This window comes from Sorghum bicolor, chromosome 7, assembly GCF_000003195.3.
Source record: "Sorghum bicolor cultivar BTx623 chromosome 7, Sorghum_bicolor_NCBIv3, whole genome shotgun sequence".
Classification (NCBI taxonomy): Eukaryota; Viridiplantae; Streptophyta; class Magnoliopsida; order Poales; family Poaceae; genus Sorghum; species Sorghum bicolor.
Genome location: NC_012876.2, coordinates 6,233,247 through 6,298,305, shown reverse-complemented (window position 1 = coordinate 6,298,305; position 65,059 = coordinate 6,233,247). Strand labels below are relative to the sequence as shown.

At 44.1% G+C, this 65,059-nt stretch overlaps 7 protein-coding genes and 3 long non-coding RNA genes across 15 annotated transcripts; 5 read left to right on the top strand and 5 right to left on the bottom strand.

The window, feature by feature from the left end:
* LOC110437352 lies at positions 2,556 to 4,291 on the top strand. Its single transcript, XM_021465780.1, has 3 exons — positions 2,556 to 2,690; positions 3,597 to 3,878; positions 3,959 to 4,291. The coding sequence occupies exons 2-3, from the start codon at positions 3,609 to 3,611 to the stop codon at positions 4,079 to 4,081; spliced, it is 393 nt and encodes a 130-aa protein (XP_021321455.1). The 5' UTR covers positions 2,556 to 2,690; positions 3,597 to 3,608; the 3' UTR covers positions 4,082 to 4,291.
* Positions 6,561 to 8,117, bottom strand: LOC110437132. The gene is made up of 3 exons (XM_021465425.1): positions 8,007 to 8,117; positions 7,331 to 7,602; positions 6,561 to 7,234 (listed from the first exon to the last, which is right to left on the bottom strand). The coding sequence occupies exons 2-3, from the start codon at positions 7,598 to 7,600 to the stop codon at positions 6,887 to 6,889; spliced, it is 618 nt and encodes a 205-aa protein (XP_021321100.1). The 5' UTR covers positions 7,601 to 7,602; positions 8,007 to 8,117; the 3' UTR covers positions 6,561 to 6,886.
* Positions 10,857 to 15,910, bottom strand: LOC110436884. Of its 2 annotated transcripts, XR_002454764.1 has the most exons (6): positions 15,611 to 15,910; positions 15,375 to 15,454; positions 15,181 to 15,280; positions 13,487 to 14,316; positions 11,500 to 11,590; positions 10,857 to 11,171 (listed from the first exon to the last, which is right to left on the bottom strand). It is a non-coding gene; the product is annotated as an uncharacterized LOC110436884 (long non-coding RNA). The 2 variants fall into 2 exon arrangements; XR_002454763.1 differs by lacking the exons at positions 15,181 to 15,280; positions 15,375 to 15,454; positions 15,611 to 15,910 and having other exon boundaries at positions 13,487 to 14,571.
* Positions 22,046 to 22,889, top strand: LOC110437098. Its single transcript, XR_002455209.1, has 3 exons — positions 22,046 to 22,438; positions 22,575 to 22,636; positions 22,764 to 22,889. It is a non-coding gene; the product is annotated as an uncharacterized LOC110437098 (long non-coding RNA).
* On the top strand, positions 28,049 to 30,797 carry LOC8069675. Of its 2 annotated transcripts, XM_021465380.1 has the most exons (4): positions 28,050 to 29,235; positions 30,034 to 30,094; positions 30,199 to 30,245; positions 30,466 to 30,797. In XM_021465380.1, the coding sequence occupies exons 1-4, from the start codon at positions 28,167 to 28,169 to the stop codon at positions 30,618 to 30,620; spliced, it is 1,332 nt and encodes a 443-aa protein (XP_021321055.1). In that variant the 5' UTR covers positions 28,050 to 28,166; the 3' UTR covers positions 30,621 to 30,797. The 2 variants fall into 2 exon arrangements, 1 of the variants encoding a protein (XP_021321055.1); XR_002455236.1 differs by lacking the exon at positions 30,466 to 30,797 and having other exon boundaries at positions 28,049 to 29,215; positions 30,199 to 30,237.
* On the bottom strand, positions 33,444 to 39,110 carry LOC8069674 (HSP-interacting protein). The gene is made up of 3 exons (XM_002443897.2): positions 36,611 to 39,110; positions 35,987 to 36,166; positions 33,444 to 33,965 (listed from the first exon to the last, which is right to left on the bottom strand). The coding sequence occupies exons 1-2, from the start codon at positions 38,682 to 38,684 to the stop codon at positions 36,009 to 36,011; spliced, it is 2,232 nt and encodes a 743-aa protein (XP_002443942.1). The 5' UTR covers positions 38,685 to 39,110; the 3' UTR covers positions 33,444 to 33,965; positions 35,987 to 36,008.
* On the top strand, positions 42,438 to 45,754 carry LOC110437053 (IST1-like protein). Its single transcript, XM_021465152.1, has 6 exons — positions 42,438 to 42,590; positions 42,735 to 42,867; positions 42,998 to 43,101; positions 44,092 to 44,263; positions 44,353 to 44,493; positions 44,573 to 45,754. The coding sequence occupies exons 1-6, from the start codon at positions 42,526 to 42,528 to the stop codon at positions 45,506 to 45,508; spliced, it is 1,551 nt and encodes a 516-aa protein (XP_021320827.1). The 5' UTR covers positions 42,438 to 42,525; the 3' UTR covers positions 45,509 to 45,754.
* LOC8069672 (CRS2-associated factor 1, mitochondrial) lies at positions 53,689 to 58,179 on the bottom strand. 4 transcript variants are annotated; one of them, XR_002454924.1, is made up of 8 exons: positions 57,217 to 58,179; positions 56,978 to 57,105; positions 56,601 to 56,826; positions 56,397 to 56,524; positions 55,957 to 56,306; positions 55,325 to 55,467; positions 54,999 to 55,189; positions 53,689 to 54,316 (listed from the first exon to the last, which is right to left on the bottom strand). XR_002454924.1 is itself a non-coding variant. In XM_002443895.2 (5 exons), the coding sequence occupies exons 1-5, from the start codon at positions 57,776 to 57,778 to the stop codon at positions 56,037 to 56,039; spliced, it is 1,314 nt and encodes a 437-aa protein (XP_002443940.2). In that variant the 5' UTR covers positions 57,779 to 58,179; the 3' UTR covers positions 55,675 to 56,036. The 4 variants fall into 4 exon arrangements, 1 of the variants encoding a protein (XP_002443940.2); XR_002454923.1 differs by lacking the exon at positions 54,999 to 55,189; XR_002454925.1 differs by lacking the exons at positions 54,999 to 55,189; positions 55,325 to 55,467.
* Positions 54,099 to 54,428, top strand: LOC110436947. Its single transcript, XR_002454926.1, has 2 exons — positions 54,099 to 54,182; positions 54,257 to 54,428. It is a non-coding gene; the product is annotated as an uncharacterized LOC110436947 (long non-coding RNA).
* On the bottom strand, positions 58,351 to 64,779 carry LOC8080895 (LRR receptor kinase BAK1). The gene is made up of 11 exons (XM_002443894.2): positions 64,287 to 64,779; positions 62,755 to 62,887; positions 62,597 to 62,668; positions 62,029 to 62,172; positions 61,392 to 61,463; positions 61,234 to 61,305; positions 61,041 to 61,153; positions 60,440 to 60,574; positions 60,022 to 60,363; positions 59,522 to 59,916; positions 58,351 to 59,187 (listed from the first exon to the last, which is right to left on the bottom strand). Exons 1-11 carry the CDS (start codon positions 64,387 to 64,389, stop codon positions 58,873 to 58,875), a joined length of 1,896 nt encoding a protein of 631 aa, XP_002443939.2. The 5' UTR covers positions 64,390 to 64,779; the 3' UTR covers positions 58,351 to 58,872.

The following is a 65,059-nucleotide window of genomic DNA, read 5'->3' as shown; positions in this document are numbered from 1 at the left end:
ACAACTGAAAAAGTAAATTTTCATGTTATCCAATTATTTGATTAGTTAACAGTTTAAAGGCTCATAATGTGTTGTATCCTGTTAGAACTCAACAGTGAGATCGGCATATCATCAATGGATGTACAAGTTTGGTGCTAATATTGTTAATGACTAGACTGGGAGTGCGGGTGAGGAACAAGTACGGGCTAAGCTCTGGAAATTAGAGGTGCCTTCAAAAGATTAAGATATTTGGCTGGAGGGTTTTACATGGATTAATTCCCTGCAAAGGGATCCTTGCAAACCGACATATTGATAATTCTAGCAGCTGCCCGGCGTGTCACTCAAGTTGTGAAGACATTAAGCATGTTCTATTCACCTGTAACCAAGCAAAGGAGATATGGCGCATACTTGGAGTGCCAGAGATAATTAACATGGCACTGTCTATTCACCAATCGGGCTCTATTATTGTGGCTGACATGATCACGATGCCCAGACAGAGGTTGAGGAGCTAAACCGGATTGGTCTTGCTGAATTAATCCTAACTGGAGGGCGGTATATCTAGTGGGAGCGCTGGAAGTTTGTGCACGGGGAGACTATTCAAAATCCGACAAGAGCGGCTTTATCAATTACGACACTGACAACAAACTATCAACGCTTAGCAAAACAGAGAAGGTTGACCAAAAAGAAGCAAGTACGATGGCAAAGACCTCCTGAAGGTGAGCTGCTATTAAATGTTGATACCAGTTATAAGCCTGAATCAAGCACAGGAAGCTCAGGTACAATTATAAGAGATCATACTGGGGCTTTTCTAGGTGCAAAGGTGAACTACTTTGAACATATGGCAGACGCTGCTACTCTGAGGCTACCGCTCTCTGAGAAGGTTTGCTGTTGGCACAAATGATGGGGTGCAACCAAATCAGGATCCAATCAGATTTGTTCTGAGGTAGTTGAAACAATGAGACAAGGAGGTTTTTTGGCAACAATTAGCGCTCCAATTTATGAAGAGTGCAACATGCTCTGGTTAGATTTTGTTTCTATTTCTTGTGAACATTGTAATCTCATGAATTAGCTAGAGAAGCTATGCAGAGTCAGTTATTGTATAATTGGGTCGATGAACCTCTTAGATTCATACTAGGAGCCTTGGTAAACAATGTATCAATGATTCAAGATGAATAAAGTGCGCCAAATGGCTTTAAAAAAAACTATTCTACTTTGTATTGATGTCCGACTCGGCATTCGGCAATAGCCGCGTGCAGCAGAGACGTGGCGGGGGTCGGGGGAGGATACGACACGAGGATGCTGTGTGGGCTGAGCGAATGGGCCGGACTAAAACTAAGAGAAATTTTATGTTTTTATTATTATTAGGTATATAAATTTATTTTAGAATTAAAAGCACGTTTCAACTAAGTTTGCAGGATTATTTTTATCACTAACCGGAGGATAAAGTCAAGTTGAAATGGCAGAGATATTTTTTGGTGCATGATGCTGAAGATCAAGTAAAAAAAATAGCAAAGGAGGCCCTCGTTGCTCTCCGTTTCATTACGCATATTGGGGAAATACTAATGTGAGAGCTAGTTGCTCTCCGTTTCATTACGCTTTGGAACCACTAATGTGAGAGCTAGAACAACTTGACATGCACATCCTCTATCCTAAATTATAAATTATTGTAAATTAAGTTTGATCAAACTTATATAAAATAATAACATTTATGATACCAAATAAGTATAATTGTATTCTTCATTTCTTATATTTTTATAGTATACATGTTAATGTTATAAATCTTTATAATTCTCTCTATAATGTTGGTTAAACTTAGATGCTTTGACTCTCTAAGAAAGTTGAAATGACTTATAGTTTGAAATGGAGGGAGTATGACATTGTGTTGCATTGGCATGCTTGTTTACGTGGTTAATGGCATGAGCATTCAGGTTATCTGATTTTTTTCGGGTTGGGTAGTTTGGATAATTAGAAATTTCGGTAATGAAAATTGGTATCCAATATTAGCTCCAAAAAATACTGCCCGAAATTTTTGGTACCCGCCCGATCTATGCGAATTCAAAGAAAATCAGCAGACTACACATAATTCCATAAGCAATTTACACATAATTTCATCAACAAGATTTTCAGCAACAATTTGCACAAAATAATATATTACATATAGTTGTTCAAACATAGAGAATCATATAATAATGATAAAATGATAAGTTCAATTTACAATAAAGTTAAAACAGACAATATGCAAATTTCGAGTAACTAGTCCGGGTAACAAGGATATTGCATGAACTACCCAAACTAATTTCGGGTAATCCAAATCATTATGTGAATTTGGGATCGGGTACCCAAGTTTGGGTATTTTGGGTTTGAATTCGGATAATTTTAGTACAAGTAATGGATAGCGGGTATTTTGTCCACGCCTAGCAGCCTTCCTCTTTTTTTACTTCGAGGGAGGAAAGGAAACGGTCCGGTAGCCTTTCCATTGCTGTGTTTACTTTTACTGTTATTACCGCCCTGCCCTCTCCCTCTCCCTCTCCCTCTCCTAGATATTTCGGACCCGTTCCCAGTCGTCGACGTCGACTGGTTGGCTGCCTGCAAAAAGCGTCAGAGCGAGCAAGGGGCAGAGCCTTGGTGAGGCGGCCACTTGAGGAGGGGACGGGAGCGAGCGGCGTGATTCTTCACCGCCGCGCCGCCACGTACGGAGGCCACAACTCAAGGTGAGTTGATCCATCGATTTCTGGCTGTGGTCTCGTCCTGATTTGGTCGCGTAGGCTGGGACGCTGGAACCCGTGATCGTCGACTGGGGTTTTGGGGTTTTCTTTTCGTTGGGCGAGATTTCGTCGTTGCATCGGCGTTCTTACGGGGTGGTTGCTTTTTTTGTTCCCGGGTTGGTTCTCCTTGGCGCCGGCCAGGGGTTCCTGCTGCTGTTTGGTTTTTTCGAGTTCTGGAGTGGTCGAGTTCGTCGGGGTTCTCGCGAATGTGGTGGGGGTTCATGTGGAAACAGCCGTGAATATGCTCCTATTTTTTCCTGTTCGAGTTGCTGTCGGATCCAAGCTCCCAATGCACATGGAGCTTGATTTTGTTTTCATGGATGGACGAGATGATGGTGCCTACTAAGATTTCCTGCAGGGAGGCTTCAAGAGATTGGGGTTTTCTCCGGGATGTTTTGTTCGGCTTCTTTTGGTTCGGCTCCCCTGATGTTTCGAGCCTCGCCGTACGGTTTGGGTAGATTTGCTTGCTCGGGTTCTTGCAATTGTGGCGCGCGACCGTGTTTACGGTGATGGAATTTCTGCGCGATTAATTGGGAAATCGTTTCATGTGCCCGCCCGGCATCCTGCATTCTGTTCTGATATTCTCAGTGCATGTGGATGCAAAAAAAGGTTCTGCACAGCATGCTTCACCTATACATGAAATTTGAGCAAGGCGGTCGATGCATTCATTTGCCACATTCATTCCCTTTGAGTGGCACCCCGAGGTGGCAAACTGAATCTTGTTTGGTTCTTTTGAGGTGCTTTTGGTTGCTTGCTTGCCGCTCTGTTTGGAGAGCAGTAAATTAAAACTGCAGTGAGCAAATGTCTCCGCTGTTTGATCGTTTACAAATGTTCTGTTCATCTGATCTGCAGGTGCGATAAGATATGGTACTAGTCCAAGCTCAGAATGGAGATACTTGGGAGCTCGACGAGGAGGAATGGCTACCAATGCTGTTCGAGCGATACCCACTTCGGATCCCAGTGAAGAACAAGGAGGCGTTTGATCAGCTGGTCATCTATGCTAGGGAGCGGCAGTCGATGATGAACCAAACTGCATCTGTTGAGGAGGAGGAGGAGGAGGAGGCGAGATTCGATGAGGAGTTCATCAAACGGTACAATGACTACAGCTTGCAGCACATCGGGCATATCGCATCTGTAAGTATTGACAGCATATTCCGGCTACAAGTTACCTTAGTAGGCACGAAGATATCTAAAATGAAACTTTCTTTCCGCAGGGTGCTCGGATGTTGGCCATGAAAGGGCTCCACAAGGCGATCTACGAAAACCGGCTGCGCCGCATGATGGAAGCGGGCACATCCCAGGATCAAGCGAGGGCCGATCTTGATACGGTGATGTGATAGAATGGTTGGATACGATAGGCGCCAGTTAGCTGTTAAAATGGAAATGTAGCATAGCAGTTGTGAGTTTTTCGTCCCTAAGAAAGCAGCTTTTGTGTGGTGACAACTTATTTCTCCATTCTGTTATTGTGATAAGTTAAGATAGAACCAGATGAACTTATGAGACTAGCAGTTAAGTTTGAATGTCAGCTGAACTTAGTGCAAGTGTGCAACGCTGTCCTCCTGTGAATCGGACCAACTCATTGGTCACTGAATCTCCTGACATTCCCACTTCCAAGCTGTGCTTCCAGCTGAAAAAAAAAAATCTATTAACTTATCATGTTTTTGGATTGCCTTTGTGAACACGCAAAATCTTTGTGCGTTAATTTTATAGAACAAGAGGCTCAAAAGAAGCTGATGAGTACAATGCCGTACAGGGGTTGTTGTACTACAGCAAGAACTACAACAAACAACCGCTATTATTAGGCTGTCAGACCGAACAAGGCCCTAACTCCTTGAACTTCTTCGTGCTAGCCTCTTGCCAAAGCCGTGCTTCCTCCCGGATGGCAAATTGGCAACATAGAGTCATAGACCTCATCGACCACCCCAAACTTAGCGTCGAAGAGTTGTGCATTCCTTTCCTTCCAGTTCATCCATGTCCCTTCCTAGCTAAGATCGGTGCCGGAACAGCCGATCATAGTGCCGCCCTCAAGGGTGTCCCCTGTTGGCATGGTTCCTAGCTGCAGCTCTGTGGAGACCTTCCTCCAGATTGATCTGCTGAACGCGTAGCGGGCCAACAGGTGATCAGCCATTCAGCCGTCTCTCTTCCAGTGACGCATATTGATTGCGTGCATGGGCGGCGCCAGGGGTATGCCCCTGTATTCCATGGAATACCCATGATTTTTATATAACACACACACACACATATATATATATATATATATATATATATATATATATATATATATATATATATATATATATATATATATATATATATATATATATATATATATATGTTAGTTTGTTGAATGTTGCAAATATGTAGCCTATAAGAGCAACTCCAATAGTCTGACTAAAATTAATTGTCAAATCCTATTGTTTAGCTATTTTGTCAAATAGAACATTTCTAAAAAAAAGAAGAGATCTACAACAATATTATTATTTTACAAAGGCGTATGTAATAAGCTATATATAGGCACCGAAAATCAAAGGAAAGCCAACTTCCTATTTTACAAAATTGGATAGCATATTAGTTGGAGTCTACTTTTTGCTATACAAATTCTAAAATAGCATAAACAACAAGAATAGTTAAACTCTTGAAGTTGCTCTAAGCCTAGTAGAACAACTAGTATCGGCATCTATTTTTTATTCTTCAAAGTAAGAATTGAAGGTTTTGTTTTCTTTTTTTTTGTTGCGTTCTGATTTTTTTTAAAGAAATGTTGTATTATGTTCTTCTAACATAGATAAAAAATTTATATATACTTTGACTATTACCAGGGCGACACTAGGCTCACTTTGCCTGATGCCTTATTACCAGGATAAACAAATATTTTACCTAGCATATATTTTAAGAAAATTATATGTACTACTTGAGTTGTGCATCAGGATCAATTTTGTATTGATTTTGTCCCCTATTACTATTGCACATATATATTGAAAAAATTTTATACGTGGAATACCCACCTGTGAAATCCTGGCTCCGCCATTGATTGCGTGGTGCCAAAAAAAATAAAAGTAAACAAAGACATTAGGATAGCGTGTTGATTGTGCGTTGCAGAAAAAAAGGGTAAAGTAAATAAATTCACTTGAAAACACACTACTGATCTTGTACGTGGAATGTCAATCTTCATACCACCCTGAAGCCATGCAAAAGATAGGAAGACATGCCATACGATCTGACAACACAATATGTTGCAAAGTGACATTCCACGTACATGCCATACGAGAATGTGAGACACAAGACAAAAGAACATGTAATTGTTAGATTTTTCTGAATCAGATTACTGATTAATTAAGCTATAAGAGAACTGAGCCTTTGATAAATACTGGAAAAAAAATCCTTATCTGAAAATTGTGCCTTCATATATTTCATTTGCAGTCTACTCTTCTATAGTATAGTATTACTAACAAATAATGCATATCCTCCATGAATTTACATGTGGTGTCAAGCATTGATTCTCCATCGCTAGCGGAGAATTGGACTTGAAGACATTAAGGAATCCAATCAAAGCACCCAAGCAAATTTTCTGCCAAGACAAAAGACAATGAAAAACATATATAGCTTCTCCCAGTTTTGACAACCATCTGGTTCTTTTCATGACAATCAAGCACATCTTATCCAGTCCAAGGCTCTGAAATTCTAACCATATTGCTTCCAAAAAGAAAAGGTTCTATGCCTCTGAAAATGATAATACATCTACTACCGTCCAACAGAAAGCAGGAAGGCATCGAAACAATTGTTCCACATAAATAAAGGAGAAGAACTGACGACATCAGATTTGCATGTTTCCAAAACAGATCACATATTTATTGACAAATTGAACCTTAAAGATTCTTGACACAACGAAGATTACAACTCATCAACCCAGCAATTTGGTTCGATAACACGAGCAGTCACAGAATTTTCTAACAAGGACTATGGTGATGGACTCACATAAATAAAGGAGAAGAACTGACGACATCAGATTTGCATGTTTCCAAAACAGATCACATATTTATTGAAAAATTGAACCTTAAAGATTCTTGACACAACGAAGATTACAACTCATCAACCCAGCAATTTGGTTCGATAACACGAGCAGTCGCAGAATTTTCTAACAAGGACTATGGTGATGGACTCTCCCTGTCCTCTCCATACAAGTCATCATCTTCACGACACTTGTTCTCCCAATACTCGTCCTCATCATTTGGGAGGGTATCTGGCGATGGGCTCTTCCAGTCCTCTCCATACAATTCATCATCCTCACGACAATAGTTCTCCCAAAACTCGTCCTCATCCTTTGGGAGGGTATCTGGCGATGGGCTCTTCCTCGTGATAACTGTGTTGTAGTCGTAGTCGTCATCGTCATCACCTCCATGATCATCCTCCTCGCCCTCACTGCTAACCATGAACTCTGATAACTTAATTTCGCAAAGCTTTTCAAGTGTGTACTGTTCTGTCAATGCCGCGACCTGCAAAAGGATATATAAAATGTAATGTAATTCAATGTAATGTGATTAATTAATACATGTAAAGTATATCACATAAGGCAACAAAACAAATATTACCGCTGCCAAGTCATTCAACTGGTTCTTGTCTTTGAACTGCTCAATGAACTTGTCCTCCCAATCCATGATGTAGTCGTCCCAGCCAGGATCTCGTGCCGGAGGTTTATGCTTGTTGACGAAAGTCTGGAAGTGGTCAAATGTCACCTTTGAAGCAACTGGCAGACGAATGGCATAATGGGACCCAACTCCACACACAGCCACCAAGTCTGCAAGCGGTATCTCCGACTCATGCTTGTCCGAGAAACTGACTCGAATCATCTTTGTCGACATCTCTAAAATAAAATAAAATAAAACAACGGATCAGTCAATCGCAGGATTAAGCGTCTGAAGTCTAAGCAAGCGTAAGGCGAGTGCGGCAACGTGGTTGCCGGCCGTCGGCGTCTTAGAGATTCAGGGAAAAAGGCTTGCCAGCGTTGATTTCTAAGTGGCGCGAAGACTAACGGGGCGGGCTTGTACCAATACCCTCGAATCTCGACCGCGAGCATGAGGTTCATGTCGCCGTCGGGGCGGGCTCGTGTCCGGACACTGCCGCGACTCCGCGATGACCTTAATTTGAGCAGTACAGGACTAGGCGTGGCGGCGGAGTGAACTCGCCACGCGCGGCTCGACTAGACACGACGCGGGGTTGGAAGAGAAGCGGAGGGACTGGGGCAGTGAGGGCGCAAGCGGAACTCACCGGACACGACGACGCTTGCGGCGGCCGGTGTCGGTCTGCGTGCCCCTCCTTGAGATGGATGAAGTGCGGAGAAATGCGGGCAATCGGGGAGGAGATGGAGACCACGCTTCTGGCATTCGGCCCGAAAGGCCCAAAATTCGGTGGGATTCGTCCATTTCGGCCCAGCCGAAGAAACGATTGCCAAACGGCCGGCTCTCACGTGCAGCTCACATGAACTGTCGACCACGGTAGCTGCTGACATGTACTGCCACGTAAGATCTATTCTCCAAATGAAGAGTTATGGATCCAAATAGCATTACTTAAAAAATTTATAGACCCAAACTACAGTTTCAGAGTTGATGGACTTGAATGACACAACACAAGAACCTACGGTGCATTTATCTTCTTTTTTTTTTCATCCGTGCAATGGTATTAAAAAGCCACGGAAGTATACACATTATGCATATCACCAATTCTATTCAGCTTAATACAAAGGCCTTTTCTTTCTAGTCGAAAGATTGACACTAATGATAAGCAAATACTCCCCCTAATTTTTTTAAAATAAACTAATTAGTTTGTTTTAAGCACTACTCTCTCCGTCCCAAAATATAGCTGCATTTAGATTTTTTTAAGTCAAATTTGTTTAACTTTGACCAACAATATCTCTAAAGATAATTAGTTTTAAATAGAAAATACTACATATTATAATAGTTGGTTTCATGGTAAATCTACTAACATGTTTCTTTATGTTATTAGTCTCTATGATTATTCTGCTATTAATACTCAAAGTTAAAAAGGTTTTACCTGAGTATTTTCAGTCATGTCTTTTCAGATCAGCGAACAGGCTCTAGATGCTTGTACCATTGATTATGCTTTTAGACTCCATTTCTTTATTCTGCTTAGTTCATTGGTTGAATAGTTCTACAACACTCCACTACAAATATATAAGCTTCCACCAAATCAAAGGATACTGATGAAACAAATTGGACCAATTCCTTTTAAAACTCTACGATATTGGAGAGACAAATTAAAATTTTCATTGAAGTCGTATTTTAATATTTTAAAGGTAAAAGCTATAGAAATATATCACCATGTGTCCATGGTTTTGTTCTTATGGTGAATCTATATATGAAAATTATGGACATTTTCCTTTTTCTTTGCTCATGGCCGGGACTAATATCTCCTTTGGTACCATCTTTTGCCTCAGGTTCAATATGGAGCTCAATGGTTGTAAAAGATGATTCAGCAAACTAGAAAACATGTTCAAGTGTTGATTTCAAGACCAATTATATTAATTTTAGTTTATTATTATGAGAGGAACAGTTTGCAAGCTAGACAGGAAAACACAGTTAGCTTTATGTAACATGTTGGATTGTTCATTTTCCGGAGTTGGTTTCTGAAATCTTGATTATCGTTAGTTGTTTCTGATGTCTCTAGTTTTAGGGTTATCTTATTTTTTTTCCCACTCTAAGTTTAGATTTTTTTTCCTTGATCTCATAGACTTTGTTTAGGAAATTTTCCTGTTCATCTTTTTTTGGTTGTATGCAGCCACTCCAATTGTTTCTGATGTCTCTGTAGTTTTAGGGTTGTCTTATTTTTTTCCTCTATAAATTTAGATTGGCTTTCTTGATTTCATAGACTTTGTTTAGGATTTTTTCCGTTCATTTTGAATTTCTTTTTGGGTTGTATACAACCACTCCATATGGCCCTTTTTTAGATAACTTGTAGGCCCTTTAAATTAGTCCCAGAGAGCCGACCTGTCCTTTTTTTTTTTTGTTGTTGTTAAAAAATAAAACCACGTCCTTCCAAATGGCCAAATGGAAAAAGGGAACCAGACCCCCACGCAGAAGCGGGATCGGGTGTACCACGTGGATCAACGCATTCCACGCGTGGAGGTTATCACCCCTGGGTAATTTCTGCAAACAGCCAAACGAGGCCTAAATCCAAATGAAGCCTAGATCCAAATGAGGCCGTACTAGGAAGAACTACAAGAGTCTAATATGGCGATTGACATTGACAAGAACTTTTAAAAGATAGATAGACCACGGAATCGATCGATCGGCCGCAGAAAACAGTCTATATGATGTTATGAATTTGTATATGTTATAAAACATAATACTTGTCTTCCATAATAAATGAAAAATAATGTTTGGATTATTTTGAACAAAAGAAAACCAAAGTATTCTTGAAGGATTACGATCCGATGAAAAAAAATCCCTATGTGTTCCTATGGAACAAAACATTGCATCTTATTGTGGAATGAAACTTCTCATGGGATGTCGTTGAGAATTTTAAAGAAAAATTAATATGAGAATGGACCTCATGATTTTTTTATCTATCTCTTCCAATTTCTATGTTTTCTTATGTTGCATCTGAGTATTATATTGGAAGCTTTTCTACATTTTGAATTCACTAAGCAGCTCCAATTATGCGTTTTTAAGAATCTTCCAAACATTACCTTTCAGAAAAAGAAAAAAGGACTCTGTAAAAAGTTATGACAGAAAGTACTGTTTGATGATTTATTGTGAGATAAAAATATCATTGAATGACTGACAAATTAAACTGATAAGCTTAAGTGAACAAGACTTAGCTCCGAATTCATGTTGGGTCAAAAGTAGAAATGAAAATAAATCAGATAAGAATAGATATCATTGATATTATACTTATATTTATATTATATTCAGATTCGGATTCGAATATAGATAACATCAGCCATACCGGATATAATTAAATATTAACACTATAAATATGTAATTAAAATAATCAGATACAGATACGGTATTTAATATTAAATACTAGTGGAAAGCGCGCGGCCAAGGGCAATGGAGCATGTTTTGGTTCATACATGCAAAATCTATATGCTACATACGCTGGTCATTTACATAGTTAAAGTACCTTGATTGTTACATATTTACAATATGCAAAAATTATATAGGTGGAGTCACACGGTAGTGGTGCCGATTGTTTACTGCATCGCTTAGGAATTTCTAGTGATGTACACACAGTGAGGTCGTGAGGCGGATAGATATTTATAGGATGATTATACTACATAAGTGTAGGCATATGGTGCAGATGTTGATGTTTCACCGTGTAGCAAATGAGGTTGTGATTCTCCATTTGTCTTGGATGTGGTCTTTGATTGTTGCAAGCTGGTGGAAGAAGGCAGCGTGTAGGAGTTGGGTGAATCTGTCCACAACAATTAGGGCAATGAGAAAGAGCACTAAGAGAGCAAGAGAGTAGGCTAAACAGCATTGATGAAGACAATGTTGATATTGGATTGGATGTACATGGCAGAATTGAGGAAAAAAAAAGATCCTACCTTAGTGAATGAAAATAAGACATCATGTATTGTTTCACTAAAAGGAAAATATAGTGCTAACTGAAATATTAGATATGACACCCACTGTTTCTATTATTTAATCAACAATAATATTTTACTAAACAATTCCATCCTGTCGTTGTCTAAGACTAATTTTAAAAACTTATCTGGGAGTAGAAAGAACCATGGACATACCTTGAGAAGAGTCTTTCCTGTGCTCATCACAAAACCTGTATCAGTGTTTCCAATTCTAATAGAAAATTGACCAAAGGCATGTAGGAAGAATCTGTAATTAGGAAAGCGTAGACTGCATTTAGAGCAGGTTAATGGTTCCCTGTATGTTGTACAATCATATATGATATATGACCTGTACTCGAAACTCAAAAGACTAAACATGGTACCTCACCTGGTCAGTAGCAGCCATCCTGAGAAAGTGCAATGTGGCAAGCATGGCCACTATAGTCTGGATTACTAACAACCTTGAAATGCAAAATGTCGTGGACGTGGGAGAAACTAAATGATTTTTGTATTCCACGAGCAGGTTTTGAGAAATCTGCATGCAAGACTGTTGCCAAATTATTATCCGAAAATTAAAGTTTCTTTGCCATATGTTGTTATGTTTGTCAATGCAGGTTAGGCCACAATAGCAAATTTGATGTCCACAAAATATATGCATATGTCCTCTGTAGCCCCATATTATTCCACATTGATGAAAAAATAAACAGACATAGTGAAGGAGATAGAAAGAGAGGTTGATTACGTGATCCTTCACAGCGAACAGGTTGACGACGAGAAGGTGGGGGATCTTGTCCTCGCTATAGGCGGCCTGTTTCTCTCTCGTCGAGTGGATGTTATGGCCTTGAGCGCCGAGATCATGACCGGTACCACAACCGGGGCGGCCTTCTGGGTTGGGGAGGAGGCTGGAGAGGTCAGGGGAGGCATCGCAGGAGGAGACGCCGGGGCCAAACGAGGAGGTGTGGCACCTCCGGTGAGGCCAGGAGGATAGCAATGAAGTTGGACGCGACGAGGTCCACGGCCGCGTCCCCACTGACCGCCTTGGCGCCCCCTACTACGGCCTGCATCATCACACTTGGGGTAGCCTGTCATGCTCAACCACAATAGACATAGGCTGTAGAGACAAATAGGTAATCAATTAATTACCTATTTGTCACCATATATGCCACCATATATGTGCACGTGTGCAATTTTATCACTACTCAGATTAGAGATAAACATTGCAAGAACTACTGCAACTACAGCAGACATACTGAAAGTGAAAAACAATCGTTTAAGATTGTACCCAGAGGAGGGACCAGTGCCGAAGGCACCGGCGGCTCCATTCGCACTAGTCGACATAGTGCGTTGCTCGAAGTAGCGGACCACAGTCGGTGCAGGAAGATGTTCGCAGTGCAGTCCCGCGAACGTCCACCAGGAAGAAGACGAAGACGCAGTAGTCGATCTCGATCACGATCCACCGGGCGTTCACCAGGAAGAAGACAACGACGAACTCGCCGGTGAGCAGTCGCGGAAGACGCTCCCCAAAAACCTGATTGCCCGCAACACCCGAGCAGGTGTCTCGTTGCAGAGCGTCGGGTTCCGGAGGCCTGCTCTCCCGATTTCTGTGCGCGCAGAGGTTCGGGACGGGAATGGACAGAAAGCAACTCGACAGGAGAGGACTGAGTGTGTCTCGCAGGTATGGAAAGAGTGAGTGCGTATGGAATATATAGGCCTCAGGAGGAAACGTCTGATTGATGACAATTAATCTCATTTAATTGCCACAAACCGAGTCAATCAATTAGCAATTAATTGCACAACGGTCAGATCCCGTTTTCCTCTCTTTCCTTATTCACCACGCATGCGCCACGTGCCCACGTCACGTCTGGTCCTCGTGTGCCACGTCACGCTCGCTCGACAAGACTCGGCTCGGTGGCGGCGGCGGCGCGCGCGTGTGGCGCCCCTTCACCCTCCCTCAACTTCTCCATAGGGGCTAACAAAGGCCACCTATTTAAGTTGAGTTAACACATGGTCAATCATCAATATGGTACTAAACCATTTTCATTATAGCATTAATTATGGGCCCTTGAATTAATCATCAAATATAATTATGGGCTAATGGCCCATTATATTCAACAAAAAACATTAACAATTAGTACTTAAAAAAACTAGGACAAGAACAAACAACCTTTATAGATGAAGCATCAGTATCTAGTCAGGTGAAACTACAAACCCACCCTTCGAAAACCTTCCATGTCTTGTGAAGTCAGTCCGATGCAGCTCTAAACAGACAGCGAATAGCATGGTCCAACAAAAGAAAATTGAACACGAAAGAGAAAAGGGTACATAGGCCGATGTATTTTGAAATCAACCATTGAATGATAAACCTTCGTAATATAGCTGTGAAAGAGTTTCATCCTGTAGCCTAACATGTTGCATAATGGAAATAAACCAGCGATTGTTAAAACATGTATCACTCTGAAAATCATATGAGAAGCAGTGCATTTAGGAAAATGATCTGCACAATCTGAATGGGCTCATAAAAAAAAGTAGCCACCATACCAAACCATGTGAAGGGCACTGCTGAATGAAGCTGCCCAAAAAAGGAAACCAAAATTTATCATTACACGTGACAGCCAAAATAGTAGGTAGAAGCATAGAGCGGAAACTTACAACATTAGTTTTAACCAAACTTACAATAGTATTGTTAAAAATGCCACAAAGCAGTCCAACAACATCCTACTCTGGTAACATAAGGCAACTCCGATCAATATAAGGAATAAAAAGTAACCTTTTTAGCTAGGAAAATAGCAGGGGAAGACCGCACTATTTGATCACAGGAGACATAATTTTATTGAACTTAGTATTTACAACATGCATTGAAGAGAAGCAGAGAATGTTCATGTCATTACCTTATTGCAGGCAACCTTCAAATTGAAACGGGTGTGTTCTGTAAAGCCAACGCCAATCTATGAATTGTTCTGACACCAATTCATGATTGAATGCTGGATTTCTTGGCTACAAATGAAAAATATTATGAAGCATAAATGTTAATGAATTATAACATACTCCCTCCATACTCACAAAGGAAGTCATTTTGGACAACATTTGGGTCAAAGTTAGGCTTTGAAGACCGCGTCGCTATCCTAAACGACTTCCTTTGTGAGTACGGAGGGAGTACGTATGAAAAAACAAAAGTCTGCCTAAACACTGAACATCCACTTAGATGGCATTTTTCATAGCACAAACTTGCTATTGAGATCGTAAATGGCAATACCTACTTGCCATATTTAATCCTAGATAATTAAGTAAGCGAAGATAGTAGAAAAAATGGCAAATTGAAAATAATCACTTTATATGGTATGGCTCAGAAAATATATCCTGAAAAATAATCTCTTATGCTTGTCCATTACTAATACACATGGCCAAAAAAATTGTATTAGAAATTGGGAAAAGTTTTTTGGACCAAGTACTGGCTTGCATGTCACAACTGTTCCAACATAGTACAAGCCAAGACAATGGAAACAAAAACCAAATAGGAGACTGAATGAGGTCGGTATACAATGCATAAGGAGATGTCTTTATATCTTAGTCCATTTTCTCTATGTCAGAGCATAAATTAAGGCCTTGTTTAGAAGCAAAATTTTTTTAGATTTCGCTTTGTTTGTGACAAATATTATCTAATTATAGAATAACTAGGATCAAAAGATTTATCTCGTAATTTACAGGTAAACTGTGTAATTAGTTTTTATTTTCGTCTATATTTAATGTTTAATGCATGTACCGAAAGATTCGATGTGACGGGGAATCTTGAAAACTTTTTGGTTTTCGGGGTGAACTAAACAAGACCTAAAAGGTTCTGCAAGTATAGGCTGAACTGACCTCTGCAGATGCACAGATTGTCGGTGTATCTTCATATGTTTTATTGGAGTTGCTATAGAACCAAAGGCGGTAATGCACACAGGCTGTTGCTGCAACGAGCCTTCAAGGCAATAGCGAAATACATGAAAAAATTATCATGGAGGTTTTATAGTTCCAAAAAATAATGTAATCCTCTCACAAAAATTATCATGTACGTGGTATGGTGAGACGGCAGGGCTGCCATTGCATCTGGTGGAGTGAGGTCACTGGTGGGAGCCTGGCCACTCTGCATCTCCTACAGAAAGGTGATGGAGGCATTAGTTAGTAAATCGAAGCACGGATCCGCAGCTGGGTAAGCAAGATTAAATGAAAACCTCAGACATTACTATAAAAACTAAGCATTGATCTGCAGGTAAGGAAAATGAAAAGATGAGAAATCAAGGAAACCTACGAAGGGAACGCGGCCGACGTCGATGTTCCAAAATCGAAGGTGACAACCACGGGCGTCACCGGAACGGCCGCGGCAGAAGCCTGCTCGTGCTGGGGCTTTCGTGCTTACCGATGGGACTACCACGGCTGAGCCCGCCACCGGGCACCCGTGTCCGCAAGTACAGAAACCTAGGGTTTCGAGGAGTCCGCCTCAGGGAGCACCCACACCGCCAGGCAGCAGAGGGCCCTGCTCACGCCATGCCATGGCCGGGGATGGCCGCCGGCAGGGCGCACTGGACGCCGCCGCCCGAGGACACCGTCGCGTCGCAAGGACGCACCACGGTCAGGCGGTGTCACGGCGGCAATAGCGTGACGGGCTGCAGGAAGCCACCGCGCCAACAAGGAGTCATCTACCGAAAGGCGTATTGTAGGCTCGTTATTTACGTTTACGTGTGTGTAGCCGGAAGGCGTATTCTGGGCCATAGACCACTCTGTAATAACTAGACTCTCAATCAGAGAGGGACATATCGATTTAGACATCCAAATTCGGAGCCAAGGCTCAGGGGTTTGCCCGACCGGCGTCCTCGTCGCGAAATCTCTCTGTGTGTTCATTGTTCTGCATCTCACACCTCCGCCGGCGATGGGCGAGGGCCAACGGAGCGTTACAGTGGCATCAGAGCTCGATCTGTCCTCGGCAGCGGCGACGAGCTTCTGGCTCGGAGCTGACGCAAGCTACCGGAGGCAGCAGGGACAAAACCTGCAGCCACCACCACCACAGCTCGACGCGGATCCTCACGACCGCGCCCAGCATCCCTTCATCGACGCGCTACACCGAGCACCAAGCGACCGCGGCGGCGGCGCCCACGAAGTGTTCGACTGGGGTTCGGCATCGGCAACCGAGTTCGGCGGCGAGAACCGGAGTGAGTACACCAAATTCACTCCCTTTTCTTCAGCTAGCACCAATCGATCGTGGATTAGGGTTGCGCGGCACGTGTTCGCGTCTAAAATTCTGGGTATCCGACGATTGACCACGCATGTGGTGGCGAACAGCGGGGGAAAGTCCAGCGTTAAGGTTGTCAGGTTGCTCCTGCGCTTGCATGCGAGCAATCCGGGCGTAAAATCTCGAGACAACTGCCTCTTTCCCAGGCGGCGGTGATCTTGTGTGCAGAACCAACAGGGGAGGCCAAGGCTGAACCTTTCTGCAACACAACTGGCTCCGAGGCGCAGTAAGCAGCTTGAGCCCTCTCCACAGACCAGCCTACTCCTCGGCGTCATGACTCACAGTTGGGAAGAAGAGAATACTCGCTGGGAGAAATTGGAGAGAAGCTTGGATGCTTTATTTACTTGTATTGATGGCCTCAGTAACACACAGAGCCAAATGAAAGCGCAGATAGATCTCAGAGATCAGGCTATGGATTCCTATACTGAAGAACAGCATAAGATTGCCCGTACTGTGGAAGCCAATGCAATTGCTATTGCCAGAGCAACTTTAGGGAAACCAGAGAAACAACCTCTTGATGCAGGCCGTCCAACGTTTGGTACTGACCCTGTATTTGATGAGGATGATGTGGATTCTATACTATTTGGCAAAGATCAGGGTTTTGACAACCCATTTGCAGAGTAGCACAAGCCAGAAAAGCATAGACCTGTCAAGACACTCAAGATAGATCATCAGGCTTCTGGGTCCAACAAACAGGACTACCACAATCAGGGGACACATAATGAACAGAGACTACCTAAGAACATTATGCCTAAGATGGATTTTCCTGATTTCTATGGGGATGATCCTAAAGTTTGGTTAGATAACTGCAAGGACTACTTTGACATGTACAATATCCCTGAAGGGATGTGGATCACAGCAGCCAAGGTACACTTGAAAGGAAATGTAGGCAAATGGTACCAAGCATTCAAACAAAACAATTCCTTCAAGAGCTGGACTCATTTTTGCTATGAGGTGGAGAAGCAGTTTGGATCAGAGGACTACAATGCTTACATGGACCAACTGCTTGACCTCAGACAGACTGCTGAAAGGTCCTTGTTTGGTTTTGGTAATTGAGTGACAACTTAGGTGGACTAATAGTGTTTATGTGAGATACACAGGAGATTAGTCCACAGGTGATGATGTGATGATGGAGGAGCTCATTGCATATGAGACATGACATGGAGTCATGTGACCAAGGTGGAGAAGATCAAGATGAGGCTTGGCTTGATGGACCGGTTGCAAGAGTGAAGGGCAAGTCGGAGGCTTTGAAGCGAGGGACCGCGTGTGACGGTGAAGCTTGAGCAAGACTTGGCGCCGATGGACCGAGGCAACGGTGAAGAGCAAGTGAGGTCAAGATCGATGAACCAATATGGTCACGTGATGATATGAAGTGGATCATATCATTTGGTGATTGGTTGGTGCATGTGTTGCATCAACATTGGAGGAGATGGAATGGAATGCGCAAGGCAAAGGTATAACCTAGGGCATTTCCATTTCACCGGTCATAGGTGGGTAGAGAAGTTTATGACCGGATTTAGGATAGATGGCCGTACTATCAAGAGGGGCAAACTTGTTTGTATATCGGTCATCTAGTGCCACTTGAGCGATCTAACTTTGCATACGTGTTAGGATCGAGTGGCGTGGCAAGTTGAGAGGCTAACTCCTTTGGGAAATTGTTTGTGAAAATGCTAACACACTTGCACATGGTGGTGTACACTTGTTGGTGTTGGCACACTTTACAAAGGAGGTGGTGTTCCTAGGGTTGAGAGCGCTTTTGAGAAAATTAAGTGCATATTTTCTATTGCGCCGGTGGGAAATTTGGAGAAGTCGCGGGAGTGTTTCTCAGTAGGAAACACTCACCGGACGCTCTGCGCGGAGGCACCGGACGCTGGCCTTTAGCGTCCGGTGTGCTGTCGGGTGCAGCAGAGTGCACCGGACGCACCGGAGAGAGTCCGGTGCTCAGCGTCCGGTGTGCGGGCGGTTTGGCGACCCTCTCTGCGCATGAGTCCGGTGAGCACCGGACGCTCAGGGTGCGTCCGGTGGCTTGCGTCCGGTGACCGTGCGAGTTCGCGGAGCTCTCTGCGCACGGGTCCGGTGTGCACCGGACGCGTCCGGTGTGGACTAGTTGAGCGTCCGGTGGTGCTGTGTCAGGCGCGAGCGCGAGGTAGCCGTTGGCGGCAACGGTCATTTTCAAACGACTAGTGACACGTGGCCGACGCCTGAGCACCGGACGCTGGGAGTTGAGCGTCCGGTGGCTCCCTGTGAGCGTCCGGTGCCCACGTGTTTTGCCCAGTGAAGGGGCAACGGCTAGTTTATCCCTTGGGGCTATAAATAGAAGTAGTGGCCGGCCTTGGCCGGGGCTGAGCACCCTTGGGACTTAGTGTCCATGCTTGGGGAGTGCTAGGAAAGCCTCTAACTCACTAGGTGTTCGTGTGAATCAATAGCGAGTGAGTGATTCTAGTGCGTTGCATTGAGAGATTGCATCGAGTGGCACTAGGTGTTCGTGTTGCAAGCCGGTGGTGCTTGTTACTCTTGGAGGTTGCCACCTCCTAGACGGCTTGGTGGCTTGTGACTTCGTCGAAGCACGCAAGGAGATTGTGCGGTGCTCCGGAGAAGAGATTGTGAGGGGTACGGTGCTCACCCCGCGGGGATCGCGAAGAGCAACTCTATTGGATCGTGCGTGTCATTGAGCTACCTCACTTGTGGGTAGGTTCTTGCGGTGTCCTAGTGGGGACGAGGTTCGTGTAACACCTCTTAGCCGCCGAACCACCAAGTGTTGGTCGACACAACGGGGACGTAGCTTGGTGGCAACCAAGTGAACCTCGGGAGAAAATCATCGTGTCAACATTTGTTCTTCCCGTTGGTTTGCAAGTCCCTAACACAAGCTTGTTCTTACATTCATATAATTGTGCTTGTGTAGTTGCTCTTGTAATTAGTTAGCTTGTGTAGCTTTCTAGTTACCTTCTTGCTTGTGTAGCTAGAAGTAGTTCCCTTGCGTGACTAATTTGGTTTGTGTAACCTTGTTAGTCACATTACTTAGTTTGTGTAGCTAAGTAAGTTGCGCTCTCTAATTTGGCATTAGTTGCCTTGTTATTGAGCTTGCTAGTGAGCTTAGGCTTTGTGCGCTTTGCCTCACTAGTTTGTGTAGGAGCTCCCCCGGTTTGCAAAGTACTAGTTGCATAGGCTTGTGTGACCTTGCCTCTAGTTTTGGTTAGGTGAGCTCTTGCTAAGGTAGCACCTTGCTTGCTTTTTAGGATCTTTTCAAGGTGCTAGAGAACTTAGATAGAGGGGTGTAGTCTTGGCTAGACCGATAGTTTTAATTCCGCATTTGTTTCGGTTAGCCGACGCAATAAGTTTTAGAAAGGACTATTCACCCCCCCTCTAGTCCGCCATCTCGACCCTTCAACTGCAACAGTAGAAGAATAAACAACTCAATTCCAGAGCTTTCAGTATGGAGTAAGCATGCATCATGCTGGCTTTGATGAGATGATTTTCACCAAGCAATACATAAGAGGACTGAAAGATGACATCAGAGTGATGGTAGAATCTCAAATGCCACCAATTGTCATCAAAGCTGTTGCATTAGCTAGGATTCAGCAACAGCAAGCAGAAAGAACAAAGCTCAAACACAAACCTGCAGGCTCCTACAGACAATTCAACCAACCAAAGCAAGACCTGAAGACAGGCCAGCAAACTACCATCTCATGGAAGGATAGACAACTCAGAGACTAGAGAAAAGCTAATGTCTGTTTCAGTTGTGGGGAAAAGTTTGTTCCTGGACACATGGCTGTCTGCAGTCAGAAACAAGGCCCAAGCTAATGCTGTAGCTGTCAATGATGTGGATATGGACAAAGAATTGCCTGATGAGGTCCTAAATGCACTAGCCACAGAGGATGAGTTAAATGAACAATTTTGTCAGCTCTCTATCAATGCTATCGCCGCAAAAGACAACATCTCATGCCTCAAATTTAGGGCTAAAGTCAAAGACAAAGTGATGTTGGTACTACTGGACAGTGGCAGCTCACATAGCTTTGTCAGCAAGCAGTTTGTAGATATGACAAACATACCACTAATCCCTACTCATCCTAAAAGAGTCAAGTTAGCCAATGGAAACACTATCACTACTGACAGCATGGCAGCCAACATGAAATGGTATTGTCAAGGGCATACAATGACAAGTAACATGATAGTGTTGGACATGCAACCTTATGATGCCATCTTGGGGTATGACTGGCTCGAAGCTCACCCACAGATGACTTTTGACTAAGATCAGAAAACTATGACTTTCATAGAGGATGGAAGATCAATCACTCTGAAAGGACTCCATGCCCCAGTCAGGGAAGTTAACACAATCTCAGCTACTAAAGCCCATAAATTTGCTAAGGGCAACGAGGTGTGGGCTTTTGTCTTGGTAGAACAACACCAATAGGTTGCACAATCTGCACCAGTACCTGACCAAATTCAGCACATCATCTTGCAATACAAGGATATCTTTCAAACACCCACTGTGTTACCACCTCACAGAATCCATGATCATGCTATACCATTATATCCTGATGCTGTTCCTGTCAATAGCAAGTCATATCACTATTCACCTCATCATAAGACTGAAATTGAGCAGCAAGTGCAGGAGTTACTGCAAGCTGGATTCATTACACACAGGAAAAGCCCTTTTGCATCCCCAGTATTGCTAGTGAAAAAGAAGGATGGTACTTGGAGACTCTATGTTGATTACAGAAAGCTAAATGCTCTCACCATCAAGAACAGATTCCCAATGCCAATCATTGAAGAAATTCTAGATGAGCTGGCTGGTACTAAATTCTTCACCAAGTTGGACATGAAATCGGGGTATCATCAAGTGAGAATGGATCCTTCAGATGAATACAAGACAGCTTTCAAAACCCATCAGGGCCATTACCAGTACAAAGTCATGCCATTTGGGTTAACAAATGCCCCAGCTACCTTGCAGTGCCTAATGAACCATATTGTGCAACCTTATCTCAGAAAGTGTGTACTGGTATTTTTAGATGACATCCTCATCTACAGCCCTACACTTGAAGACCACATGGTGCATTTATAGAAGGTTTTTGAGCTTCTCATATAAGGTTTTTGAGCTTCTCAGACAGAACCAACTATTCCTGAAAGAATCTAAATGCTCATTTGCTCAACCCAGCCTCTCTTACTTGGGACATATCATATCCTCTACTGGTGTCTCCACTGATCCTAGCAAGATTCAAGATATGCAAAACTGACCAGTACCAACATCTGTCACAGAATTGAGAGGTTTCCTAGGGCTGACTGGATACTACAGGAGGTTTATCAAAGGGTATGGCTTACTCACTAAACCACTCAACTCCTTGCTCAGCAAAAAGACCTTCCAGTGGTCCCCTGAAGCCCAGCAAGCATTTGACAAAGTCAAGATGACAATGACACAAACACCAGTACTTGCCTTGCCCAACTTCCAAGAACCAGTGGCGGAGCTAAAGGGTGGTCCTTGTGGGCCGCGGACCACCCTGAGCTTTGGAGAAATGTCCAATAGCGATTCAGTTTTCTGGCCAGAAAATTTTATGGGCTGTGGCCTGTTAGCTAAAACGATATCCCTATAGTATACGCGCTGGAGATTTGATCGAGAATTGATCATGTACGTCAGTTCACGTCCTTCCGACTGCCGCGTCTATTCGTTTCTCAATTCCAATCTTGATTGTTTCCGTCTTTCCTGTGGTCTACGGGACTACGGCGGCGCTGGTGACGCAACTGCAGAACTGCTGCCGACGGCAAGCAGCCGAGCACCAGTCGACCACCACACATTGGACTCCATCGAAATCTCCACGACCACGATCTGAATCCTAGCGGCTCCAATCTAAACTGGTTAGCTATTAGCCTATTAGCTAATGTTAATTAGCCTGCGGCTGCTGCCTGCTGCCCTACCCGTGTATCCATACTCCTTTATTTACATGTTTATAATGTCATACTCTGATACTCACGATCCTTCTTTATTGATCAGTTCAGTGGTCTACGATCTGCACAGATAGACAGTCTATAGACAAAGTGCAGATGCCACATAGGGTATGCAGTGCTAAACTGAATTCTTTTTGTGCAAGTGTAACTCTGAATTATTTTATTTTAATATATGATTTTTGCAGTATTTGATTATTGGTTTGATATACTGAATCATTATATAATTCTTTTGTAGAATTATTGAAACATGAAGAGGAAATGCGATATTGCTTGTATGTTTGAGAAATATGAAGCAAAGAACAAGGCGGCTTCTCCATCTCCTTCTGTGGTTGCAGCTGATCCAGAAGAACAAATTGAAGAACAAGAAGATGTGGCTGCAGCTGGTTCAGAAGAGCAAATTGACGAACATGAAAGTGGATCTGATCAAGGAAGAGTAATTGAGCAGAATGTGACTTCAACTCCAATGCCTCCAAGACCAGCACCAGTTTCTGAAAATGAACCAGTTTATGATATCAGTCGACTTCCACTTGATCCAGGAGAAAGACAACCCATTTCAAATTATCCCGTCAATGATCAAGATGCAGTTCGACGATCATATATTATTAAAGGCCCATACCAACCTTTTGCACATGATTTTGAAAGTAGGAATATCGGAAATAAGCCTAGGCAGTTCAATCCTCTATGGTTTTATAAATATCCTTGGATTGAATACAGTGTCAAGAAAAAAACAGCATTTTGCTTTGTGTGCTACTTGTTTGGAAAGGGGAGAAGTAAGACATCTGCATTTGTTAAAGGTGGTTGGAACAATTGGAATAGAATTGATGCACTTGATTTACATGTGGGTGGTGTAGCAAGTGCTCACAACGCAGCTCAAGAAAGATATAATTTTTTTATGACTCCCCATGGAGCAATTGATGATAAAATTGTGAAGGTGGATAATGAGGAACGTCGTCTCTACAAGATCAGGTTGACTTATTCACTTAGATGTTTGAGGTTTCTTTTGAAGCAAGGATTAGCTTTCCGTGGGCATGACGAAAGTGAAGAGTATAGCAACAGAGGGAACTTCATTGAGCTTTTGAAGTGGCTTGCAGAAAATAATGAAGAGGTGGACAAGTTTGTTTTGAAGAATGCTCCAGGTAATTGCACATTGACTAGCCCAGACATACAAAAAGAAATTATTCAGTGTTGTGCAATGGAGACTAGAGATCAAATAATTGAGGAAATTGGTGATAATCACTATACAATTTTAGCTGATGAGTCTAGTGATGTCTCGCATAAAGAACAACTTGCCCTTTGCTTGCGGTATGTTGATAATTCAGGAAGGCCATGTGAGCGATTTCTTGGAATTGTTCTAGTAGATGATACTACCTCTTCATCACTTAAGGAAGCAATTGAATCTTTACTAATTAGGCATGGTTTGACTATGACTCAAATCCGAGGTCAAGGCTATGATGGGGCTAGTAACATGAAAGGAGAGATTAAAGGGCTGAAAACCTTGGTCATGAAAGAATCACCCTCTGCTTATTATGTTCACTATTTTGCACATCAACTCCAATTGGTTCTTGTTGCTGTTGCTAAAGAAAATGGTGATTGTGTGTGGTTTTATGATCGAGTATCCCTCTTGCTAAATATTGTTGGTAGTTCTTGTAAGCGCCATGGCATGCTTCGACATCAACAATATGAAAATGTCATGAAAGCACTTGAGTGCGGTATACTAGAATCTGGAAGTGGGTTAAATCAAGAAATGGGGTTGCCTAGACCCGGTGACACTAGATGGGGCTCTCATTATAAAACTGTGGTCAACCTGATTGCTATGTATCCCACAATTCGAGATGTACTCATAGCTCTTGGACAAGATACTTCAGCAAGGGGTGACTGGCCAAAAATACATACTATGGTTGGAGTGCTGGAGTCATTTGATTTCATTTTCAATCTCATTTGATGCTTGACATTCTTGGACACACAAAAGAATTGTCTGAGTGTTTGCAAAGAAAAGACCAAGATATTCTTAATGCAATGTCACAAGTCCGTTTGGCAAAGAGTAAAATGCAACAAATGAGGTCTGAAAGGTGGGATTCATTTCTTCAAAGGATTACAATATTTTGCAACAAATATGGCATTCAAGTTCCTGAAATGGAACAAAATTATGTGCCGTATGGAAGATCAGCACGTTTTGCACCGGACCAAACAAATGATGATCACTTCAGAAGAGAAGTATATATTGGAGTCATTGACAAAATTAGTCAAGAGCTTGATAATCGATTTGATGAAGTAAATATGGAGTTGCTTACCTGTATGGCTGCTTTGAATCCAGCAGATTCCTTTGCTTCTTTTGATGCAAACAAGGTACATAGACTTGCTGAATTTTACCCCAATGAATTTTCAAGCTCTGACTTGGTAAGACTCGATTTGCAACTTGAAAGATTTATTGATGACATGAGAAAAGATAAAATGTTCAAAGGCCTAAACAATCTTGTTGACCTCTCAGTAAAACTTGTTGAAACAAAGAGGGATAAAGTTTATCATTGGGTCTATTTACTTATCAAATTGGTATTGCTTCTTCCGGTTGCTACCGCTAGTGTTGAAAGAATATTTTCTGCAATGACCTTTATCAAAAATAAGTTGAGAAACAAGATGGGTGATAGCCTACTGGATGATTGTCTGATGACTTTTATTGAGCGGGACATCTTCTTAAAATTGAGTGAAGAAGAGATCATCAATACTTTCATGGCTATTAGAAGGCGTAGGCCTGACAGACAGAAGAAGAAGAACTAGTAAAATATTGTTCAACTTTTATAGGTATGTAATATATTTCAAGTCTGTGTTAACAAAGCTATACTCATCTATTTTATAAACTCTATATGTCTTTTTTTGTTTTTAATGGCGTTTTGATGTTCATATACTTGTGTAGCAACATGTTAAATTTGTAGCGGTTAAAAAAAAATTTAGGCAATGGACCACCCTAGTTTCAAATCCTAGCTCCGCCACTGCCAAGAACCCTTTGTCATAGAGACAGATGCTTGCCAAGATGGAGTGGGAGCTGTTCTAATGCAACATGGCAAACCAGTAGCATACCTGAGCAAGGCACTGTCTGGCAGAAACAAGCACATTTCTATATATGAGAAAGAGTTCCTAGCCCTGATTATGGCAGTGGAGAAATGGAGACACTACCTTCAAAGGAAAAGGATTGAGTTCACCATTCTCACTGGCCATAAGTCTCTAGCATATCTAAACGAGCAAAATCTTCACTCTGAAATGCAGAAGAAAGCAATGGCAAGGCTTATGGGCCTCAACTTCAAAATCATATACCGCAAAGGAAAGGAAAACATAGCTGCTGATGCTCTTTCCAGAGTTGCCCATCTGTTTACCCTACAAGCAGTCTCAGTGGTCCAACCTGCTTGGGTCCAGGAGGTTTTGAATTCATATGCAACTGACTCACAAGCTCAACAACTTCTGCAACAGTTAGCACCGGCTAGTCCCAATGAACAAGGCTTTTCTTTAGAGAAGGGACTCATATGGCTCAAAGGCAAAATCTGGATTGGCAACAACTCTGCATTACAGACAAGATTGATATCCTTCAGTCACTCTAGTGCCATTGGGGGCCACTCTGGCATTGTTGTTACCTATCAAAGACTCAAACAATTGTTTGCCTAGAAAGGTATGAAAATGGATGTGGAAAATTCATCAAGCAATGCAACATATGCCAGCAGGCAAAACATAGTCATACTCATCCTATGGGGCTGCTCAATCCCCTACCCATACCAAAGGATATCTGGAGAGACCTATCCATGGACTTTATTGAAGGACTTCCAAAATCCAAAGGCTTTAGTGCCATATTAGTTGTGGTGGACAGATTAACCAAATATGCTCACTTAATACCAGTGAAACACCCATACACTGCAGCCACCATAGCACAGTTATTCTTGGATAACATCATCAAGCTCCATGGACTGCCAAATTTTGTGGTCTTTGACAGAGACAATATTTTTGTCAGTAACTTCTGGAAGGCCTTGTTCACTGCATATAATATTGACCTGAATCTTACCACAGCATCCCACCCACAGTCAGATGGGCAAACCGAAAGGGTTAACCAATGTTTGGAAATGTACCTGAGGTGCTCTCTGCAAGATGCCCCAACTACTTGGAAGGACTGGCTTCCTTTGGCTGAACTATGGTACAACTCTTCACAGCACTATATGGATGTGAGGCCGATTTGGGTGTTGTATCACTGATGATACACCTGAAGATGTGAGACTCGTGATCACCAACAGAGAACTACATTTGGTAGCTCTCAAGCATCATATGACTCGAGCCCAAAACAGAATGAAGCAGTATGCTGACAGAAAGAGAACAGATCATACATTTGCTGTTGGTGACATGGTGCTGCTGAAGCTACAACCACATACACAGTCCTCAGTGGCAAATCGTCCTTACCCCAAATTGTCCTTCAAGTACTTTGGTCCCTACCAGGTTCTAGAGAAAGTGGGCTCGGTGGCATACAAATTGCAATTGCCACCTGGAGCTCAGATCCACAATGTCTTTCATATCTCCCAACTGAAACCATTCACAGCCAACTATGCTCTAGTTTTTGACAAACTACCAGTCACTACTGACTTGCAGGCAGCAACAGCACTCCCAAAGGAGATTGTGGAATGCCGACTTGTGAAGAAAGGCAATGCTGCCATACTCCAGGTGAGGGTCACATGGACAGGCTTACCAGACAACATCACTACATGGGAAGATTACACCGTCGTAAAGAGCCATTTCCTAGATGCACCAGCGTGGGGACACGCTGCTTCTTAAGGAGGGGGAGGTGTCACGAGGGCAACAGCGTGACGGGCTGCAGGAAGCCACCGCGCCAACAAGGAGTCATCTACCGAAAGGCGTATTGTAGGCTCGTTGTTTACATTTACGTGTGTAGCCGGAAGGCGTATTCTGGGCCATAGGCCACTCTGTAATAACCAGACTCTCGATCAGAGAGGGACATATCGATTTAGACATCCAAATTCGGAGCCAAGGCTCGGGGGTTTGCTCGGCCGGCGTCCTCGTCGCGAAATCTCTCTGTGTGTTCATTGTTCTGCATCTCACGCCTCCACCGGCGACGGGCGAGGGCCAAGGGGGCGTTACAGGCGGTACCACTGGGGCTTGGCCTCCAGGCTACCACGTCGGGGGAGATGGAAAGGGAGGAAGGGGCGGCGGGAGCACAGGGCCACCATGTCGAGGGAGGGGGAGAGGGAGGAAGCGGCGGCGGGAGAGCGGGTCGCGGGAGGAGGTGCGTCGCGAGAGACCGTGAGAGAGGAAGACGCCGACATCGGGAGAGACGGAGAGCGTGAGGGAAGGTTTTTTTTTTTTGCTGAGACAAAGGGTTCTGGTATATATTTGGTGCTGGGCACATAGACAGAACCAGATTTGGACGTCCAAGCCGTGATCGAACGGTCCAAGGAGGCGCCGGAGAATAACAAAGCAATTATGTGTAGAATTCAAACTTAAACCGGCACAAATCTAAACCCCTCTGTATCGAATACGGTCGCAGAAGGACTTTCATTTTCTTCTTCTCGGATCCCCTGAAAAGCCGCGCGCACCCGTCGGCCGTCGCCCAGGACCAAACCCTAGCCAATCGAATTCATCCAATCTAGCCATGGCGGCGGCGACGCAGGAGCGGTGGACCATACTCGCCGGAATCCCTAAGGTGGTGAAGGACGAGGAGGCGAAGCGCATCTTCCCGCCGGGCACCAGCATCTCCGTCGCCTACAACGAGCTCCCGAGCGCCTCCGTCCTCACCGCCCCCTTCCGCATCACCTCCCCGCCCTACCCGTACGGCAACTACCCCTACATCGCCGCCGCCGACCCCTCCGGTCTGCTCCTCCTCAGCGCCAAGCATCCTCTCGCCGAATTCTCAGCCATGATCACCTACCACATCTGCGACGCGCGCACCGGCGAGGTCATCTCCCTCTGCAACCACCGGGGTCCCATGGACTTACACGCCGACAATGTCGGCCTCATCATGAGCGGGCAACGCTGTTTGGTTGCGGAGCTCCTGCCCAAAAGCGACGGCACCGGCCGTGCCACGCTTCTCTGCTACACGGTTGGGGAGTATCAGTGGGTCGAGATGGAGCTCGACTACTCGCCCCCGCTCCAGCAGGGGCGGTTCTGGTACGGCGATGGCGTCATCTCCCACGCCGGCTTGCTCTGGTGGGTTGACCTCTCCTACGGCCTCCTCGCCTGCGATCCCTTTGCCGACGAGCCGGAGCTGATCCACACCCCCTTCCCGAGAGTCCTCGACGAGCTGCCGGTTGAGCGGATGAACCGCAGCGCCTACTGCTGCGTGAAAGTGAGCGGCGGAAGGCTGAGGTACGTGCAGATCCACGGCAGCCCCGACGCGCCGGTTGTCAGCATGTGGACGCTTGCCGACCCCCCGGCCTCAGCCGGGGAATGGATCCCTGAGTGCAGCGTGTGCTTGGCCGACATCTGGGCCGACGAGAGCTACCTGGAAACAATGCTGCCACGGAGCGTACCTGCCCTTGCACTCCTCCACCCGGCAGATCCTTGCAAGGTTTACTTCTTCCTGGGCTCGTGCATTTTCGCTGTCGACCTGCGGCGGAGGATGATTGTTGAATTCAGTGAGTTTGAAATGCCCAACCCGCCTGACCAGATGATGACCTCCTCCCTCTTCGTCCACGCATGGCAGTATGACCCTTCCCGAAGCCGTACGTATCTTCGTCGTCAGATTTCCCTCTCTTTGCTGTTTTATTGCCTTGATTTCAGTATATCGATGTGCAACATTACATGTAAAGTAAATCATACGTTCCTGCATCATTAGCCTCTGGATAAGATCCACTGCCTTCATGGGATCCTTTTACCTGGTTCATGCTTATTATCAGCAGCGATAAGCACATTGAGTACACTACTCAGTCCCCGTTGACAATTTTAGGAACCCCAAACTGGAATTAGACTTGAACTCTTCCCCTGGTTTGAGGTTATTTTAGCTAGAAAAGAAAAATATAAACGACTTCGAGAGTTATTGTAGTATATTTGTATCTGTACAATTCTGAAGTACTGCATGTTGCTCTATTGCCCATTCTTGTATAGCTGCATTCAAGGAAATTGCTAGATTATACTTTAGTGCTTGCAGTAATTATATAGGTTCATTAGAGTTTCTCTATTCTTCATTAGAAATGTTTGGTTTGCATGCCTATGTTAATTGATATGGAGAACCATCAAACTGATCAATTGGCTGTCATATGTCATTTGATAGAAAGGGGATCTTCACTTTGTGGCACTGTAAGAGCATAGATGTGTTTAACTGTTTTTTTGAAAGAACGATGTGTTTAACTGTTACAATGGAACATAGAAGACACACGGACCCCTTAGCTTCTGTGGGTAGATCTTATAGATACAGTGTTTCTGTATAGTACAATTAACCAGTTTCTAAAGCTTATAAATTCTTTGTTACAAGTATTGACCAATTTGCTTTCCTTAACCATGGTAATTTCTTGTCTTTGAAGGGCCTTCTGATTTTGTACCAACACATTTAAGGAAAGTGAAGGAGATTGCTGCTCAGAGGAGGTCACCCTATGTTCACCTTAATCTGCTTGTCCATATGCATAGAGATTCCAATAAATATGAGTTATTTTTTCAGGGCCTAATACAACTGTCATTTGTTGATTCAGGTTGTTTGCTGGCATGTACAACTCTTACTTGCGTCGACGTGGTACTGGTATGTACTTTATGATCTATGCATGAACTGCACTTTTTTCTATCAAATTCTTTCATTGCAATTATAAGCTGTGATGTTTCCTGGACCCTGGCAGTATAAACTGATTGAATCCATACTTGTCTGTATCACTGTTGTATTTGCGTATTCTTGTTCACTTTTTTCCTTAGTTGGGTCCAAAGTTTTTGTGCCAAAGAGCTTATTTCCTCTCGTGCATTTTCAGCTGCAAAGTTGAATGGATCCCGGAAATCTGTAAGCAGACGGATTCAGAAAGTTATGAGGATGATAACACCTGATCATGTATTTAAGAGGAGGGGAATCTCCAAAGTAGATTTGCATCGGTTTGCGTCATTAACTATGGACGAAATGGGTAGTTGAACAAAGTAGATAGTTGATGTTTCACTCTTGGATAAGAATTATTGTGAATTCTTGATTGAGGATGCCACCTCAATCTAGTATCCTGCCAGGCACTCTTCTTAATTATGTGGGAGTGGCATATATGGAATGGATCATATAATTTTTACATGAGATCTGAATGCTTAAATGATCGTGGAACTTTTGTTTTCACTCTCTTAGCGTCATGAATTACAAAAGCAGCGGTAACTGGCAGGCTATTGGTACTGTTGACACTGTGTTACAAGTCCACCAGTGGTAGAGGCCACAAGTACGGATCTGGTTGGCTTGATCCGATTTCTAGCTGTGAGCTGCTGCTGGGGATTTGGAATGTTGTAATTCCCTTTCCAGCTTGAATCAATTTGTGGGTGCTAGCACTCTGGATCCTCCCCAACCCCTAGCCCATGACCACTTCACCCGGAGCCAACACCGTCTTGGCGTCATGAATCTGGAGATGAAGATCATCCTCGACGAGCTCAACAAGCGCTTCACCGAGCACGACCACAAGTGGGACTCACTTCAACGAGCAAGAGACCCGCATCCAACGCTAGATCCAGGAGTTGCAGCAAAGGGTATGCCATGCCACCGATCCCCAATCCTGAGCCCCCTGGTCTGGTTCTGCATCCTCCTATCAATCATGGTGTTCGTACAGGGGTGGGTCACAATGGGTTTCAGGGTCCCAAACTGCCTAGAATAGAAAACAAAGTATACCATGAAATTGCAAGGGGAAAGGTCACGAAAAGATTGTGACCACAGAGGCAAATAAAGATTGAAGCAACATATCCAAGCCTTGTTGATGGCTGAAAATGTAGGACCCAAAAAAGTTCAACACAAATCCACAAGGTCCAACCAAATGTACTAATCTTAAAAAATGAGACACAGTTAGCTGGTACAGATCGCCCTTAACCCCACAAGTATCTATGTAAACTGTATGAGCAGGATTAGAATTTCAACAGCTGCTTCATCATCGAATTCTCAAGGACTGCATCATGAAAGCAAAGGAGGAACTCCAGTCATGCATACCTGTTCAGATACTTCAGAGTTTGCCAGTCTGACATGGACATCCTGCTAGCCGTTGACGAACCTTGTGTCCAGGGTCGCCGACACACCTACTCAGATACTTCAGATTTTCCTGGATGTCTGCTGCCGAGTATGCCGTGCAGCACCTACCAGAGTCCACAGCCCAGTTGTGACTTGTGTGCGTGTTTTGGCAGCTTCACGCCGCACAGGACGTCCCGCCGCCGCACTGGAGCAAAGTTGAAGCGGAGCAACGGATCTGGGAAGGGACGGCCCACCAAGGGTCCCAAGGGTTGGGGACAAATAAAGCCCATGTTGCTACCTTTCCTATTTGTTGTTATTAAGCCCATGCCCTCTGGTACCTACGCCCTGCTTTAATTCCTAGAATCTATGGCCTTGTTTAGTTCGCAAAATTTTTAGTTTTTTTGGCTACCGTAACATTTTTGTTTTTATTTGACAAATATTGTCCAATCACGGAGTAACTAGGCTCAAAAGATTCATCTCACAAATTACAGATAAACTGTGCAATTAGTTTTTATTTTCGTCTATATTTAATACTTCATTCATGTGACCAAAGATTCGATGTGACGGAGAATCTTGAAAATTTTTGCGAACTAAACAAGGCCTATGTCACTAAATTTAACTAACTTTATAAAAAAGAGCATCAATATCTATCATATAAAATAAGTATTTTATGAAAATATATTTTATGATAAATTTAATAGTACTAATTTGACATTATAAATTTTAATATTTTTTTCTAAAAATTTAGGGCCTGTTTAGATTTGAATTTTTTTAGCCCAAAGAGAAAAAATTTTGTGGAATTGAGGCCTGGGAACTAAACAGGCCAAAAAATTTTGGGGAAAAAGTTTTGGGCTGCAACTGTACACGCACTCTCATGGAAGCCCACCAATGACAACTGCAAATGCATGCAGCCCAAGTTGTGTCAGAAAAAATTTTGCCAAACTAAACACCTAAAATTTTTCGCGTGTTGTGACCACGAAAATTTTTATCACTTTGGCCAAAAAATTTCAAATCTAAACAGGACCTTAGTCAAAGTTTAAAATTTTTAACTTTAAAATAAGTCTAGAAATTGAAGCGTTTAGGGACAGAGGAAGTAGCTTTTAGCTTTTAGTATCGACGTCGGAGGTCGGATTGCATGTAGCACCATACTACATCTATGTTGGACCACTTTTTAGTAATAGAAACATCTAGCTTCATCATTTTGGCTTTAGGCCTTATTTGGATGTTGTTAGATTTACCTCAATCCATATGTGTTGGGGTAGATTAAGGTGGAAATTAGTTTAATATCACTCCGGTCCATCCAACACATGTGGATTGATGTGAATTCGATTACATTTAAACAATGTCTTAAGGAGGAGAATCAAACCAACTTATTACAAAACAGTTTCAAACGACTGGATCAAGTTTACATAGCAAAACCAACTCAAAACTCGACTCTTCTCCTAAAAAAAAGCTACTCAAACCTGAAACTGTGTTGAATGACTCCTTATGTCTGTGCACAAACATAAGGCTGTCTCTGTCTAAGTAGTCTTCGCACACCAGGTATCGTTTCAATTAGCCCATTACACAAGAGTTATCTTCTTTGGTTTTTACTAAAATATGACACAAACGTATCATATGATAATGTACACTAAACAATTAAATCAGACCAAGGTATTACCATCTTTAAATAATGCAAACTTCCCTTTAGCTACCTCACAAGCGTAGCTACCGTTTCCTCCACAAAGCCACAGTGAATTCTCACGAATGCACAACAAATTCAGTAACTAACATAAGGCCATTTATCTGACAGTAGCTTGGCAATAAAAACATACAGTATGTTAAGAACAATTTAAAAGGCACTATGCTCTAGCATCTGTGCTACAAGTTACAATGACTGTTTTGAACATCAATTATCCACATGCCGTTAAAGTGTAACATACTTTGGGTGATCTACTAACAAACTCTCTAAGTAAAATACATGAGTCTACCATTCCTATAGTGACCTAAGAGTACAAAGCCTCTCTTTTTAGCACTTCCACAAGTAAAACAGAAGGAAGTGTAGCACTATGCAAAATATCCCTCAAGGGAGGATATATAATGCCACCTACTACATAGATGATTAGAAACCCAGTAAACTTTACAGCAAAATGCAAGCTACATGGTCAGCCAACCACAAGAGTCAGCAAATCTTTTTTTTCTTAGAATGAGCAAATCTATGACTTGATAATGCATAGAATATGCTTTTTCTTTTCCTTTTATTCCTTTTTTCCATGAGTAAGTGCAACAAAGCTTCAAAGTTGAACAAACCTGCAAAAAGAAAAATAACATCAAGAATAGTTTTAGAAACTGAAACAAATTGTACTGTATTTAGTACATGCAAGTACAACCATCCAGATATACAAAATAAATAATATGCGGGGCATATAAAACTGTAATACAAAATTGGTAAGCATTTCTCTAAATGGGGTAATGATTTTTAAAAATCAACTTCATTCAAAACACTTTGTAATCAAGTACTTCTTTTGCTCATCAATGTAAGGCATTATTTTGTTCTGAGAAAGACAAACTTTACAAATGTTGGCCAGTAATTAGTCAAATTATATGCATGTTCAGTGTAGAAAAGTTGCGTCAACTACTTATATATTCATAATATTTTATGATTGTTTGTGTTGCAGCACTTGACAATATAATGCAAGATAACTCAATGATTCAAATCCATTTTTGAAGATTTTCTTGTTCTAAAATACCCTTCATTTGATGGTAACTGTAATTATGCTCACTAGAATACAATATTCCACACCCAAAAATGGCACAAATGAGCAGCTGTGTAGTAATAACTGGCACTGAGTGCAATATTTTTCAGGATAGAAAACTTGACAGAAAGCTTCAATTAAGATCCTGAAGCTGCCCTGGTTATGAAGGTTAGTTTTTCAAACAGCACTATAACACCAGATTGTGCTCCCCAAAATGGATTAAGACGCATAGAACGGTTGTAGTTGAGCTATCCTGAGCCAAACTAAACACTTTCCCAAAACTGTTGTAAAAATGCACTGTAGTGCGGCTTCGAATAAATTTTCTTCTTAGACACTACAGATAGCTTTTTTGAAGGAATAACTTAGTGATTTTGTTCAGATACTTTAGGATAAATTGACTACAGAAATTTGGGTGAAGGACTTCAGTTTGAAGAACTTATTCATTATCTTCGCTTTTTGGTAAAAATATAGCAGGAATGAATCCTATTGCGAGATATGTTGAGAACTATAATTTATATTCTATCACCTAAATTGATAAGTACAGATGTTTTTCCATGATCCCCACTTCCCAGTTAAAGGTACAGCTTGAAAGGTAACTAAGTTGTTGGGTATAGGTAAAATGAAAAATTAAGGTGGAAGGTTATACGAGTAAATTACCCAAATAACTTAGTAAAAATCTGGATACCTCTTTCGGTTCAGAAAGAGTAACCATCCAAAAAACGCAAAACAATCATAGCACCAAACATTGGATGATTTGTATTGAACCTCGCAGGTTATTTATATAGTGTGCATTGTGGTTTGGATCTCAAGCAATTCCAGAGACGAGATGGAAATTAATACTATCCTACCATAACAACTAGATCTATAAGAGTTTGGATTAAGGATTTTTCAATTCATATGCGCGGAAATTGTAGAAATTTGGGTATGTGTTGTGTTTTAGGGTTCCCACATAAATAGTTGTACTGCTTTATGCTTACACTACTACTAAATAAAAGTTGTAGGATCAAGAATTTCTGATCGCGCATGAACTGAAATTGTAGAAACATGTGTGTTTTGTTGTCATTTACAGCCCCCACACCATGTCTTTGTAGTGCTAGAATGCTAGATTACAGCCACCTCCAGAAGAACTTGTAGTGTTAGGACCCTAACATTAACACACCAAAAGTTTATCGAGATATAAAACGTGATTCAGATTAGTACGTTTATTACTACGAACTCAAATTACATATCACAAACTCTTGTGCTATGCAAATGACAAGAAGTTCCATGAATTACCACCAAATTAAGAAAATATATACGGATTCGATTTTTATGAAAGTGGAATAGTTACCAAGACAAGTTCGAACCATTCTATAGGATATTTGGACATAAGTTTTCTTTATATTCTGTTCTCAAAACCAAACTTTTAGTTATGTTCTTATATGTTTGACAGAGTTAATTCTCAGGTGTTTCTTGCATCTATTTTCTTCATGTAAGGACTAGCTAGAGAAAGATCAGAAGTTTTGAAAAATATGTTTGCGAATCATTTTTCTATGGAATTCATTCTTGAAACTAATTACCTATGTAGAAAATTACCTGATACAATAGTAGTTAGGAGTTATGCATAGTGCAGATGCTCCAGTATATGATGCAACTTTGGAGCTCTACGTCGAAATATTGGTTGAAGGCGGAAAGACAGGGGTCCACTTCTCCAACTTTTAGCATCATACATTTCATTCCACGCCTGAACTATCTCCTCAACCTTAAAACTGAGTCCTGCATAAGGGAATATATATTAGCACTTTATTCTCAGAACACAAGTATTCAGTAGTAGTCACTACACTCGTAAGGATATTGTCACAAATCATCTAAAATATACATACAACTGAAATAAGTGGTAAAATAACAGTTCTGTTTAGCTAGCAATCTCATATGTGCATGCCTACCTTCTCTGGACATGCAGATTTCAATCTTAGCTGATCTCAATGGAATTGTGTCAAATCAGATACATTCTATTCAGTCTAGCGGGTTTACAATTATATCCTAGTCGTGTTTACACTCAGGTATTGTTTCTCTTTTGGCATTATTTGTAGAGGTTCCTAAAAATAAATTAATGATCCTTTTTTAACAATGAAGTGTTAGATATTTGTTAGAATCCCTCAGAACAAAAGCAGAAAAATAAGTAATTGTACATTATGTGTCACAACGAAATATTCTTACCTTCTTGGGTGGTTTCATTAGCACAATGGTTCTTTACAATCACATTGATGTCAGCTTGAGAGGCACCTCCGATCTTAAATTTTTCCATGGCAACAGTCAGCGACTCCTCCCAGCTAGGAAGTCCCAAATTGAATTCAACTACTGAACGTTCATAAAGGATGGTTCCCCACAAGATGTATATATGTGATCGTATGCTTGAAGTCTCTTCAAACGTTTCGTCTGCTGATATATCCTTCACAAAACCTTCTGAGACCATCTTCTCAAGTACAACTTTGTCCTTACTTGGTTTAGAAAGTCCCCTCAAGCGCAAAGTTTCCATTCTTTCCCAGATATCCATTCCCTTTTCCATATTATCCTCTGCATGGTTGAACAACTCCAAAACTTCAGTTTCCATATTTATCTTAAATGCAAGAGCATAATACCAAGAGAGTTTGGCCTGCTCGAATTGCTGCTGACCAAGAGCAATAAGACCTTCAAAAAATTCAGATTTAGTTTTAACAGCTTCATCGAACATTGCACCAGCTTTGGCATATTCTGTACATGCCCAATCGTATGAAACTTTGACTTGCTCAAGTATAAATTCCTGTAAAGAATCTTCAGGCAAGCATGGTCTTTTTCTTGCACGAGACATGTGGACATTGCCACAGTTAAACAATGCCAGTGCTGCCATCTCCTGAAATTTGGACTCTGCAACTTCAAACATTTCCTGTGCTTCTTCACTCTCTATTGCGTCTTCCATAGCCTCATAGTACAGTCTCTGGCCAAGGTCATGGAGATCCAGATATGCATCAGAACTAAAACCCACATGATTCTTGATTATCTGGGCAAACTGTACCATCCAGTCATCAGCGTGATACTTATGTTCAACATCATGCCAAACTGTCCCGTTATCCAACATGATATCACGGTTTCTCTCTAACGTGGCAAAGGAAGGACGTCTCCTGACACAATCGACACCAAGCTCTTGCACAGGATTAACCTCTGCAACATATAATCGGATTGGCCCTTCCAAATCTGCCAGATTGCTTGCCCAGCTTAGCTCCTCGGACGAGGTTATTGTCACCAAGTCTTCTTCTTTGTCTTTATACTTGATCAGAAACGCCTTCAATGACGGGAACTTGTTCTGAACTATTTCTCTCAGTTGCGACAGAGAGCAGTTAACTGGCATCCGAGCACACCTGATGTCCTCTCCAAACACCAATTTGACATCCTTCATCGCTTCCTCCTTGACACCAATGTTGTCCTCACAATGATTCACTGGCTTGACTGCAGAATGCTTCTGCTGCTTGCTCTCGCCATGCCTCGGTTTCTTTCCAGCAGTGTGTCCACCTCGCTTGTTGCCCATGTTACTTTGTTCTAGCTTCTCGAGACCATTGGATTCACTATCTTCAGTATGATGCTGATGATTCCCTATCCCATTTGTCTGTCTCAGGTCAGCCTGCTTCTCCGTGGAAGCAGAGTCCAGTGGAGCCGCGATATGATTTCCATTTACCCCCTTCTTTTCCACTGCAACCGAATCCAAACGCTTGTCATGAGATTTCTTGCTCTTTTCCTCTCCTTTGGCGCTACCAAACTCATCCTCATCCTCCGGCTGCACCACATCCTCGTCATCCAAGGCAACCGAGACACCCTTCTCCTCCAACGCCTTCCTGACCCTCTCCGAGATCTGGCGCGCGGCGCGGTTGCCAGGCTCCCACCGCAGCACCGTCCGAACGTCGCCCCACGCGAGGTCGGCCCTGCCCAGCGCCTCGAAGCAGGCGGCGCGGCGGAGCAGCGCCCTGCTGTACCGGGGCGCGGCCTCCAGCGCGAGGTTGCACTCGTGGATGCCGCGGTGGAACTCCGCGGGGCGCATCCGCATGTAGCACTGCGCGACGCTGGCACGGAGGCGCGCCGCCTCCACGCGCGGCCCCGCGGGGAGCAGCCGCGCCGCCTTGTCGTACTTGAACGCCGCGCCCTCGAAGTCGCCCCGGTTGAACAGCCGCGTGGCCTCGTCCTTGAGCTCCCGCGACAGCTCCAGGAACACCGCCTCGTCGCCGTCCGACGGCGGATTCTTGGCCCCCGGCGGCTTCCCCATGCTTGGCTGGGGCTGCCCGGCGGCCGCCCTCCTTCGTCCTTCCCTTGGCTTCTTGTAACCAAAACGGAAAACCTCCAAGCTTGGCAGACGCAGATTTGAAGATTTGAAGCGGGAGGAAACGGAAACAGGAATCAGAAACTGCAGACGCTCTTCCTCTTCCTCTTCCTCTTCCAGTCCCAGACCACCAAGAAAGGAAATGCGCGAGAGCACGGAAAGGGCAGGATTTTGTCTGTGCTCACCCGGAGCCGAAGACGCAGAGGTGGTGGGAGGGGAAAGATGCTTCGACGGCACGGAAGGAGCAGCAGCAGAAGACACGAGGCGGCGAAGCAAGCGGCAGCAGGCAAAGGAAAGCAACCAAAGCAGAGAGAGGACGCAAAGGAAAAGGAGAGGAGGGACGCGGGTGGACAAATGGCGCGTGCCGTGGCCGTGGCCGTGGGCGCGAGAACCAAAGTCACGGAACGGGAAGCCGATACGCGACGCTTTTTGTTTCTTGTTCTTGTTGGTGGCTACGGGTGACAGCCGACTGCACGCACGGTGCGCCAGGGCCGTTGGCCGTTGCAGGCCCGCTAGCTGGGCCTTGTTTAGGCCTTGATTACTTCGGAAAGATTTTATATAAAAAATGAGGTCTTGTTTAGTTCATCTCAAAAATCAAAAAGTTTTCAAGATTCTAAAACTAAAAATTTTTTAAAATTTCTCGTCACATCGAATCTTGCGGCACATGCACGAAGCATTAAATATAGACAAAAATAAAAAAAACTAATTACACAGTTTGTCTATAAATCACGAGACGAATCTTTTGACCCTAGTTAGTCCATAATTAGATAATATTTGCCATAAACAAACGAAAAGTGCTACAGTGGCCGCAAACTTTTCATTTCGCGAACTAAACAAGGCCTGAATAGTACTATTTTCGTTTATATTTTACAAATATTGTCCAATCATATACTAACTAGGCTTAAAAGATTCGTTTCGCAAATTACACATAAACTGTGTAATTAATTATTTCTGTTATCTATATTTAGTGCTTCATGCATGTGTCACAAGATTCGATGTAACGGGGAATATGAAAAATTTACAAAATATTTTGGGAACTAAACAAGGCCTTACTTCCAGCCAAAACTCAAAATTTTTCAAGATTTTTCGTCACATCAAATCTTTTGACGCATATATGAAATATTAAATATAGACAAAAATAAAAACTAATTGCACAGTTTGGTCGGAATTTACGAGACGAATTTTTTAAGTCTATTTAATCCATAATTGAACAATAATTACCATAAACAAATAAAAATGCTATAGTGTCGTAAAAATTTTCATCGACAAACTAAACACAGCCCTGGTTCTGTGGCCGTGCAGGGCTGCGGACGGAGGAGAGGGCCGTGGCCCGTGGGCGAGAGCACGTCCGACGTCAATAAAGACGCCGTCTACCGCTGATGCGGTATTTGATGCGGTGGAGACCAGAGAAACGGCAGAGAAAAGATCCGTAGTATCAGGACGGCAAATGTTCCAAAAAAAAAAAGCTACGAACAAAAAATCAGCTATGAAAAAAAAACGTAAGCCGTTGAAAAATTGATATGCCTTGTTTAGTTCGCGAAAAGAAAAGTTTTCAGATACTGTATCATATTTATAACTATAACAATTTGTATATAAAATATGCAATTAGTTATTTTTAGTCTATATTTAGTGTTTTATGTATGTGTCTAGATATTTAATATGATGAAACGAAAAGTTTTTGGGTGGGAACTAAACAAGGCCATAAGCTATATGGTAGGGAAAATTGTTTATAATTTATTTAGTTGAAATAACTATAAAACATATCTTCTCTCCATTTAACTTGAATTAAGTGATAAACATCTCTTTATTTCCACGATTTAGAAAAAGTAGAAAGATGAAACCGGAGTTTATGATGCTGCAAAAAATTGTGCTATACAAAAAAAAACAGCGCATATAAGAAAACAGTTTTAGGTCATAACCGTTTTGGTTTCATGTTCTGCGGTTTAGCCGTTGAAACATTTTCTAAAAACTGAATCAAATAAAGCCTTAGTATTTGAGACTGAAGCTAGTGTCAAATAGAAGCCACATCAAGAGCCAGTTTGGTGGGGCTTCTTTTTTTTAACTGTTGAGCTTTATTTCTTGATTTTTTTTATAGAGTGATTTTGATGGGGGCATGTGAGAACACAAATCTAAGGCCTTGTTTGGATGTTGTCGGATCCGCCTCAATCCACATGTGTTGGAGTGGATTGTGGTAGAATTTAGTTCAAGTTCTACTCCAATCCACCCCAACACATGTGGATTGATGCAAATCCGACTACATCCAAACAAGGCCCAAAGTGATTCTAGCAGTAATTGAGCAAAAAACCATGATTTAAATGAATAAATAATTCTCATCAACTCTCCACCAAAATACAATTATGTTTTATCTATTTGGTAGGACTTCATAGAAATTTCTCGAAAAAGTTAAGAGCGGGGCTATACCAAAGTGACCCAAGAATGTTGGCATAGAAAAATTCACGTGACAGTGCTGATTGCTAGCATGGTAGCAAGGTGGCGCAAATGGTGCACGCCATGATCGTCATTGTAGTGCCGATGAAGCGCTTGAAAACAATGCCGTGTGTTCCTCCTCGGATGAGGTTGCCCACGGATGATTTGTTGGTGCTAGGCCAAGATTCAAGGATCATGTGGAGTAGTTCGTGATAATTTTATAAATAAGGCGTTACAGATGCAAAGCTGGGCACTAAATATTGAGATAGCACCGGATGAAAGTTCATATCTAGTATATTGCACTTTTTTATCACTTTCTCTTGCTAGTAGCCTAACAATCAAAACACACACACACACACATTAAAGCTGCTATGAGAGTGAATACAAGAGCAGCTCAAGGTGCAATGCTTAGTGACCAGAGATTATCGAAGGCCTAAAAACCTTTTCTGCAACTCCTAGAATGCATTGGTTGTTAGTATCATGCATAGTGATCATCAGAGTTTTAGTGCAAAGAGATGTTTGTCATTTGGTCGAGTTAAAGCCCACTAGAGCTCTCTGTTGGTCACTAGAGAGGGCTCACTTGAGTTTAAAGCATCTAATGCCCAATTTGATATAGCCATTGGGAGGTCTAGTGGCATTATTAGAGAGCCATTACATAGAAAAATTTCAATAACTTGGAATATTTTGTAGGATTTCAGGATCGTCATCCTCTATTCCATAAGGCTACGTAGAAACTATTTATATAGACTTATATGATACTTTGTCTTGAGGCCTTATTCGTAATATTGTTGACTAATTTACTGCGAGAGAAAAACACTGCGGCTGAACCTATAACTCGGGAGTAGTACATCACACAGTCTCCCAGTCAATCACGTCCTATGAGTAAGTCAATCCTGGGCGTCCGATCCGGAGATGGAATCCGAATTTCCTTTCGAGCGAAGCAAACGGAAGAAGTCTGTGGCACGGCCAAGTTTGCACACCAGACAGCAAAAGCCATCGTCATCAGCTGCCTGCAATCGATCCAGGTTACCGTGAACGACGTTAACTACCCCCTAAGTATCCCCGATCGGCCCTCCACGTGTCCCGATCGAACGGCCCGGATCCGCCGCCAGTGGAGCAGGTGCGCCCCCCCCCGTCCGTCGCGCGCTACGCGCACACCGACCTGACGGACGTCGCCGCAGCCGCGCCCGCCTGGGCTCCACCGCAACCCCATCGCTCTCGTCTGCATCGTCACCTCCTCCCCCCCTTCTTCGTCTCCAACCAGATCGAGCCCCCCACGCCGCATAAATCCCCCGCTGACACCCGATCCGTCAAGCAAACCCCTCACGCCGCGTCCGATCGACGACGACGACGGTGCGCCATGTCGATGCTGGACGCCTTCTTCAGCAAGGGCGGCGGCGGTGGTGGCTTCCGCGGCGCCAAGTGGTACGCGCGCCGTTTTTTTCTTCTTCTTCTTCTTCTCCTGGGGATCCAGCCGGGTCCCGGGGAGTTTACAGTGGCTTGATTCGCGTTGGTTGGTTCTGGTTCTGGTTCTGATGATGCCGTGTGTCGGTGTGTGTGCGCGCGCAGCAAGACGCTGCTGAAGCTGTCGATCCCGCGGATAAAGCTGCTGCGGAACCGGCGGGAGCTGCAGCTGCGCCAGATGCGCCGGGACATCGCCAAGCTCCTCGAGGCCGGCCAGGAGGCCACCGCCCGGATCAGGGTACGCTTCCTCGCTGTCACGGGATTTCCGGATTTGCTTTAGATTGGAGTAGGGTTGGGTGAGGTGGCAAGTGGTCGGGGGGCTTTTGGCTTTTGCTGATTGGAAGCTGCGGCTGCTGAGCCTGCTGCAGGTGGAGCACATCATCCGGGAGGAGAACATGATGGCCGCGCAGGAGATCCTCGAGCTCTTCTGCGAGCTCATCGCCGTGCGCCTGCCCATCATCGAGGCCCAAAAGTTCGTCCCCCCTTATCTGACTTCAATTTTACCACCAGTAATTCCAGTCGCTGTTCGCTTGTTCATGTTCCTACGGGTGTTGCAACCGAAACTAGCTTGCAACCGAAACTAGCTGTAGCTTTATTGCCCCTCTTGATGTGGCAAACGGTGCTGGACCAGCAGCTGGCTTGGGATTCCCAGTGGCTTGTTGACATTTTTACTTTTGTTGGGCAAGAATTCTCAGACTCTCGAGATGCTCTGTTTGATGTGTTAAGACGACTACTACTTTATCGATGTCTCACTGTAATCTCCCATTATGGTCAGTCGTTGCTAATTTTGTGGCTCGCTCAACGTGGCGTGCCACTGGTAAACCGTAAACCACCACTATGATGGTAGATAGATTTCTTTAGTATTTGTATAGTGGGTTAGTTTTCCATGGTGAACAGTAACACCTAATCTTAGGGCCTGTTTGGTTCCCCTTGCTAAACTAATAAGGAGCTAAAATCGTTTAGTCCCACTAGTCACCTAAGAGTAGCTAAAATAGTTTTAGCTAGCTAAAATTTAGCAAGGGGAACCAAACAGTGGACAGTGGACTATGGCTGTGTTTGTTCCATTCCATTGTAGGCCAACCTGCCTGTTTCAACCAATGTGTTCTTTTTTTCAGAGACTTGGACCCTAAAGATAAGAATTACTTCGCTATATGTTCATTTGGCATTAGGGACAAGTTATCTTCGTTCTTATACCCTCTGCATTCTTATATTCCTTATTTGTTCATAGACACAAATCAATTTAATCCAAACTCCAAGGATGTTACTAATAATATTTTCTTTGCTGCTGCAATTTTTGTTAGGGCATATTATCTTGAAGTATAAAACAGGGATACTGACTTCGTGCTCTTGAATACAAATGGGCTATAGTTCATAAAGTTGATTACTGTTTTGTGACTAAAAATCCTGTAAGAGATGCAGATAAGTGTGACTGATTTGTGTTTCCTTGCTTTGTTGGCTTCAGGGAGTGTCCTATTGATCTGAAAGAAGCAATATCAAGTATCTGTTTTGCTGCTCCAAGATGTGCAGATCTACCTGAACTGATGCAAGTTCAAATGATGTTTGCTACTAAATATGGGAAGGAATTTGTTGCTGCAGCTTCAGAGTTGATGCCTGATTGTGGGGTCAATCGTCAGGTTATATGACACTTCAAAATTGAATTAATTTAATCATGTTATCTGGTAGTTTGGATATTCGTAACATATCGGAATTAATGCTTCTGCAGATAATTGAACTACTTTCTATTCGTCCTCCTCCTGTTGATGCCAAGTTGAAACTGCTGAAGGAGATAGCAGAGGAACATGAAGTTGATTGGGATCCATCAGAGACAGAGACGGAATTTCTCAAACCTCATGAAGATCTATTGGTAAATACATATTGACTTGTGACTAACATGGTTAGTTCAATGATTCATATCTTACTTGATACTATGTTTCCCTTCTTAGAATGGACCGACCTACTTCAATGGCTCCACACTACCTCTTCCCAAGGAGAAACATGAGGAAACAGTAGCCGCAAGTGCTGCCGAGCAGCCTGATGAAGATTACGAATCAGATACCGGTCTTGACTCACTGGATTTGCCTGAAGTCCCAAAAGCTGCAATTCGCCCACCTTCTGATGCACCAGTGACCCCAGATATTGGTCCACATGTTCAGGGCTCCCAGTCACTCCCTCATGAGTTCTCAGAGCCTACTGACTTGGAGGAGAATCCAACAGCTGGTGGTGTTTTTAATGTTATTCAGATGAAAAGCTTGGAACATCTCGTTTCTGCATCATCTGCTCAGTCAAACATACCAGATTTGCCAAATGAAAAGAAGCAATTTATTCCCTTTGCATCTCCACCTCCAGTTTTTGCTCCTTCAGTGGAAAAAACCAAGACAGTTCCCTCACCTTCTCTCTCTCCAGTGAAGCCAACAGAGCCAGAACCAGAAACCTTCACAAAGAAAATTGATGAAGTGACCACACCTCCAGTACCTCCCACGGATTATATGTTCACAAAACAGCCAGAACAAGTGCGGACAATCTCTCCTTCTGAGAGTGGGGCAAATATTGACTTGGACGACGTTTTATCTGCTGCTCAGACAGCTGCAGAATCAGCAGAGCGAGCTGCATCAGCAGCCCGTGCTGCTGCGAACCTTGCACAACTGCGCATTGCAGATCTAAAGAAGAATTCCCAGGTCTATAACAAGTACAGCGATAGTGCCTTAAGGGAAAGCCATCATCAGACTGAGGGGACACAGAAACCAGTATTTGATCACCAGGACTCCTTCACCAACGATACACAGGACTATGTGCCATCTCATGTGCCGCAGAGGTCGCCATCTTTGGAGGACGATCCATATTTCTCCTATCCCAACTTGTTCTCAGCGCCAAAACCCTGAAGGCGGAAAACTAGTGGTCTGCATGTAGTTGTTCAGAATAGTTTGAAGATTGAGATATCACTTTTTCAGCTCTGTCCAGTCCTCTTATGTTTGGCTTTTGCTGTTGCCTCCAAACTTCTGTGTATTGCTGAGTTGGTACATACAGGACGAGAGGAGACTACTGGGTTATTACTTGGCTATAAAACCTGTCTAGTTGAGTATCTGTAAATTGTACATGTGCGGTGTTTGTATCAGTTTTCTGAAACATTTCTGCAGTCCTACAGGTAATAACAGAAATTGAATCTCAGCATCTAGTATCTTGTGATTCTGTTTTCGATTGTCATATTGTCGTTTGGAACAAGTAATCAGGTTCTCCTTGCGACGGAACAAAACAGAGAGACAAGGGAGGGGCAATCTGGTCTTTTCCCAGGCTCCAAACAGTGTGAAAACATGGCTGGAATTATTGAAATCACTAAAATTCCGAAAAGACTAAATTTCCAAAGAATTCGCGTGACTTGGGTCATATTTCTAAAGGCTTACCAATCGTGGGTCAAGTTTCAAGGGGCACTCAAATTGTGGGTCAAGTTTCAAAATTTCTCGGGCTCCTGTGATATGATATCCAAAGCTGATATGCTACTTTGCTTGAGCCATGGGGAGCTACACAGTTCCAGCTCCGTGGGAACGACATGATGTAAATAAACGCTCTTTGGTCATTTGGTACTGTTTGCAATTTCTGTTGAATCACTACTGCTTTTTCTATATAGCTATCATCCAATGTATCACGTGTAATCGGGACTATTCATGGGCAAGATGCTAGGAGAATATGAATTTCTTTTCTGAAGATCATAGGTTCGGACAGTGCTGATTGAGCAGGCCTTTTCGGTTCTGAGAATTGACAGGTTGTAGTAGTGATTGTACACAGTTATTCTTTCACCGCCTGCAACGATCATTTGTACTTTGGTTTCTATATAGCTATATATATACTGAGTTCAGTTTGAGTCTTGTCTTCTAATAACAATTGAAGATTGATGTATGCACGTGTATTCCAATTGACAGTGCTTGCATTAATTAACCAAACCAAACACACAGATTTTGGGCCGACCTCGCCGTGATTCTCCAGACGCACAGCCGACCAATGTCTTCCAATCCCTCAGCGGCTCAGCCTGTCTGTCAGCCACACGCCTATGCCGGAGGTCCAGCGTACTTCGGGTTGGGCCGAGTCCTCCCTCCGCTTGGGCCTTGCTTCCTATGGCACGTTCATGAAGAGGTTTGCTTCCCGCCTCTGCTGCTTTTTCACCAGGGGTTTCAATTTCAACATCCTGACTCGCCACTGAGAGACAGCATATTAGTGCCGTTCCAAGCCGGAAATGGCTAACCGAGGGAGAGTAACGTCGAGAGCAAGGGAGCTAGTGGCAGGTCTCCAGTAGTCCAGTGAGACATTGTCTCCGTGGTGCTTATATAAAACACAAGCATAAATAAATATAAATAAACAAGAAAAATGGATAACTAACACAGTTAAATATAAGCGAACAACAGATCGCCCGGGAAATGAACACATGTCTGTATATTAGTACATTGCCCAAAACAGAAGCACCCGTTTACATACATCTAGTAACTTTTGTGGAGATCCGATCGATCGTAATCTGCCCTAATCAGATGTGAACAATGGAAGAAAAAAAATTTGTTCACCCTAATCAGACTTCAGACTTGAGCTCTGGTCCGACAACCTGTGCCTGCAGAGCGGGCACATCTCGCTCCTCTCCAGCGTCTTCCCCACGCAGGCGCCATGGAACACGTGCCCGCATCCCGGCCATGCCGCCACCCCGGACTCCAACAACTCGAAGCAAATGCAGCACTCCTCCTCCTCTTCCTCGTCGTCGGCGGCGATCCTCCTCCTGTTGCCTGGCACCGGCTCCGGCAGGCGCAGCTCCATGTCGACGTGGTAGTAGTGCACGGGCCACGGCTCCAGCACCTGGCTCACCAGCTCACCGCGCATGTGCGCCATGCGCTCCACCGTGTAGTCCTCGAGCCGGAGGATGCCGACGTCCACGATCACCTGGAGACGCCCGACTCCCGGAGGGACGGCGTTCGCCGCCGGCGTCGCCAGCAGAAGGCTCGTCCACAGGTCCGCGAGCTGCTGGCGGAAGAGGCCGGGGTAGATCAGTGGACCTAGAGACGACCCGGCCCATGCCAGAGATCTTGCCAAGTCGCCGGCGGCAGGCGGCACGGCGAAGCGGAGGCGGTGGAGTTTGGTCCTCCGGTACGCCTCCACTTCTCGCCGCCGCCCGCTCCGTGTCCCCGAGAAGCGGGTGTAGCGGTACAGCACGAGAATCTCCTTGCTTTCTTGGTCCCCGACCCCGATGGGCGCCTCCGCGGCGGCGACGCGCATGAAGCCGGCGGTGTTCCCGACGACGGCGAACCGCGGCGGGCCAAGATACTCCCCGTCTGGCACGACGCTCCACGCCGGCGCGGCGGCGGCGACAAGCCTCTTTCTGCTGTCGCGAGCACCGAGCACGCCGCCGACGTCGTCGTCCTCGCCGTTGTCGCTATCGTAACGCTCCGCGGCGTCGTCCTCGCTCATAGGCTCGTACTCTACCCCTTGGTCCACCTCGTCGTCGTCGTCGTCCTCGTCCTGCTGCACGACCACCGCTTCCACGTCGTCTACGCCGAGGACGAGAACCGCCTCTAGCTCCTCGACGTCGCCTGAGGACGACGACGACGGCTCCGGCGGGGCAAGAACACGGACGTTGAGCCGGACAGCGGCGGGCACGGCCAGGTCATGGCGCAGGACGAACTCGCCGGCGAGGACCACCGGTGGCACCACGGACACGACGACGGGGTCCTTGGACGACAACGTGCCGATGGCGCGCTTCTCCTGTTCCTGCCCGACTACCTCCGCCCAAACGTTCACCACGCGGTCGCCGCGCACGCACGACGGGTCGACCAACGACATGCCGGTGATGCAGAGGCGGCGGCCATCCTCGGACGACATGTGCAACACGGCGCCGGCGCCCCTGAACTGCGACTCCGCCATTTTCGCGTCAGATGAATTTGGTGGAGCTGTGCTTGTGCGTCGAGATATATATAAGAGAGCAAGCTCGTACTTCGTTCCGGCGTCGATTCGGACTTGGGGCCGGAGTTGTAAAAGTGACGTGAGGGAGGGAGGACCCGATACTGAACAAGTTTATATCCTCGCTCGTCGCCATGGGTCATTCACTTGGCTGTTCCCCCTCAACTCAAGCGGCAGCCTCTATGGAAGATGGTCGCCGGCCCTGACGTCTCCTCGTCCCCTCACGCCGCCACTCAGGTGGCAACGGTCTCAGCCCTGAGCCCTGTTGTCCCGAGAGCATGGGGGTAGCCACAGGTCATGCAATCACAGGTGGCGCAGATCACACTACCTGAAAAAAAAATCATTTGTAAGTGCCACGGGTCTTTTCTTATAGCAGCGACGGGATATTGAGCTGCCTCTAAATGATTCTTTATTTGTAGGGGCGAGTCGTCTTTACAAATTAATTTGTAGGAGAGGCTTAATATCCAGCCGCGCCTACAAATGGGCGTATATTTGTAAGGGTGGTTTTCAATATCCAGCTGCTCCTACAAATCATTTTATAGGGGGCAGGTAGATATTGAGCCGTCCCTAAAAAATAGACGCTGAATATTTAAAAAAAAGTACTAAAATTTGAATTTTTGAAAGCAACCTCGGATGGAGAAATGACCAAAATAAAATTTATAGATCTTGAGAAGTTATAGAATTTTGTAGTTAACAACTTTTTCATTTGAATTTATTTTGTTAAGTAAAACTACAACCTTGGATGGAGAAATGATCAAAATAAACTTTGTAGATATTGAGAAGTTATGAAATATTATAGTTGGAAACTTTTTGATTTTAAGTCATCTTGTCATGCAAAACTATGTTTGAATTTTAAAAAAATAAAATTTGAATTTTTCAAATGACCTGGGGTGGAAAAACTTCCTAAACAAAAAATATAGCTCTCAAAAAGTTACGGAACTTTCTAGTAGGTAACCTTTTCATTTGAAATCATCTTGTCATGCAAAAATACATTTGGATTTCTCATATTTAAAATTTAAATTTTATAAATGGCCTCGTACGGAGAAACTCCTTAAATGAAAATTGTAGATCTCGAAAAGTTATGAAACTTTGTGGTGGTAGTGGAGGTCGCGTGCGTGAGAGAGAGAAGAGAGGTCGGCGGTTCGAAACCTCGGGGCAGCAAAGTGCGAAAAAGTTGTGGAAAAAAATCACAGTAGTAGATGGATGGTGTGGCTGACCGGTGGAGGCCTCCCCGAAATAAAATAAAATGTTTTGCTATTTTTTAGGGATTTTTTTGGTTTCCAGAAAATAATTTGTAAGAGTTGAGCCGCCCCCTACAAATCCTTGATTTGTAAAAGCCCTCCTGGAGGGGCGCCTGATGATGACCTCCTTTACGGAGGTTGGGAGCCACCCCTAAAAATCATAAATGGCTAGTGCCACCAAGTCAGGAGCTGAAGCACCTTATCCACCAGGTTTTGGCCTGACCGAGCTGATGGCGAACGATGGCCTGTTTAGTATGTCGCCGCGAGATAGCCCTTCGGCCGAGGACAACGACAACTCCACCTCAAGAGCTTTACCAAGCGAGTGCTGAAGAAAGTTGATCCTGCTAATTCATCAGCTTCCCAAGTAGCCATCACCTACTATGCCGGCACTCTCGTTGCAGAGCAAGTAGCTGGTGGCTTAGAGCCTCTCTCCGCATCCATGTAAAGTGAGGTTCTTGTCATACAACGTATGAGCTTGGTCATGGGTACTTTAACACTAAGCATGTCGGAACGGAAGGCCTATGACGAACTCTTCAATAGTAAGTTGACCACTTCCAACATCGAAGCATTGGATGTGCTCTTCACATATATATGACCGGAAATAAAGGATAGTGCAGGCAGGCCACCTCTTAGGTTGCATCACTATGTATACCTCGGGTTGTATACTATTTGTGTAATATTGAAACCTAGGACAGTCCAGCAGCTATAGCTATCGTCATGTATACCTCATAGGCCACTTGCAAGAAGCGTGTGGTTTGTATGGTTACGAATACCTCCTAGGCCACTTGCAAGAAGCGTGTAGTTTGTATGGTTACTTTTGCTTAATTACAATGATACATAAATCTTTTGTGTATTTAAGAAAAAAAAAGATACGGTAAATGAGAGAGAAGATATCGGCAAGAATTCCACAGTGTTACTAACATGTAGTGGCAGCAACAATGTTCTGGTAGGGGTGTGGGTGTCAACAGTGTCTCTCTACATCACACCCACACCCCTACCAGAACATGGTGAACTGAGCTGAAGCCAGGAAAGCTGCATGTGACAAGTACGCTAGTACACAGTAAAACGCGAGGCGCCATGCTTTTGAAGCTTTTTTTTAACAAAGGGGACAAGGCATAATCTGTATGAAGGGTAGGTGTAACAGAAAATGCTACTCTACTGTAGTCCCCAAGGGTGCCTTCTCTATAAATTTGGGTCGAGCTGCACAGCAACGCCTTCACAACCAATGCAGGGTAGAGCTCGTCTCTATCCTTCCTATTTCACATTGTTATGACAACCAACATCTCATCTTTATCTTTATTCTTCCTAATTCACATTGTTACGACAACCCAAGTGTCAGGCATTGAAAGTGAGAGTGTTGGAGGAAAGCAAAGCGACTTGACATCAAATTCTGCAAGGATGCATAAACACGACTACTGGTGATGCAGAGGTGGTGGTCAACCTCCAACGACATGTGCAACACCGTGGTTCGTCATGCATTCTTTTGCCTCCAATCAATCATCTCTGACAGAACGGGCGAGGTGAAGAACAATTTGCCAATGCAACCATGCTTAGTTCCCCTTGCTAAATTTTAGCAACAGGGCGCAAGGTGGCGATGCACAGGCTGCGAGCCCCTGAACTGGGACTGCGATTTCTCCTCCATTTTTTGCGTCAGATCAAATGAATTGGTGGTGTTATGGGCATACGGTTTGGCGCGCCGAGAGATATATAGAGCAAGTTCGTTCCACGCATCGAATTTGCTTTCCACGTCGAGTCGGACTTGGGCAATTCTTGCAATAGACTGCGTTTTAGAGAACCACAGTTGACGTGCACCAGCCGGGGCGGCAGGGCGACGACAGCGCTGCCCGGGTCAATCACCAGGGACAGATAGGTGATGACGAAGCGTTGGCCCTCCGGCAAGCCGCGTGGATGGTGGTGTTGTGGTTGCGGCGTTGCAGTTTGGCACGTTGACATATATAAAGCGAGTTCCGTGGATGGAATGGTGCTTTCCGTGTAAAAAATTGGTCGAGGTCGACTCGGACTTTGTGTATGCAACCATCATGATCGGTTGTTAGTTTGTTGTACTTGGTCGATCTTCAGCCAATCCAGTCTTCAGGGTGCTATAAGCTAGTTAGTGGTGTATGGTTGTAGTGTTTTGGCACTTGTGTATTCGTATATGAGCATATTGCCAAAGAACACAGAGGCGTGAGTTCACTCCAATTCTCTTACACTTTGAACCGAGAGTGAAGAATCGAATCGGACTTGGTCAAAAATCTCAGAATACATTGTTGTTCTTCTTCTCCCCCACCTCAATGTGTTCTTCTCCACCACCTCAATGCGCCCTTCCTCCGTAGGCACGGTAGGGTCTCGTGGGAGCTTCACGTGTGGCAGTCTCCTTCCACTCCACGCCCTCGACTCTCGATATGGCCATGCTTGACGGCGAGCCGCCACAATGCCCCACCCTGACCTAGCTCGACTGTCCCTGCCTCTATCACTGCCAGGGCCCCTAATTACCGCTCGATCACCATCTCACTGTCTGGCTTCTCTGCCTCTCCCGAGCCTCTTCCTTCTAAGCCCGCCAGAGATGGAGACAGAGGAGGAGCTGTGGTGCAGTGGGCCGCATCGGTGCTGCGAGGAAGAAAAACAGTGTACCCTCACCTCCATTCGAATGGAGACTCGGGTCCAAATGTTTAGACTCGATGATCTCTGGAGATGCACTCACTATATATTTCAGCCGTGAGCAAATAATTTTGTAGCGTGTCAATTGACATGGCAAATGCCAGATATCATCAGGAATTAATTCCACAATTTACTGACATGTGAAATATGTGATGGCAGGAGTGCTCTTATCTTATGGGTATAAGCTTTTTTTCGAGAACACTACTTCACATGTATTTCATTAAGTAGCTTATGTATGCAAACTATGTCTCTATATCACCTTGCACTTACAAAGAAACTTAACACAGTAAAATATTTCTCGAATTTAGTTCATGGTGAACTAAACTGAGGCCTTGTTTAGTTCACCCTAAAAACCAAAAACTTTTTAAGATTCCTCGTCAAATCGAATCTTTCGGCACATACATGGAGCATTAAATATAGATGAAAATAAAAACTAATTTTACAGTTTAATTGTAAATCGTCAGACGAATCTTTTAAGCCTAGTTATTTCATAATTAGACAATGTTTGTCAAATAAAAACAAAAGTGCTACAGTGTCAAAATCAAAAACTTTTCGAATCTAAACAAGGCCCGAAGCCGCTGCATGTGACTAGTATGTGACAAGCACGCTTACACAGTACAAGGCAAGGCGCCATGCTTTTTGCAGCTTTTTAACAATGGGGCAGCAAGGCATAATCTGTATGAAGGGCAGGTGTAACAGAAAACTTGATGCTGCTCCTCTCCTGAGTCCTAAACTCCCAAGGGTGCCTTCTCATTCTCATGGAGGCCTATAAATTTGGGTCGAGCTGCACAGCAACGCCTTCACAGCCAATGCAGGGTAGCTTCTCACCTCCCAACAGGTAGTCTATGACTCTGTGTTCTTCCCATTCCACCCTGTTGTTACGACAAGCTAGCAAGTGTCAGGCACTGAAAGTGAGAGTTGGAGGAAAGCAAACCGATTGACCATCCGATTCTGCAACGGGTTCGATGGGTAAACATGATTGCCGGTCGGTTTGTTTTCCTCCAATATCTCACCTTCAGTCGATAGCCTGGTGGTGACAGTTACAGACAACATGAAGAGAGATGCTACCAGCATCATTTGTGCCATTTGAAGTGAGGATTAGAGGTAACTGAACCATCCATTGGAAGAAAGGTTCAGTTTCCTCTAATATCTCATCTTGAATGGCCCATCCCCGGAGATGTTTTCCTGCATATAGCTGACATGCAATCACCCAAAGTGAGTACTGAAGGAAATCATACTCCCAATCACTGTCACAGACAAACAGACACAATCCATGTTGGTCATCGAGTTTGTTGTCCTCCAATATCTAACCTAGGTTGAATTAAGTGATACTGAACTGTCGACTAACTGTTAGTACAAACCAGGCCCAAAATAAGGGCTTCAAGCTTCAATGTCAAATGCAAGAATCTATACTCCTCACCCCCTGAACCCTGACAAATTTAGTTTTGCTAGAAACATTTGTTCAGTACTGATCATGCTGCCTTGCTCAAAACTCGCCCTGCCCTTTCTGGTGAAAAATAAAAGTTTGCTTTGCCCTGACCTACCCTTTACTGTAAAATGTAGTTTCAATGGAGCTATAAAAAGCATCCTTTGATGATACAAGGAGAATTTCGGCATGTTTCCACTTTCCAGGTCATTTGTTGTTCCTACTTGCTGAGTGATCATCGGGTGCTGAAAATGAGGGTGGGAGGAAAACAAACTAACTGGTAATCAGAGTCTGCAAAAGGTAATCGCCAATTTCAGCTTGGTTTCCTCCAAGATCTGAAGTACAGTACAACTGATGCCTTGGTTGCTGAACAGATTTGCTGGGATGGTATATGTCCTCCATTTGAAGTGTGGATTTGAGGTAAGTAAACCGACCTGAGAAGCAGGGACAAGTATTATTTCATCAAAAGTGATGCACAATCTTCTACTACTATTATTTAGTAAAGCACTGAATGCAATGTATACACTGTGTACAGTGGTTTATCCAGCAGCAACAAGTAATTCATCTGGATAACTACGGTTGAACGATCATGTGATGCAGGTGCAATACTTTGGGCTCCAAACTTGTTCCTTACTTTGTCATGGTACTAACTGCAACCGAGGAGGAACCCTCCCCAATGTTGGGTACCTAGCTTTAATTTTGTACCAGGTAATCAGAATGAACTAGAATGTGACAATTGCTGAACTAGAGAACACACTGTGTGAAAAATTTTCTGCTTTAGTTTAATTCTCTAACAAAACAATAAGAGCTTGCCTATACAGCTTGAAACTCAGTTAAACTGCATAACTCTGCCTGTGACATGAACTAGACTAGACACAGCATATATGTTCCTCAGTGCAAATGGGGATTATCACTGTTGGTTTGCAAACCATCACTGATAATGCTACCAGTGATGGTTCATAATCAGTGACAGCTCTAGCTTCGAACGTTTGCCAAGTCCACTGATATTGCAACTTTATCAGTGGAGGAATAATGGAAGTTGACAGGTATTTTATTTTAAGTTTTTTGAGAAAAAGGACAACGCATAAGCTATAATGAACATGAGAGCAGATGTACCAGAACAGGTTTATTCTCCTCAAGATGGCATTTGAAGTGAGGATTAGAGGGATATGAACCATCGACAGGGGAAGGAAAGAGGGTTCAGTTTCTTCTGATCTTGAATGCTCCATTTAGGAGATGGTTTTCAGCACATGGCTGGTGTGCAGTCACCCAACATGAGCAAGTAGGCAAGACGGCAATGACTAGAGCTGCTCAGTCACATATGAAATGAGGAAAACAATCTCACAACAAATGAATTTGAGGTTCTACTACTGGAGGAAATCAAATTCAGTCACAACTCACAAAGCCTAATGGACAGATAGATAAACTGTCCTGTTGTCTACCTTGTTTTCCTCCAATATCTTATGTTTGGATGGATTGTTCGATCCTGAGTTGTTGACATGCTGTCGTTACTAACCAAGGCCAAAGGGACACCATGCATCAACAAATGCAGAACAGAGAAACAGATGCCGGCCCTGTTTGGTTCCTACGAATTGAGAGGAACTGGAAAGTCATCTAATAATGAAATGGGAAGTACTTTCTAGATATTAGTTTCAATTCATGGAATCAAACAATCCACACCACTTTCCCCCCTGGAGTTCCAATAAATGTACTATGACCCAAAAAAAAACATAAAAAAAGGATCAAACAATCCTCAATTGATAGTTGAACAACAACATGAACACAGACAATATTCAAGGATAGAACTTGAAGTAACTGGATAGCATGGTTAAATCAATGTTAAGCTTTACATGATGCTATTGTGTAACGTCAAATGAGGTTTGTAAAATATGTCCTTGAACCTCAAATACAATAATGTCAGATCAGGTGTCTACTCCATCCGTCCAAAGGAACCTCTGTTAATCTATGGATAGGGGAAAAATATACATTGCCCAAAAACAGTGGTGTATATGAAAGGCTTAGAAATTGCCATGGCTACAGGTGATAGAATACAACTATCATGGATAGAGAATACCCAAGCTTGTACTGCCGACTCCCAATTGTTGATGTCCAGTAACAGCTTTGTAACTATGTGAACTGTGTATTCTGGATATGTCAGATCGACTTAGAAGAGTCTAGATCAGAAATTACTGGCTTGTCATTTGGCACTTCATCTGAGCTGCTGATCGCAGAACACTCATCAGAAGACCAATCACTTGGTATTTGTTCCTGATCACCAGTCTCATCCTTCACTGATGCACCATCTGAGTCAATAAATGAAAGGAATGACTTCTGTGTTTGATCTTGTAGGCTTCCAACTTCCTTTCCCCTCCAAACAATAATTTGCTCCTTGTCAAAGGAGACAAGAATGCAAGGAACAAGATCCTACAACAAAATAAGAGGGTGGGAAGTATACTCTGTTATAAATCATCTTCAGTTTACATATGCAATTTCAATATGTACCCATACACTCACCCTGAGCTTGACTCCAATCTTCTTATAGTCACTTTTTGGCAATCCTTTACAGTCTATTCGTACTAGCTCATCCATCAAAAAGGCATCCCGGACCATTGGCACAATACTAGCATAGTATCCGTTCTTGGCTGTGAGATAGGATGGTTGTTTCATACAGTTATGTACAAATATGTATATCTAGGTGGACAAGGGGAGCAAAATTACCAAGCTTTGTCAAAACAGGAGCATGTAGGCCCTTCTTCCTCATTTGCTTTGTCTCCTCAACTGTGAGCCCTTCTATTGTTGTTTTGATTAGCCTCGGGTAAACAGGTTCAGCAGGTTTCCACAGCATCAACGGAATCACAGGTCTTTTCTTTGGATTATAATGCCTACCCCTGTACAGTATCAACAGGCTACCATGCCGGTGGATGATCACGCCACCAGTTTTATCCTGGACAAGAAGTTGCCATAGTCATGCTTCTGCTCAATCAAATGTCGCAATTACAACCAGTGACATCAAACTATAAGCTCCTAAATACATGGTCACTGCAACTGAAAGTAAGAGTGCTATGCTTTCTAGGAGATTTGATACAAGTAGCTACCTCAAGCTGATGGCACACATTTTGCATATCAACCGTTGGCACACCGAGGCATTTTATCCTGACAGCCTCACAAGTCTTCCAGTTATTGTGAATATCGTTTAGCATGTTATGAGTAAGCCCATCTCTCCCTAGAGAAATTAACAAACGAGTCAACATCATTCATCAGGACAGTCTGAAATGCACTCCCCCAAATTAGCAAAGCCACGAGCTACAACTGCTCCAGAAAAATCCAATCCTACCAAGGTTGATCTGACGCTTGGTGCGGTTCTTCTGGCACTTGTCGACCAAGAACGCACGCTCAGCGGGGGTGAGCGGCTCTCCCAGCACGCGCTCCCGCTCTCGCCGTCGCGCCTCCTCCAGCCCCTTCTCGGCGTCGGGAAGGGGATCCTCTGCCTCGACGTCGCGCAGGGTAGCGTCGACGGCGGGCGCGCAGAGCCCCGTCCAGGGCCGGTCGAGCCGCCCGGGGCCGAACGGGGAGTACCTGGGCTCGCGGAGCCCGATGGGCTTGGACGCCGGGGTGCTCTCGGTGTAGCTGAAGCGGAAGTCGAAGGGGAGGTCGGAGTGCGCCGGCGGCCGGCCGCCTCGGTCCAGCGAGGACGGCGGGCGGTACGGCGGCTTCTTCGCGCGGCGCTTCTTCGTCGAGGAGGCTGTGTCGCTGGGAGGTTCTCGCGGGGCCGCCGGGGCGAGGGAGTCCGGGGCCACGAAGCCGTAGCGGTCGAGGAGGCGCGAGAGGTGGCGGCGGGGAGGGAGGGTGGGTGGTGCGCGCGCGCGGCGGAGGAGGAGGATGGGGGCGAGGAGCATGGGGCGGCGGTGAGGGCGCCGGCGGTGAGCTGGGAGACAGCCGGCGGGCGGCGGTGCGGTGGGGTTTGAAGGGTCACAAGTACAGAACAAAGCCTCTCCTGGTAGTGGGGTTTTGGGGGGAGAAGAAATCGCGTCCGTGCAATGGAAGGCTGCCTCGACAAACGAACGGCCCGATTCGAATGTATCAGGCTCTGATCCACACTGTCACTGTGATCTCAAGCAAGTAGGCCCGTATAGAACGCAGTGTGATACTAATTTCAGAGCAAAGAATAACAGACTATTTGGTTCCCCTAGTAAGACTATTTTAGCAGCTAAAATTATTTTAGCTACTCTTAGCTGACTAGTAGGACTAAAGTATTTTAGTCTCTTTTTAGTTGTTCTGTTTGAAAGTTTAGCTACTGAAGTTTAGTTGGCTAAAATTTAACAAAGAGAACCAAACGAGCCCTAATTATACACCAAGAAATTGGGTTGAGATGCACAGTTCATCCAGAGCTAGACTAGTTTACCGAGCGACAAGAGTGAAAGTACCTGTAAGTTGAAATCTGAACACGAAAATGGAGAGATCATCGATATAAAACTGGGCCTCCTAACCCTTTTAGGTAACTACAGACATTACTACAACAATCAGTACGGACATTTCTGGTTAAACTTGCCAGCCAGAACAGGTTCATAGGCACACCTATATCATCCGATCCTTTAATAGGAGGGGAGATACAAAATGGTTCCCACCAGTTCCAACCTTACATTTTGATACACAAAATAGTTAGATGTCAACTATCAGTACAATTAACTTATCGCAGACCCAGATGATAGCCGCAGCACCTCAGCTCCTACCTTTACAAATACAGAAGCACTGGTGCTTGCAGCAACTGCACTGCACATGACATTAGCTCCTCGAGCTCTGCTGACCTCCCATATAAGAACTCAACAGTGACGCGTCAGCAATATACATCCAAAGCACATCGCATCTTCGCTTCACCCACCGATTGGTATGAACAATATTCGGGGGATTTTTGACTAGGATGATTGATACGCGTCGCTATTGCCCTTGCAAAATATAAGAATTAGTGGGGGTCCATGGTCTCAAGCTGCCTTCACCTCGGCCCTGACAGCTGTTCAGCGTGGAGGTTGTCGGTCGAGTCGAGAATCCATTCTGAAGTTCGATGAGGGCCTAGCTCGACCTCTTGCCGTACTACTTCTACCTTCTGCCACTCCTCCCACCTCTCGGCGAGACCATCGCCTTCGAGCATCCTCACAACCTCTGACATCTTAGGACGCTCCGAGGGGTTGCTCTGAGTGCAGAGGAGCGCGACCTGGATTAGAGATTCCACCTCAACATCGATGTAGGTGTGCTCTAGATCTAAATCGACCAGACTCTCCAGTTTCTTCTCCTTGAGCAATCCTTTGACCTGCACAAAGCAAATGAACACGAACACAATGTTAATTAATTTGCTAGCCAAGTCAGGTCATATCAAAAGAATGCAAATATAAGAAATTTCAGAGACAGGAGCATGCCACTCTACTTGTTTTAGCTGTCAGCCTGTCACAATGCACCAATTCAGTTAAAATGTTTATTTCTTAGACATTATCAAAGCTCTATTTGTCATTGGATGAAACGATTAGCAAATTTTTAATGATTGCATAGGAAAAAGCGACCACCTACCCCTACATAGTATTGAAGCCACAAAAAGGCACGAACATTTAGGTTGCAATCTGAACAAAGGAAATGGCTTAGTTAATTACCCAGTCAAGAAGCATGACATCATCATCATTAGCAAGGCGAGCTAGATCAAAGGCACGTTGTCCTGTAATAAGCTCTAAAAGCGTAATTCCATAGCCAAATACATCAGTTTTCTCAGAGGATTTTCCTGTTGAAAGGTATTCAGGTGCAATGTGCCCAATCGTTCCACGAACAGCAGTAGTTACATGGGTATCCTTGTAATCCATTAGTTTGGCCAAACCAAAATCCCCCACCACAGCTTCGAAGTCTTCATCTAACAAAATATTTGCAGCTTTGACATCACGATGAATAATCTTTGGATCACAATGATCATGTAAATAAGACAGGCCCCTAGCAGAACCCAATGCAATCCTTCTTCTTGTTTGCCAATCTAGCGGAGGTTCAGCTGGTGGCCGGTCTACAAAATAAAACCAAAGTAATTAAAACTTCAGAGTTTGATACTGCTGTTAGAGAGGTGTAACATGAAGTATGTGAACAGCACTATAATAGAAAATAAAAATACCTCTTAAACGTGATGCAACACTTCCATTAGCCATGTATGGATACACAAGCAACCTTTCTGTTGGTGTCATACAGAATCCACGAAGACGCAATAGATTTCTGTGTACAGCCATACTAATCATCTCAACTTCTGTTTGAAACTGTAATTCCCCACCAGGCGTGCGCTCTTCCTTTAGTCTCTTAACAGCAACTAATGATCCATCTGCCAGCCGTCCTTTGTAGACTTTGCCAAATCCACCTCTTCCAAGAATGTTCTTATTGCTGAAGCCATCTGTTGCAACTTGTAATTCTCGTAGTGAAAATCTTTTAAGCTGGCCAAGATGCACCTCTGGATCTTCCTCGGCTGCCACATTCAAAATCTCACATTAAGTTGATTCAATGTTATTGCCTAAATTATTCTCCTGCTGTTGAATACTTACCAGGTACATCGAAGAAATGCTCTTGAGGTTTCCTGCGTCGCCAATAGGCAAAACCAATTGCAGGAATAGCAAACAGCAAGGCTGCGCCAGCAGCCACTCCACCAGCAATTGCTCCAGTACTGGAAGAGCTACTTCCTGCACGAAATAAGATGTCAGCAGCAAAGCCATATGTTCCATACCCTTAATTACTGACATACTAATGCAGATAAGGACAAAAGAAAAGACGGTAGTTATTGACTTGTGCTGCATCCCTGCATCACACGAGGTACAGGTCATGTAGCTTCCTGTCCTATCCCAGTATCCCACTATAGCAAGTTAACAGCAGTACAACACAGACATATCGCTGAGTCACTGACTAATAGTGCAGCACAGAATCATAGTACCAAATTGTTAGGATCTGGCTACTTATTACGAATTATTTTTTTAAACTTAATTTTCAGGAAAAAAGTGCAGTTATTCCTTATCACTCACCAGCCTAGAAAGCATTATGCTTGTTTTGGAGGTACACAAATCCCAATTAGGATGTCATTTGGATGAAAGAGCAAGACAGGAAAGGTCCTATTGAACTCAAGGATTTCACTGGACAATCTGAATAAATCACCTGGTGATTGCGCAGGGGTTGTAGGGTTGTATGGAGGAGGTGGAGAAAAGGGAGGAGCACCAGGACAAGGTTTTGTAGTGCCAGGACCACATAAATTAGGGTTGTTCGCAAAACTGCAAAAGAAGACAGGTGTGAATAGCAGAAGCATTATGGCTTAAAAAAATGAAATTTTCCGCTAAAATTATAGCTTTACCTGATAGGGGTGAATAATGAAAAGGAACCAGTTGATGGAACTTCTCCAGACAAATTGTTATTTGACAGATCCCTGTGATAATAGAAACATTTAATTTCCATGTTATATTTACTAATTAAAACCAGACTAACTATGCAAACTGAGAAATAAATACTTACAGAACTTGGAGTGCAGTGATAGCAGTTAATGATTTTGGAATTGAACCAGTAAGGCTGTTGTTGTTAAGACGCCTATGCCCCGCACAAAAGTTCAAAGATGTGTCAAATGAGAAACATACACAGGCAATTTCATACAAAAAATAAGACAACTTAGAAATTATAATAAGTTAAAAACCTAACAAAATGATAGAGATAGACACCTTAAAACATTAAAAACAGATTGCTGGATATAAATAATCTAACTATACAATATAGATGCGGCAAGGGTCACTTTCAAACACAAGGAATCACTCAAGTCTGCCATGAATAGCAAATCTGTCCTGGAAAATCTAACTTCTTCCAATGGGAATATGGGACCCAATGAGGCTATGCAGCTACATTCTTAAAACTTCAATGAAAAAAGTAACTTCATTCATGAGTAAACAAAATCGTGATTTAAGTCATTTAACAAGCCAGCTACCATGTATGTGGCCTAGTGAAATCTCAACATCATAGAAGATCTCACTTGGTCAACACATATAGATGGGATGAAGCAACCAACGACGACAGATAGATTCAGTGCGTAAGCCAAAAGATTCCTACTCTTAACAGGTTTTACTTTAGTGAATAGTAGGGAAAATCAGTGCAGATATCTTACAAGAACCGCAGCTTCAATAGCTTCCCCAATGAATCTGGTATCGAACCAGTGAAGTTGTTCAGGTACAAATCCAAACTGACCAAGTTTGTAAGATTCCCAAGTTCACTAGGTATAATGCCGCTGATATTATTACTGTAGAGCTCCCTGCATTAAAAATAATATATGAAGGCAGTGACTAATATTTTAAAAACAAAGTAACTGAGTTATGGCATGCCACAGTAAATGGTTGAGGTCATTAGTGATTAACGAAGGCGGTGAATGTTACTATGATGTCATCACAGTTAATAGTGCCAACAGCATTGTCATTTTATACAAGACAGGCTCGCCATTTGAAGACAGAATATGCCAGTCACTTATTTTGACAGGAAGATGTACTATGTATTATGCCTCACCAGAGCAACACAGCAGCATAACCTTATTTTCATCTATGTAATAAGTATTCTGAACAGGATATTTCTTATATGAGCAATCATGCATGAAATGTTTTCACCTAGAAAGATAATAAAATCTTCCGCCACATGCAAAATCGGTATGGGATTTCAAGGCACAGCAAAGGAAGAGAACTTACAGGTACTGCAAGTTTTTGAGCTGGCCAAGTTGCGGAACCAAAGTTCCTGATAGTGCAGCATTTCCAAGATCACTGCAAATGAAGAAAAACTTTCACTAGGAAATACAGAATAGGTGCAAGTCACTGATGAAATATAGTGGAGGAAAAGGTGAACCTACACTCTGATAACACTGTTGTCATTGTTGCAGGTAACATGAAACCAAGTGCAGGGGTTGACCAGAGTGGGATCCCAACTTTGTAGAACATTATTAGGATCATTTAAGTTAGTCCTTAAGCTATGCAAGGCATCACCTGTCAATAGCAGAATAGAAAATACAGACTTCTTTTGTTAGAAATGTCACCCAAACGAGTAAAGGGATACATCAATCAGTAAAGCCGTAGAGTTGTGGCAACCAATATCCCTTTTAGGACTTAGGTAGCTTAGGTAGCCATAAATTAAAAAAGATCAACATCACACAAATGAAAACAATAATATCAACATCCATTCCATTAGTACTTGTAGCTAATGGGCTAATGACATCAAGTAAGACAAAGCTTCAGCTCTACAGTTCAGAATTTGAACAATTCCCCTCATTAGTAGAAGCATCCGAGCAAAAACGCAGCAAGACAACTGTCCATTCTATGACAAAACACTTTGCTCCAAACAAACGAAATATAGCCCATAGGCCCCATGACCATCACACAATATCCAAGTAGCATAAATAACCAAGAATACTCAAGCAAGCGCCATCAGCATGAGCCTAACGGCACCCGAAACAAGCAAACAACACAAGCAAGTAAAGCAAGGTCCTAACTCCTAACCAATCCCATCCCAAGCATCAGCAACTTAAAACCAACCATAAACCGCTGCTCATCCCCCTCCCCCTCAACTCCCCCAACAAGCAAATCATGGGACTAGGAGGATGAAAAAATCACTCTGCGTAGCATAACCAATCACGGGCACCAAAAGGCCCCCCTGAGAATTGGCCAGCCACCAACTAGTAGAAACAGAAGTATATCCAGAAACAACAAAACCACGTCAGGAGACGTCCAAATCAAGCCTAACGACCGGTAACGCGACTATACTATCGTTGCCCAAGCAAATCAGCGCGCAGCAAACGTTAAGCAGAATCTAGCGAAGCAATTTAATGCAACAGTAGTACGATGCTAAGCGACAGCAGTCATCAGAACGCACAGGGGCGCAGGGGCGCAGCAGAAACAAACACCAGAACGGGGATCGGCCTGGACACTCAAAGTCCAATGAATTCAGAGTGGGGAGTAGGAATCCAATTGAACATGCTAACAGCAAAAGACGCAAACTCTAAGTGGTCTCATCAGAGAGCAAAATAGACACAAATTTGGTGCAGAAGGAAGGACGAATTTGTTCGGCTCGGCCAGTTGCCAAACACCCGAATCCGGTGCAGAGTAAATTCGAACTTTGTTTGACCTAACAACGCAGAAACGACTCGTACCCGCCCGCCCGCCCGCCCGCGAGGGCCAGAAATGGCAGCCAACCAAACCCCGGAAACGGCACTGGGGTTCCGCGGTCGATAGCACAGGCGTAAACCCACGACCTCCATTTGAATTCGGTCCAGTGGAAGCAGGGCAGAGCTCCCGGAAACACCCCCAGCGGCCAGCGCCCAGCGGCAGACGGAGCAACTCAGGGACAAGGCAAGGCGAACAAAGCGGGGAGAGAGAGAGAGCCGCGTACCTTCGGTGTTGGCGAGCACGAGCGCGGCCGGGTGCAGCAGCCGCAGCAGCAGCAGCGCCCACAACGCCCACCGTCGCCGCCGCGAAGCCTCCGCCGCAGCCATTGCCGCGCGACCCCGCGACCTCCGCTAGATCCCTCCTCGGACCGCCGCCATTCCCGCCGGATCGGTCGGATCAGGCCGTCCGCAGCCGCCGCCCCCGGCAGGTCGGGCGATCCGGCCGGCGAGGACTCGATCCCCCTCTTTTCTCGATCTCTCCGAATCGATCCCCGGGCCTTCTCACTTCCTCCCACGCTCTGCTGCGCTCGCTTTTCGACGGCCTCGGCCTCGCCTGGGCTCTCCTCCTTTTCGCTGCTGCGGTTGCGTAGAATTGCGATACGAGACACGGGTGGTGGGGACGGAATCGAACGGGATATTGTTTTTCTGAAGAAGAAGAAGAAGAAAGGGGAGCGGGGGTTAAGCGCTTTTAAGCTTCTCGCTTCTGTGTGTGTTTTGGCTTATGTTTTTTTGTTTATTATAAGCGTGGGCGTGGGTTTAGGATTAGCGGCGCCAAAGAACGCAGGCACGCAGCGCAGGAGATGGAGACTGGGACTGGGACGGCGTGGCGGTGCCGGAACGGAGTCAACGAAACGGGGCTCGCGCGTGTGGGTGGGAGTGGGACGGCGTGGGGCGGCGAGACGCGGGATCCCGTGCGGATGGCCCAACACCGGGCAGGGAGGGGCAGCACACAAAGTTTCGTTTCGTATGATCACCACCAACTCAGGCCTGGTTTAGT

Bases quoted from the DNA above. Each gene is read 5' to 3' on its own strand.
- LOC110437352 (XM_021465780.1), top strand. From the start codon at position 3,609: ATGGTACTAGTCCAAGCTCAGAATGGAGATACTTGGGAGCTCGACGAG. The intron at 3,879-3,958 runs GTAAGTATTGAC...TTCTTTCCGCAG, and splicing joins ACATCGGGCATATCGCATCT to GGTGCTCGGATGTTGGCCAT.
- LOC110437132 (XM_021465425.1), bottom strand. From the start codon at position 7,600: ATGTCGACAAAGATGATTCGAGTCAGTTTCTCGGACAAGCATGAGTCG. The intron at 7,235-7,330 runs GTAATATTTGTT...ATCCTTTTGCAG, and splicing joins AGTTGAATGACTTGGCAGCG to GTCGCGGCATTGACAGAACA.
- LOC8069675 (XM_021465380.1), top strand. From the start codon at position 28,167: ATGGCGGCGGCGACGCAGGAGCGGTGGACCATACTCGCCGGAATCCCT. The intron at 30,095-30,198 runs GTCACCCTATGT...TTGTTGATTCAG, and splicing joins GAGATTGCTGCTCAGAGGAG to GTTGTTTGCTGGCATGTACA. The intron at 30,246-30,465 runs GTATGTACTTTA...GTGCATTTTCAG, and splicing joins CTTGCGTCGACGTGGTACTG to CTGCAAAGTTGAATGGATCC.
- LOC8069674 (XM_002443897.2), bottom strand. From the start codon at position 38,684: ATGGGGAAGCCGCCGGGGGCCAAGAATCCGCCGTCGGACGGCGACGAG. The intron at 36,167-36,610 runs GTAAGAATATTT...TCCCTTATGCAG, and splicing joins TAATGAAACCACCCAAGAAG to GACTCAGTTTTAAGGTTGAG.
- LOC110437053 (XM_021465152.1), top strand. From the start codon at position 42,526: ATGTCGATGCTGGACGCCTTCTTCAGCAAGGGCGGCGGCGGTGGTGGC. The intron at 43,102-44,091 runs GTTCGTCCCCCC...TGTTGGCTTCAG, and splicing joins CCCATCATCGAGGCCCAAAA to GGAGTGTCCTATTGATCTGA. The intron at 44,264-44,352 runs GTTATATGACAC...ATGCTTCTGCAG, and splicing joins ATTGTGGGGTCAATCGTCAG to ATAATTGAACTACTTTCTAT.
- LOC8069672 (XM_002443895.2), bottom strand. From the start codon at position 57,778: ATGCTCCTCGCCCCCATCCTCCTCCTCCGCCGCGCGCGCGCACCACCC. The intron at 57,106-57,216 runs GTAGGATTGGAT...TAATTTCTCTAG, and splicing joins CAAGCGTCAGATCAACCTTG to GGAGAGATGGGCTTACTCAT. The intron at 56,525-56,600 runs GTAATTTTGCTC...CCTATCTCACAG, and splicing joins TCCTGTTTTGACAAAGCTTG to CCAAGAACGGATACTATGCT.
- LOC8080895 (XM_002443894.2), bottom strand. From the start codon at position 64,389: ATGGCTGCGGCGGAGGCTTCGCGGCGGCGACGGTGGGCGTTGTGGGCG. The intron at 62,669-62,754 runs GTAGGTTCACCT...CTTCATTTGCAG, and splicing joins GACAACAGTGTTATCAGAGT to TGATCTTGGAAATGCTGCAC. The intron at 59,917-60,021 runs GTATTTTTATTT...TTTATTTTGTAG, and splicing joins TGTTGCATCACGTTTAAGAG to ACCGGCCACCAGCTGAACCT.